General features: G+C 40.5%; 2 pseudogenes; both read left to right on the forward strand.

Annotated features, from left to right (window-relative positions):
• Positions 1-1936: 1936 nt before the first annotated feature.
• LOC116741301 lies at positions 1937-17631 on the forward strand (annotated as a pseudogene).
• A 433-nt stretch (positions 17632-18064) lies between these two features.
• On the forward strand, positions 18065-26637 carry LOC116741302 (annotated as a pseudogene).
• The last annotated feature ends 45452 nt before the right edge of the window (positions 26638-72089 follow it).

Consider the following 72089-nt stretch of genomic DNA (forward strand, 5'->3'; position numbering starts at 1 on the left):
GGTCTCCTTGTAAAATTGCTCATTTCTAAGTTCTGGAAATTGATAGTGGTAATGGTTGCACAACACTGTGAATGGACTTAATATCGTGGAATTGTACACTTAAAATGGTTAAGATAGTAGATTTTAGCACAGTTAAAAAAAGGACTACAGCCACAAAAAATAATAGTGAAGATTAACAAAACCAAAGCTGGTAGACCTTTGGCAAGCCCAATCCAAAAAAATAGGAAGAAATAACAGAATTATAAAGGAAAAATAACTGTAGATACAATAAAGATTTTAAAAACAATAATAACCTTATTTGGATTCTGGTTTGAAAAAGCCACCTGTTAAAATGTATTTGTGAAACAAGGGGTGGTAACTGAAGACTGAGTGGTATTGAAAACTATCAATAAATTATTGTGAATTCTGCTGAATGTGTTATTGATGTAGTGGTTATGTATATATATATATATATATATATATATATATATACTTTTTTTTTTTTTTGCGGTATGCGGGCGGGCCTCTCACTGTTGTGGCCTCTCCCGTTGCGGAGCACAGGCTCTGGACGCGCAGGCTCAGCGGCCGTGGCTCACGGGCCCAGCCGCTCCGCGGCATGTGGGATCCTCCCAGACCGGGGCACGAACCCGTGTCCCCTGCATCGGCAGGCGGACTCTCAACCACTGCGCCACCAGGGAAGCCCGGTTATATGTATTTTTTAAAAGGTCTAATTTTTAGTGATAAAAGCTAACATTTAAGGAGAAATTTTTATGATGTCTGGGATATGCTTGAAAATAATCCAGAAAAAAAAATTGGTGGGAAGTATATGGAATGGTAATGTCAGAGTGTTGGAAACTGTGGAAGCTGGTGATGGATACATGGAGTTATATTATTTTTTCTGCTTTTGTATTAATTTGAAACTTTCTAAAATAAAATATAAATAAAATAAAACAATAATAAAAATTAGGAACAACTAAAAACATTGCATATTTCTGTGCTTTTGTGGTACCTTCCCCCACCTCCCTGAAGACAAAGACCAAGGGAGACAGAGAGAGTTCATTCATATTCAGAATGTTAACATTCAATTTCATGCTTAAAATATTGTTTCTTTGGGTGAAACTTCATGGGCAAATATTTCAAACTGCATTTTAAGGGAAAATATGTTTAGTTTTCACCAACCATTTTCATTTCTATGAGATTTCCCTGGCTCTGTGCATCAACTGGAGATGGAAAAGCTACTTGAGTGAAAGAGGCTGTTGAAAATTAGATGGTAAATTTCAACAAACAATTCTTTTGTGGAAAACAAAGAACAGGATGATATTCTCTAAAATGTTTGAAATGCCTTAGCTGGTAGTCATCTTAACCATGACTAGAAAAATAAATCAACTTTATTCTAACCCTCCCCACACCATTTCTGAATAGGAATGTACTTAGTGCTTGCCTCTGAAGGAGGTAAGTCTCCACTGGTCCCTGTGGTTGGCTGGATAATGGTCCCCAAGCATATCCAGGTTTTAATCTCTGGAACATGGAGCAAAAGGGATTTTGTAGATGTGTTTAAGGATTTTGAGATGGAAGATTATGGGCCTAAAAGTCCACAGGTGTCTTTATAAGAGGAAGGCAGAGGGAGATTTTATGATAGAGGAGGAAGTGACGTGAAAACAGAGCAGAGATTTGACACTGAGGCAGAAGATGATGTGGCGATGGAAGCAGAGAAAGATGTGAAGATAATACTCTGCTGCCTTCGAAGATGGAGAAAGGGGTCATGAACCAAGAAATGCAGCTCTAGAAGCTGGAAAAGGAAAGAATGGATTCTTACATAGAGCCTCTGGAGGGAGTGAGGCCCTGCTTAAAAACACATTGAAACCGATTTTGGACTTCTGTTCTTTTAAGCCACCAAATTTGTGGTAATTTGTTAGGGCAGGCGTAGGAATCTAATCTAACTCTTCCTCTTATGAGAATGACTGGGGAAGTGAACCGGAGAGCCTGGCACGTCGGGTATGCATCAGAAGCGCATGAAGGTAAGTATCCTGGTTTGGCTGATTATTTTGCAGGAACAGATTGTACAACTGAATGAGAGGTGTGTTATGGTGGTTCTCACCTTAACCACAGAGGCTGTTGGCAGGTTGCATTTTGTTATTCTGCCTGCTTCTCTGTTCTCCAAATCCTCTGGTTCTGAAAGCAAGATTTAGGGATTAGAGGTACGGATGAGGACTTCACTCTAAGGCTGGTAGAAGCAACATTAGAGTAGGGGTCTGGTATCCTGGACTGTGCCCACCTACCAATAAGGAACTTGGGAGAAGATTTAAAACTTTTTGTACCCTGTAAAATGGGTTAAAATGACATACCTTGCCTACATCATAGTGTCTTTGAAGGCTCAAATGAAATGGAAGGGTCTTTTCCAATGTAAAAGAACAGCCCTTCCCCCTAAAGTCCCTAGATGGTGCTGAATGAGGTAGGCACGTGTTGGTGAGCCGTGGTGGCCCAGAGCAGCGTGTTGGAGGCAGAGTGGGCTGAGAAGGTTGTCCATGTTGGGGGGAGGTGGGGGTGGCTCAGCCTGGGGTGTTTGAATGGGTAGAGGCGTGTGATTGCACCAGTGTAGGAGTGGTGAAGTTGGTACTGAGAGATTGGTGACATGTAAGGGGATTGATCCGTATATTAAAGTTACTGTCACTCAAATCTGTTAAGGTATAAATATTTTCATTGTCCCAGAAAGTTGCCTTCTGCTCCTTCCTAGTCAATTCCTGTCACCACCCACCAGAGGCAACCAGTGTTCTGATGTTTTCTACCATAAATTAATTTTGCTCATTTTATTAAAAAAATTCATATAAGTTTATAAAATATAAATTATGAGGTCTTTTAGGTCTTCTTTCATTCAGCATACTCCTTTTGGTATTCATCTATTTGTTGCATGTATCACTGTTTTGTTCTTTTTTATTCCATTCCATTGTGTATTATAGTATTCCATTCTGTGATTACACCATAATTTGTTCATCCATTTTTCTGTTGATGGACATTTAGTTTCCTTTTTAATCTCATTTGAATGAAGTTGCTAAGGATAAAATTTGAATAACATTCTTGTTTATTTGGGTAGATACTAAAGACTAGAATTGCTGGGTCATAAATAAGAGGTATAGTTTTATAGGAAGCTGCCAGACCATTTTTCTTTTCTTTCTTTTCTTTTCTTTTCTTTTTTTTTGGCCATGCCAGGCAGCTTGTGGGATCTTAGTTCCCCAACCAGGGATCGAATCTGTGCCCCCTGCAGTGGAAGTACAGAGTCCTAACCACTGGACTGCCAGGGAACTCCCCCCAGACCATTTTTCAAAGTTTGATTTTTCTGGTGACTAATGATGTTGAACATGTTTTCATTGGGTTGTCTTTTATTTTTGTTTGTAAGAAATTTTTTATATACCCAAGATAACAGTTATCTGATATATGCTCTTGAATCTTTTCTCGTATTCTGTGGTTTACCTATTCATTTTCTTTAACTGTATCTTTAGATGAGTAGAATTTTTAAATTTTGATAAATTCCAAATTTTCAATTATTTTTCTCTTACACTTATTTCTTCCTGTGTCCTGTCTAAGAAATACTGAGCTATCTTCAAGTCACAATGATATTCCATGATTTCTGTTTCTTATGTTTCTTATCCTTGCCAGTCTGCATGCCATTCTCCCTTCCTTCCTTTCTTTTTCTTTTGCCTTATTATCCCTTATTAGGGCCTCCAGCACAATGTTGAATAACAGTGAGTGAGAACATCCTTGCTTGTTCCTGGATTTAGGAAGAAAAGTTTTGCCTATTTCACTATCAAATATTATGTTAACTGTTGGTTTGTCATAGATTTCCTTATGAGGTTGTGGTAGGTCCCTTTATTCCTAGTTTTCTGAGAATTTTTATTATGAATGAGTACTGACTTTATCAAGTGCTTTTTCTGTGTCTAATAAGATCATATAGCTTTTCGTCTTTATTCTATAAATATTAATTACGTTGCTTTTCAAAAGTAGCTGGAAATATATACTGCACAATTCAGTTTACAATTCAATGGTTTTTATTATATTCACAATGTTGTGCAAACATTACCACTGTCTAATTCTGGAACATTTTCATCATCCCAAGTAGAAACTCTGTACACATTAGGCAGTCATTCCCCAGTTCTCCTTCCCTCCAAGCCCCTGGCAGCTACTAGTCTACTTTCTGTCTCTATAGATTTGCCTATTCTGAACAGTTCATGTAAATGGAATCATGTAATATGTGATCTTTTGTGTCTGGTTTCTTTAACTTAGCATATTTTAAAGGTTCACTCATGCTGTAGCATACTAGTTAATTCCTTTTCATAGTCAAATAATATTCCATTGCATATACCACATTTTCTTTTTAAATCCATTCACTGTTGTTGTCTATTTTGAATTGTTTCCACATTTTGGCTATTATAAATGCTTCTCTTATGAGCATTCATATACAAGCTTTTGTGTGAACTTATGTTTTTATTTCTCTTGGATACCTAGGACTGGAATTGCTGGGTTATATAGTAACTGTATGATCAAGTTTTTGAGGAACTGGCGAACTTTTTCATACTGGCTACACCATTTTACATTCCCACCAGCAATGTTCTTTTGGTGATTGCTCTAGAGTTTGCAGTATAATCTAAGTCCACTTTTTTTTTTTGGCTTTTGTTTCTGTTTTTTTGGCCACACTATGTGGCTTATGGGATTTTAACTCCCTGACCAGGGATTGAACCTGGGCCCTTGGCAGTGAGAGCATGGAGTCCTAACCACTGGACCACCAGGAGATCCCCTAAGTCAACTTTCAAATAACATTACTTTTAACATTTCTTGCGAGGCAGTTCTGTTGGCAACAACTTCCCTCGGGTTTTGTTTGTCTGAGAAAGTCCTAATTTCTCTTTTCACTTTTGAAGGATAATTTCACCAGATACAGAATTCTGTGGATCTTTTTCTTTCAACACTTTAAATGTTCAATTCCACTCTCTTCTTGCTCGGATAGTTCCTGGAGAGAAGTCTGATGTAATTCATATTCTTGATTCTCTATAGGTAAGGTGATTTTTTTTCCCCATTTGGTTTCTTCCAAGATTTTCTCCTTGTCTTTCATTTTCCATGGTTTGAATATGATATACTTAAATGTAGATTTTGGGGGTATTAATCCTGCTTGGTGTTTTGTGATTCCTGGATCTGTAGTTTGGTATCTGTCATTAATTTTGGAAAATTCTCAGCCATAGTTAATTCAAATATTTCTTCTACTCCGTCTCTCTTTCTTTTCCTTCTTCCCAGTATGTATATGCCACACCTTTTGTAATTGACCCATAGTTCTTGGACATTCTGTTCCACATTAAAATATTTTTTCTCTTTTCATTTAAGTTTGGGAATTTCTACTGGTATTTCTTTAAGTTCACCGACTCTTTCCTCAGCTGTGTCTAGTCTACTGTTGATACCATGGAAGGCATTCTTAATTTCTGTTACAGTGGTTTTGGTTTCTAGCCTTTTGTTTTAATTCTTTCTTATTCATCTTTCTAATTACATTACCCATCTGTTCATGCATGTTGTCCACTTTTTCCATTAGAGCCCTTAGCTTATTAATCATAGTTATTTAAAATTTCTGGTCCAATAATTCCAGAATCTCTACTATATCTGAGTCAGGTTCTGACACCTGCTTTGTCTCTTCAGACTGAGTTTTTTTCTTGCCTTTTAACATGCTTTGTACTTTTTTTTTGAAAGCTTGACATGATGTATTGGGTAATAGGAACTGAGGTAAACATAAGTTTAGTGTGAGATTTTATGTTCTATCTGGCTAGGAGTTAGGCTATGTTTAATGTTTCCTATAGCTGTGCATGGCAGAGGTTCAGTTTCCTCTAGTATCCTTGGTTTTGTCTTCCCTATGGTCTTTGGGTTTCCCTAGAAACCCTTTCTTAAATTGAGTCTCTGCCTTGTACCTCCCTCAGTGGTAATCCACTGTTATTATACTGGAGTCTTGTTAATGTGGTAGTAAGGTACAGGGGAGGGAAACCATTCTATAATCCTATGATTAAATCTTAGTATTTTAGTGGGCCTGAGTCCCTGAAGTATGACCATCAGGAAGGTTTCTTAGCTCTTTTTTTTCTGCTCTTAGGTGAGACAGGAAGGCTAGAGGGGACCGGAGCTGTCTAACTGCCCTTCTGATAGGTCAGATCAGGTTCTGGTAAAATAGCTTTCCTTGAGGGCCACCCTTTGTTATGGAGAACAGAATGCTCCAGGCTTATTTCAAAATGGTTACTTCTTCCCCCTCCCTTCACTCCCTGCCCCACCCACCTGGGAGCAGAGGCTATTTTTCTCAAGTCTTCACTGGGAAATCCTGGTGGGGTGCCTACATGTAAAACTCACAGCAGTGTAGGAGTCCCCCCTAAGACTGTATCTTTAGGATTTTTTTTTTTAACTCTCAAGCGAGTTCATACTCAGTCTCCAGCAATTTCAATTACTGTTTAAGTGTTCCTTTCACTTTATAACTTTATAGCTCCAGTGGATTTTGATTGTGGTGAACTGTGATCCTCTGTTTTCACATGTCTTGCCAGTTTTCAGGGCAGTGATCTGCCCTGTGACCTCAATTCTCTGATGGATCCAAGAAGAGATGTTGATTTTTAATTCATTCAGCTTTTTTTCTTTTAGAAGAACTGGAGAGATGACTTTCAAGCTCTTTATATATTGGAGCTAAAATCAGAAATTCAGTCCATTGATTTTTGAAAGTCAAATCAACTTTGTATTCCTGGGAAAAAATATCACTTGGTCATGGTTTACTATTATTATTTTTTAGTATTTCTGGATTCAATTTACTAGTATTTTGCTCAGCAGTTTTGTGGTCATGATGCGTATTAGTCTGTAGCTTTCTTGTAAATGTTCTTTACAGGTTTTTGTAATCAAAACTTGGGGTACATTTCTTCCTGCCCTATTTCCTAAAAGGGTTTATGTAAGATTGGTATTATTATTTTTTAATGTCTGGTACAACTCACCAATGGAGTTCTTCATTCCTCTATTACCTCTTTCTGGCCTTCTTTGGGTGAATTCATATTTTATTATTATATTTTATTTCATGTATTAACTTTTAGCTATACATTTTTGAATATTTTAGGGGGTGCTCTATCCCAGAGTTTACAATGTGATCTAAGTTATTGCAGTCTACCTTTAAATAATATTATCCTACCTTATGAAGAGTATAAGAACCTTAAAAGCCTCCCCCCACCCATTTGTTTTTGTTGTCTTATATTTAACTTCCAGATATGTGATAATTTTCGCAATACTTTGTTGATATTTTTTAAAGCAATTTATTTAAAAAAATTAAAAATACACACATATACACACACACTTGGCTGTGGCCTTTACATTTTCCTTCAGATTTAAGGTTATATCTGGTTATAATTTCTTTTTAACCTGAAAGAACTTTTAGTACTTCTTGTAGTACAGAAGACTAATTCTTGCTGCTGTAGTCACTCCGAAAATGTCTTTATTTCACCTTCTTTTTTTTTTGGTACGCGGGCCTCTCTCACTGTCGTGGCCTCTCCCGTTGCAGAGCACAGGCTCCGGACGCACAGGCTCAGCGACCATGGCTCACAGGCCTAGCCGCTCCGCGGCATGTGGGATCCTCCTGGACTGGGGCACAAACCCGTGTCCCCTGCATTGGCAGGCAGACTCTCAACGACTGTGCCACCAGGGAAGCCCCACCTTCTTTTTAAAGGATATTTTCTCCTGATATAGAATTCTAGGCTGAGTGTTTTTGTTGATTTGTCACTTTAAAGATGTTGTTGCGTTGCCCTATGTTCTTCCTTGTTTCAGGTAACATGTTGGTTGTTATTTATATGGATTTTACCCTGTATATAATGTCTTCTTCTCCTCCTCTTCCTCCTCTTACCCCCCTTATCATCCTTCCTCCCCTTCCTCTTCTTCTTCTTCTTCTTCCTCCCTTCTGCTTAAAAGCAGAAAATCTAATTTTAAAATTTACTACTTATCTTTGTCTTTTATTGTGTTTGAAAAGGTGTGATGTTTGTGTTTATCCTGCCTTGGGGATCCTGGAGCTTAAAAGTTCTGTAGATTGATACTTTTCATCAATTTTGGAAAGTTTTCAATTATGATCTTTTCAAATATATCTTTAAATGTTATTTTGTCATATATATGAAGCTAGTATATTTTTAGGTCATTTGATATTACAACCAAAGGGAATTGAAACAAAAATTGGTATACAGAAATGGGATGTTGTTTTAATAAACACCTGAAATACATAGCATTATTTTTAGGGCTAGTCGATGGTGGGAGTTTGAAAAAACGGTGAAGAAACTATTATAGGAGACTGAAAAAATGGTAACCCATTTGGTGAAATGGTCACTTGTGGTTTCTTGGAAGACAGAAAATGTACTTAAACAAATTTTGGATTTGGGCAAGGAGATCTCCCAGTGAAAATTTGAAAACATCAGCTGCTTCTCTTTAGCTGCATATAAGGTAGTACAAGAAAGGAAGAACTCAAAAGAACTGGCCATTTGCAAGCAGAATTTATCGGAAAAATCAAGAGCCCAGGACTTAATGAATTGGAACATAAAATTGTTTCTCTTCTCCAGCTTCTATAGTCAGTAACAGATTCTCAGAGTAAGGTAAAGTCTGGGCTGGGGTAAAGCTCAAACTTGGGGTGCTGCTAGTAAGTGATGGTCTCAGAGTAAAGTCCAAGTCAAAGAAGGGGCTATATGATTTTTTGTTGACTTCTGAAAGAATCAGGATGAAATCTAATATGTGCTCTCTGTTGCACACAAGTGTTTATAGGAATCTTAAGGTCAAGGTCCACAACAGTCTGATACAGCAGTTCTTTCAAAGTCTAGGGATAGTGAGACAAATAGAACAATTGTTCTCAAAGAATGGCTTTGGGCACAGGGAATAAAATGAATGAAATACACTGGAAACCAACAAAATTTTTGAGTAGATTGTACAAGCAGAAGTGCCATCTGCCTGGTCTAGTAGGGAATGAGCAGTACAAAATGTTAAAAGTCTTCTGAGCCCTTGATGTTTTATATCCAGAAAGCAGGCTAAAATTTTTTCTCAAAGAACATATTTTCTATTGAGCTCTTTAGAAGTGGCCAAAGAGGATGATGGAAAGGAAGGACATCCTAGAAAGTGAAGCCAAGATCCATGAATAAAGTGAACTGGGGAGTTACTTTTGGGAAATATAACCAGGGTCAAATCAAGGACAATTTACGACTCCTAAAGTGGAGGGACCTGGAAACATTTTCCCAGCAGACTTTCAGACTTGCTACATACCAGTAACTGTTATTTGCCTTTCATTTTCCTCCTCCTTGAATTGGAATGTTTATTGTGATTATCCTGTCCTTGTTCCACCATTGTATGCTGTGTGTTTTTGAGGCAGCTATATTGCCTTCTTCATTCATAGGTTTCTGGATCAGAAGGACTTGCATGAACATCTATTATAAGTTATTCAAACCTGATGTTGTGTTAGATAAAACTTTTGGGGATCTTGGGATGGTGGACCCCCACCATCCCAGGTGGGGGATAGGAGGAGCATGAATAATTCTTGCCTAATCGTGGATTTGTGGTAGATTAAATAGTGACTCCAATCCTTCACTCCTCTTTGTCATGTAAATTTGCAGTACCCTTCTGCTCTGACTCTGGGCTTTGTCATGTGACTTTCTTTGACAATAAATGTGGTTGAAATGCCAGAGTGCCACTTCTGAGCTTAGCCCTTTAAAGATTTTGCTTAATGCACTTTCACTCTTATTTCTGCCATCACCATGAGGTCATGCCCAGGTTAGTTCAGTGGTCCCATGAGAAGGATGAAGTCACATGGTGCAGAGCCAACCTAAAAACACATGTATGAGTGAGTGGTCCAGCCAAAATCAGCTATGTTTAGCCTAGATCAGCAGAACCCCTCAGAAGCGTGAAAAATATTTGCTGTATGTCATTAAGACTTTGTAGTTGATTGACATACAGCAATTTTGTAGCAATAGCCAGCCAATAAAAGAAGTTTCCCGAAAGATTATAGCAGTCTTTTTGTAAATTCTGAGAAACTAACCAATTGTAATTCTCCAGGCATATAATATAATATAATTACATATATACATACATATGTGTGTGTGTGTGTATATAAAATATATCATCTAGTGTAACTCACTTTATAGACAATAAAACAGTACAGTGACCTGTAAAGACTGGTAAGGGACAACCAAACTACTTATGCACTTGGAAGTATGTTTAGGCAGTGGTTTGGATTTGAACATAGCAGCTTTCCCCCTGGTTATCCAGGCTATAGATGCAACATAGATTTGTAGTAGTTTTTTTTTTTTTTCTTTACTGAATTTGACTCTTTTATTATTTTCATGGGCACTGGATAGTGCTTTCTTTCTAAACTGTTCAACGACCCATTATCTGGGGTGTTGTCTGCTTACTAGGTCAGATCAGAAATGTTGTTGTACTCAGTTTGCTCATGGTATGGAACATGAGGTGCTCTGACTGGTCCCACCTCACCTGTTTAGTCAGATAAGATGTCCTGAGAACTGTTGACCTTCTGGCGTGGGTCCACTGTCCTGGTCTCCTTCTGCCATCTTTGTCAAAGATCAGGTTAAGGGTATGCATTGTAGTTTTCTAGGTCCTTTATAAGGGTGGCTTCCAAACTCTCTGAGCAGAGGCAAATGACTAAGCTGTGTATAAAACAAGAATCACAAATATTGACAAAATAGGTAGTTTTTCTTTTCCCAACAAATTCTGTTTTATTTTCTATCTAGAATATAATATTAAGGAATCACTGGGTCTTACCCACACTGGTTTTTCACCCACTAGCTGGTGACTTCTCTTTCCTTGAATAATTTATACATCAGAATATTGGGGACCACATTCATGGTTCACTCATGGTTAAGCTTCATAGGCATGACCTCAAGATTATTACCTTGGTGGCCAATTGACCTGCCCCCTCTTTTTAAACCAAGATGATGTGAAATGCCAACACTACATGAAAACATTTACTTTCTTATTTGGGCAGAGAGACAGGCTTAAATTTTTTCATGAATAGAATAATTACAGGGCAGCAAACATGCAAAAATTCATGTGATATTAGATAGAATAAGATGTAAGACTGAAGAATTCCTCATGTTTTTGTTTCCTCCATTTCCCATAACTTGTGAGAATAGACCATCCGAAGCCAGTGGCATCATCTCCTACTGAGTGTTTTTCATGTCTATGTGTTCCCAGATGAAGGAAGCCTCATCATACAGCAATGGCCGTGGCCTCAGTAGGTTGAAACAGATTGTCCAAAGGCTCCCAGAAACATTGCTGCTCCGTGGTACCATTATAATCCAATTTAGTTTAACAAGCATTTCTTATTCACTGTTTGAGTCCAATACTTGGCTAGTGTAGGATGAACAATAGTAGCCATGACATAATTTAATAGTCAGGAATAATGTTTAATGGTGTTATAAAGGAAGTATCTTTTTTTTGCACACTTAGGGAATTTGTTTTCAGTTGGAATCCAATTGGAATGTGACTGCCTGCTAAAGTACAGACATGCCAGAGAACACGAGAGAGTGGTGTTGAGTTTAAAGAACTGCAGCCTCAGAGAGACAAACATATGCCGTTCCTATACTAGTAAATAAAGTGAGCAGGTCGCATTTAAAGGTAATGATAAAGGAAGAAAAACTATGTGTAAAGATTCTAAAGAGAACTTTATGTATTTGTAGTTTCAAAGACTCAGAAGAACTACTGGGAACCTGAAATAAGAAAATGGCCTCCCCACATCTAAAATCATTGGAAAAGACTAGGGAAACACAGAGAATGATAAGTAGGATAATGAGAACATGGGGACAAAAAATGCTTGGACTGGACCTGAGCAGACACACAGGTCACATAGATCATTATTGGATCCATAATGAGGAGGCACTTGAAACTGATGTTGTCATTGTCATAGTCATCATCACATTGACTTATTCAGTACTTACTGTGACTCAGGCTCTGTGTTAAGTGATTTATGTGTTTGTTTACGAAATTTTCCAAAGAACTCTATGAGATAGGTCTTCTTATGTTGATGTTATAGATGAGGACCTGGAGAGGTTAACTACTTTGCCCAAGATTACATAACTGGTATGTAGTGGAGCCATTACTCAACTAAATTGTTCTGCTTTGAGATCTTAATCATCATAGTACATGGACTTACCCATTAAATACTGTATACATGATTTCCATTTCACCATTTGGACTTATCCTTCCCCAAAAATCTTTTGTCATCTTCTGTTTCAGAGTTAAATATGCCATCCAGATATATTTATGTATAGATACCCATAACGAATGGACACTTTCTACCCATTGCCCTAAGAATTCTGGTAACCAGAGTTGATACAAACAGCATTTTTTATAGACTGGTCTGTTTGTAAGTCTTAGTTCTTTCTGGACATGCTGCTATTATAGTCTTTACTGCAATAATTTGAAGCCTTTTTCCATTCACAAAAGAAACTATTAAGGCAAGCATGTAAAATCAACCACAAAGGCATCTCTTCTGTTGAAGTAGTAGAAAATGTCTTTTAAGATGAGAATACATTGAAAACCTTCAGCACTTTCTTTTTACTGTTTCTTTTTTACCTGGTTTGAATCATCATTACAGTGTTCTGGGTTCTCTGGAAAGAACTGCCTTGTGTTAAACCATCTTGAGAGCAGGGTTCTTCAGAAAGGACAGCCTGCCAGACTGTTCTGTTCCATGTAGAATGATGTGGCTAGCTTTTTTATCATCATTTTCTTTTAGAGATTTCTTTCCTCCTCTGAATAAAAAACAGTGAATTCTTTCTATTGGTTTTGCTGGCATGATTGTATTTTGAGTATGGGTTTGAATGTGTCATTTAAATACCATTTTATTAGAGTGACTATGTTTGGGTCTTCATGTTGGAACTAGCGGTGCCTGTCTGATAATCTAGGTCTTCTTGTTATTCCCCTCCCCCTTCTTTTTATGTAATCCTGCATATTTTGGGCAAAAAGCATCAAAAATATTCTTTTCACAGCATATTTTCCCTTTTGAATTTTGCCTTCCACTGAAGGCAAAATTTGTAAAAATGATGAAATTGGCTTTTTCTTTCTTTTTAAACTTTGTTCAACTTTTTTCACCTAGAATTCATCTTGTAGAAACATCTAGGTATCACTGCTTTTCCCTCAGGTAACATTCAGAGTAGTCTTCATTATCTTGAGGGATAAGGAAGAGAAATAAAAAGGGATATGTATATCTATCAGTGGAATTTGAGATCATTATGAACAATTGTTACCTCTGGGTGAAGCTTATTGTAGCTTTCCCAGAAACAGGAGTTAAGTTTGTCCCACTTAACACCAATGAATCTATAATATTCTATACTGCTTTACATGCAGAGCTATATATGTACATGAATTTTATTTTTTTATTTTATTAAAAAATATTTATTTATTTGGCTGGACTGGGTCTTAGTTGTGGCACACGGGATCTTTAGTTGTGGCACACGGGATCTTTAGTTGTGGCATGTGGGCTCTTAGTTGCTGCATGCAGGATCTATTTCCCTGACCAGGTATCGAACCTGGGCCCCCTGCACTGGGAGTACAGAGTCTTAACCACTGGACCACCAGGGAAGTCCCAAATTTTTTTTTTGGAGTACACTTTTGATAATTTGTTCATAGCATCTGCTCTTTTCCCAGAGTTGTCTTTCTCTCTAGAAGACAGTTCTGCCCACCCAAGGGCCATCTGGTAACAGTAGGAGTATTATTTGAGGAAAAACTTATTGTGCTGCTCTAGCCAAAATCACGTAACTTTGAGAGTTTGACAAAATTCGAGACATTTGTCAAAAGAATACAGAAACTTCACTGAGACAAAGTCCTTATAGATATTTCATACAAATTGTGACTTAGGACTGCTATGCCATCAGTTACCAAGGCAGCTACTTTCCCCATCTCTCCCTCTCACTCTTTCTTGGACCACACGCTCTCAGGTGCCTCTTTCTTTATGTCGCTCCAATCTCTTTTTCTGCGGATTGTTATCATCTATTTGCACATCTGTCTCCACCAAAATGGTGAGCTAAGTCAGAGTCACATGTCCCTTTAGTTCAATTACATTCTACCCACTGAGTACAGTTGTATACCTCTTAGTTTAGATTCTTGAGAAAGTATTTTAATTGGGTGCTGGCTAGACAATGAATTGCCTGGTCTTGAATCCTGTGTCTAGTATTGATCCAATCAATCATAGTGATCCTACGATGGGTAACATGTATACTTCAGACTGCTTCAGGGTTGAGAACAGGGCAGGCACATTTACAGACTATAAGAGGTAATAGGAGCTGTGACCGGCTCAGGAGTTAAGTGGTTTTGAGAAAACCTATTTTTTTTAATAGACCAAGTCACCCTTCTTGTTTTTTTGGTTTTTTTGTTTTAATATTTTATTTTATTTATTTGGCTGTGCCGTGTCTTAGTTGCGGCAGTTGGGGTCTTGGTTGCAGCATGTGGACTCTCAGTTGCGGCATGCATGTGGGATCTAGTTCCCTGACCAGGGATGGAGCCTGGGCCCCCTGCATTGGGGGCACGGAGTCTTAACCACTAGACCACCAGGGAAGTCCCTCCCTTCTTGTTTAATTTATAAATAAAGTCAGCAGTGGGTATTAAGAAAAATACCTCATCATGTCTTTAATCTACTTTGACTCACTGGCATTTTAGGCCCTTTCAGTTTTATTAAAAGCCATTGTCAAGGACCCCAATTGCTTTCTCCCAATTGTATTCTTGGCTTTCTTTCTGCCTGGCTCCTGGCCCTAACCTTTTCTCTCATATAGATACCACTGCAATCCCTTTGGCTAGAAGGCAGATCTGCTGGCTTTTCTGGACCCTTGGCATTTCCCAGCATTGCCCTTGACTCTTTCCTCTTCTAGTGCCTTAGGGAGGTTTTCCTGCTTTAACTCAGGGTTTTAGACCCAAACTCTAGTATTAGATTATTTGGTGAGTATTTGGATCTCCTTGGAGGTTGTTGTTTGAATGTTTAGATTACTTATGTGATTCTTCAATTTCTTTCTAAGAAGACTAGATTTACTGGCAGAGAAATTAGTTTCTTATAACTTTTTTGGTTATGTCTCAAAAATAGGAGATATATTATTTTCCAAAACATGGATGACAACTAAATTAACATTTAGGCAGGATGCAAATAGGACTATTATGGTGAGAAATCTAGGTCAGCAAGAGTCATCTTGTTGGAAGGGCATCCTAACCAAGAGGACAATTTTCAGGCTGAAGATATTAGTTAATTGCACTCATAAATTTCTTACGTTCAAATTTCTGACATTTTGTCTTGGCTATACTTGAGGCCTGTATTAGACTTTTATTTGAGGTGCAGAGAACTCACTCTCTTCAAAATTATACTGCAGGCTTCTTGATAAATTCACCATTGGTCTTTCTACCCAATGAGGATTTAATAATAAATCTGAGTCTCTTGATGGCAATATCAAAGCACAGACGCTCTTCCTCTCCTGCATGAGATCTATGCCCTGACACAGGATGTTGTGTCACATCCTAATCCCAGGACGCTGAGCCATTTCTTGGTTTGTACAGCAGCCTGAATACATCACTTTATCAGCCTTCAAAGTCAGAGTTATGATCCTAATTGCTTATGGAAGTTTCAGCATTCAGCCATCGTGCACAAAATGACTTAAACTGGAGTCAGAGGGCAAAGTTTGGGGACTGATGTGAGCAATGATGAGGTATCCTCTACATTCCTCAAGTTGTCTTTTTCTACCTGTGCTCAAGGAACTTGCTAGAACATGGTGGGTATGAGAATAAATACATAGTTAAGCTGGTGAGCTATTTGGCCTCTTGGGAGCTCCATTTCCTCAGTAAAATTAAACTGTTGGGTGGGATTGGCAGTTCCTAGTACAGGCAGTGGATTGGTTGCTTGGGTGTGCTGTGATTGGTTGCAAAATGTGTCATAGGTTGTTTGTTACAGATTACATTGAAAATAATGAGGTTTGGGAAATACTTTTTTTAAAAAAAGAGTGAATTCAAGGCTGTTTCTATAAGATTGTCCCTCTCATTTGCTTGCATTAAGGTACACTTTCATGAGTAAAAGACTACAGAGGTGTATTGGTTTCCCAGGGCTGCTGTAACAAAATATCACAAACTGGGTGGCTTTAAACAACAGAAATTTATTCTCTCACAGTTCTGGAGGCCAGAAGTCCAAAATCAAGGTGTTGGCAGGGTCAGTGTCCCTCCAGAGCCTCTAAGCTACAGTCTGGTGAATCATGAATCCTAAATAACTGTCAGTAACAGCAACAGCCAGTGGGGAACTCTCCAGGTACTTGAGAAAAAGTAGCCAATGTGAGTATTTGCTTTTATGGAGACACAGATGTGTCTTGGAAAATCAGTAAAATACTCTAGGTAGTTGAGGACATTATTTTCTCACGCTTCTGGATTGTTTTTTGAGAGTCTTTCATTTGGCTTTTGGGGCCCAGCTCTCAGAGCTGTTTAGATGACCTTACTGAAATGACCCAGGTAACGGGTGTCTGTCCCATCCTAGTTTTCCAGAGAGGGCTTTTTTCTTAAAGATCCATTCCAATGCTAAGCACTCCCATTCTCAATAGTTTTTGTTCTGGATTTAATATCTAATACAGGAGACTAAATGGGGTTTCTTCTCTTTGTGCTTAGAAGAGATAGTAAACTGCATTCCAAACTCCTTAAGAAATTTGGAGGAATCACCTAATTATTTATAATGCTCAACAAAATTCAATGCAGACTTCTCGACAGGGGTAGCCGTGAGGCCTGTCGCGATCGTGGATGGGTAACCAGGTGGGCCGGGGCCCAAACAGTGCCGGGTCAGGGAGGCAGAGGCCGGGCTTTCTCCGAAGACCAGGCAGGGCCCATTCAGGCCTGCCATGGAAACCAGAGCAGCGCCGGACCAGCGGGAATTGTGGCTCCCACGTCGCGACCTGTCTTTTCTCTCCTGGACCCTTTCCCCGAGATTTCTTGGTGTGGCTGCTCCCTAAAGGAGCCCACCTGCCGACGGTTGAGAGTTTTCAGTGGACTCAGCCCGGGAGAAAGATGCAGCCCTTGCTCCTTGCTGGCCACCGCCCCTCCGCCTTGGTGACCGCACCCGGGGTGCCCTCCTGGTTCAGTTCCGGCAGCCCTCGGCCAGCGGCCTCTCACAGAACACCAGCAGCCTGTACACCAGCAACGGTGTGGCCGCCAGCAACAAGCTCAGGCTGTCCTGCAACCAGATCACCACGGTCATCAACGTCTCGGTGGAGGTAGAGAACACCTTATACCAGGACACCCAGTAGCTGCAGGTGCTTGTGGCCGATGCACCCATCTCGTGCCTCTGCGACTTCCTGGGCCCCGTTGCTGAGGACACCCACGATCCAGAAATGAAACACGGCCGCCCTCTGCTGCGCAGAGTCGCCGTTTCTGCTCCAGCGCTCGGCCGCCCTCAGCTCTGCTGCCTCGCGAAGGACCAGGCCCGGCCCTGCCAGACACCCATGGCGGGACTAGGCCGCGCCTGCACTTATCCCGCCCAACAACGGTTTTTGGGAGCAGTTTGTCCACTAGGAGTTCCAGCTGTTTGGCAAGAACACTGCACACACCAACAACTCCCCGATGGACGTGATCCCTAACATCTATGAGAAAGAGGTTGGTTTGATGGCAGCCAAACGGTGAGCCATCCTGGCGAGCCCCTGCCCCAGGGGTCAGAGGTGCGGGTCTGCAGTTGATCCTACACCAAGACCTGAACTTGAACATTCTACTTTAGTTGATACAGAAAATCTGATGATGGCTCTTATAAGGCCAAGAAAAAAGGGAGGGTGACTGCAGTTTTTAACCTTATAATCCGTAACTTTGAAGAATAAAACTCCCTAAATATAAGATGGTGAAAATAAGTTTCCTACCCTGTGAGTGCCAGAGCACGACTACTGGGGCCAGGCCAGGGAGGAGGTGAGACAGGTGGTGCCCATTCAGATGGACCTGCCAGCAGTGCTCAGTGCAAGTGGCAGGCCTGGAGTCCTGCAGCCCTCCCCCCGTCCCACTTCTCAGGAGCAAGTCAGCCAGAATCCCACTTCATTCTTTGGAGCGCAGAGCCAGGGCCTTAGGCATCATGGCTCCTGTACCTCTCACAGTAAGTGCCAATTTGCTAGATAAGTGATCAAGTGTTGCTCTGGGAGCCCTGGGAGCCTCAGGCCACCCTTCCCCCGACCTTCAACCATAGCAGTCTAACTCTGGGTTTATAGATTAGACTGAAGCATAAGATAGTTTTTGAAGAAAGCATTTCATTACATAAAATTTAAAAATAATTTTTGAGTGCTGTTCCAGATGGCAAGGTGTCAAGGTGCCTGTGGTGACTTCCCAGCAGCCTTTGATGAAAGGTGGCATTAGTCCCTTTCTCTGGGGGTGAGTGCTGAGAGAGCAGGCTTGATGTCAGGCCTCAAGGTTTTCCCTTGGCTTGGAAGGTTGGAGGTGTGGGCTGGGACCTGGTGCTGTCATCATGTGACCTGTAGCTTCTCAGAGGTTCGGTTTCCTTATCAGTCTCCACAGTGACAGCCCTTCTCTCCCAGAGTTGTGAGGATTAAAGGACTGCTAGCAGTGTGACTGGCACAGGGTACTTGCTTACAGTAAAGGGTGGCTCTTAGTATTAATGCTACTCTCAGGCCCTGCTGGTCCCTGGTCTGTGCCTTCATCCTCATAACAGCATTCCCCCCATCTATGCACAGCCCTTTATTGTTTGCAAAGTGATGTTCCCCAAAATCATCCATCCTGTGGGGGGAGGGGGAAGTTTAAGTTCCTTTCAGATGGTATGTCAGGGGAAGCCTAGATTTAGCAGCCTTTTCAGAATCCCATTGTATGTCCAAAGGTTGTGAAGCAAGGAGCATGATTCCAGCTATTCCTCAAACATCTTGTTTAGAATCATTGACCATTTAAACCAGTGCTTCAGTCTGGCTAACCACCAAGCTCTACGGGGGCACTTGCCCAAGGGACAATGGAGTTGGCCCTACCACTAGGCCCTGGAATGTGGGATTGTTTAAACTCCTCAGGTACCTAACCATGTGGCTTGGGACCAACTATTCTAAATGAAAGTTCTGGAGACAATATATGAAATAAAGCAAAGCACAACTGCTCTGACTGATGCAGAGCTGTGGGTCTGGAGCCCAGTGGAGCTGGGCTGAACATTCTTTCTCTTCAAATGTGCCCCTACCTCACAAAGAAGTGCCCAGGGATGAAACTGGGGAGAGAGATGAATGAAAAATCACTGCTCTGGACTGATCTTGTTTTACAGATGGAAAAACAGTCCCACAGAATATCAGGGCTGTTGTGGCAGAGCCCCCCAAAGCAGCCTCTCTGGCAGAAACTCAGATGGAAAATGTAAAGTACTTTTTAAGAGACATTTATTTGGATATATAGCCAAATCTTATTTTCGTTTGAAAAAATTCCAAGTTAACATACCATAAAATTAAAATTTTTTTGGATGTACAAGTTCTGAGGGTTTGACACATGTAAGGTTTTATATAACCATCACCAATCAGAACACAGAGCAGTTCCCTTACTCCTAAATATTCTCTCATGCTTCCGCTCTGTAGTCAAGCCCTCACACCACCCTGACCTCTGGCAAACAGTGATCTGTTTTCCATCCCTGTGGAGTTGCCTTTTCTAAGGTGTCACATAAATGTAGTCATGCATGATTTGACCTCTGGAGGCTGGCTTCTTTCCCTGGGCATGATGTCTTGGAGATTCATCCATGTTGTTGCTTTTTGGTGGTGTTCCATGGTATGGATAATACCGGTTTGTTTTACATTCACCAGGTGAAAGATAAGGGTTTTTTCCATTTTTCCAGTGATTGTGAATAAAGCTTCTATGAACATTTATGTAAAAAAATTCAGTGCATGTCAGCATTTATTTGCAACAGATATATGGCCGGTCATTTCTAAATGGAAGTAAGAATGCTGAAAAAATTTTGAGAATAGTATATTAGGCGCAAGTATCACAATTTCTAATCTGTAGTAGCTAGGTCTGATATCCCATTAATAGGGCTGGATTCATGGGCATGTGACTTATACAGTCTCACAAGACCCGTGTGTAGAAGGGCTCTCACTTGGTTTAATGCTCTGCGGGAACTCTCTTGAGATTTTGCACTGGGCCCCACAAATTATGTAGTCAGATTAATAATCGTAATCAATGGTAAAATTTCAAATCTCCTACTCTTTTCAAGGTCTCTTGGATGTTTACATCTCACAGTTTTTTTTTTTTCCTTTACCCTTTTGTTTCCCAGTTAATAGAACTAGAATATTCTGTAAAACAGGAGCACAACCTCTGGAGGTAAAAAAGGTTATCGCTGAGAAATTTAAGAACATCTGTTCCCCCCACCTGGTAAATAAGCCTTGGCTGTTGGTACGTTTGAGGTTATGTCCGGGTCACCAGGGAGTCTAGCCATGCCTGATCTATAAGGAGTACTGAGATGACATTTTATGGCAGAGAAGAATGCCACCAGGAAGCTGTCTTTCCCTTGAGACCTCACTTGTCTCCTCCACTGTGACTGTACATGGTTATAGTGCTGCATAATTGTCCAAGTTATTAATTTATCGCTTTTAAAGTCTCCAAAGCCTCTTTCTCTGAGCCCAGTTTGACCAAGACTAATTGTCATGGGGTAGTGTATGAGTTTCCTAAGGCTGTCATGATAAATTGCCACAAACTTGGTGGCTTAAAAAAACAGAAATTAATTTTCTCACAGTTCTGGAGGCTAGCCAGCCAAAATCAAGATGTCAGCAGGGTTGGTTCCTTCTGGAGGCTAAGAGGGAGAATTGTTCCATGCCTCTCTCCTAGCTTCTGGTGGCTGCTGGCAGTGCTTGGCATTCCTTGGCTTATAAATGGATCATTCCAGTCTCTGCTTCCTTCTTTACGTGGACGTCCTCCCTGTGTCTCTGTGTGTTCTCTTCTTCTGTCTGTCTGCTCTCATCAGGACATGGGTCATTGGATTTAGGGCCCACCCTGATAATCCAGGATGATCGCATCTTGAGATACTTAATTCCATCAACAAAGGCCTTTTTCCAAATAAGCTCACATTCACAGGATCCAGTTGGACATATATTTTGGGAGCCACAGTTCAACCCACCACAGGTAGTATATGCCTTTTGGCCAGTAAAATCCTTTAAGCTTCTGTGAGCCAAATCATTCCTGTCTTAAATAATGTTACCTAGTCCTCTAGGGGTTGTAGCCAAAGTGAAGGATGGATCCTGGACTCACTCACTGGTGGGCACTGGTACCAGCTTGTGCCAGAATACAGAAACTGATAAATTTCCTGGGATTTTGCAAGCCTGTTGTTTCACACAGCCATTATTAAAAGTTAAATTAGGGGCTTCCCTGGTGGCGCAGTGCCGATGCAGGGGACATGGGTTCGTGCCCCGGTTTGGGAAGATCCCACATGCTGCGGAGCGGCTGGGCCCGTGAGCCATGGCCGCTGAGCCTGCGCGTCCGGAGCCTGTGCTCCGCAACGGGAGAGGCCATAACAGAGAGAGGCCCACGTACCGCAAAACAAAAACAAAAAACAAAAAACCAAACCAAACCAAACAAAAAAAGTTAAATTACACAAACTTACAGTTAAATAAGTTATACTAAAACCCCAAATTATATATACTCAAAACTCATCACTTCCTAATTATCTTACTTCATTTTATTATTATGCTCTCTTGAGGTTATTTACTTCTATTGTATCTTTATGGTGTGTTGCTGAGCATCTCTTTCTCAACTCCAAGTGCAGTCGCATTGATAGCTTCAAATGAGCCATGGTGGGAATATTTACACTGTGGAAATTGGCAAGTGCAACGCATCAGGGCCTACCCTCTCCCCCAGAGCCAGTTTTTAAACATTTTGCAGCACACTGCTGATCCTGGCAACCATGACAGTGTGTACCAGAAACTTCTGAGCAAGAATCAGCAAAAGCACCCTATGACTATAGATACTACATACTCTGGGTGTTTAAAGTTAGCTATGATTTCAGTAAGTAATTCATTAAATATGCATAATTAAATGTGATCTACAATTTTTAACTTATTATGACTTTACCTATTATTAAATGCACTAGCCAAAAATACCCTTTGCCAGTCTACGGTGTCCTCACTTTTGTTTGAGAATAATGCCATTGAAACTTTTGTGATAACATAAATAGTTTCAAGGTGCAAAGTTGATAGTTTGTTAACACTAGCAAACTTTTTATTTGGGCCAGTTCAGGGATAAGATGACAAAGATGTTCTGTGAAACTTGGAGTTGGCCAGGCTTTTAACTTGCTGTGACCTAAGGAAATATTTTAGTTTGATCTACATTTTCTTTTTTCTTTGGTATACATTGGCACCTCAGGCATTAGCTGGAAGTGAATTAAATGGCCCAGAAGCTGTAATTCTGCAGCCAGCGAGATATTAGAATAGAATTGATTATCTGGTGGCGTTTGCATATGGAAGCAGCCCTCCTACCTATTCATTTCCATTTTAACCTAAGAGGTATGTGGGAAGCTTGTTAACACCCTTAGAGGGTTTGGTCCCTCTGCCTGTGTGACGTCTGAACCAGGCATGAATACTTAAAATCCATAAAAGAGAAATCATAAATAAAAGCAAACTTTGACAGAGGAGAAAAATGCTTCCAAAAATATTAGAAACTCCATCTTTAGGTAGTATCAAATAAAAAACAAATCCAGACTTAGGTAAGGAGGGACTTTATTTGAAAAGACTATTGCAGTTGAGAGAGGGGGGATGACTATTATAGTAAGAGGAAAGGAACTACTGCAACAGAAGACTCTGACCATAATAATATCTACAAACGTTGCCAAGGCCAGGCAGAAAGGTGTTTCTTTTAAAGGGAGGAGTAAACAAGGTTAGAAAGATCTGAGTGTGGGGAATGGGGGGAGCAGGGGATTGATTGGTCAGTTCAGCAGAAAATGTCTTTTTTTCTGTGGTCAGCTGATTCTCAGGAGAGGCTGTTAAGGGGTTTTGTTCTGTGTCCCAGTGCTTGCTTAAGCCCAAGGGTGGCCCAGAGTTCAGGGTCCTGGGTGAAGGAGAGAAGCCTGATGAAAGTTTGGTCAAGTCACGTTAGTGTCCAGATTGTTCAGTGGGGACAAACAGTTCAACAAATATTTTAGAAGACAAAGAATGGAAATTTCAAGGGTCTGTGTCTGGCCTTGTCATAGATAAACAGTGGGGTCATCCGTGGGTTTTATTGGGTTGGCCAAAAGGTTTCTTCGGGTTTTTCTGTAACATCTTATGTATAAGTTACATGTGAAAGGGTGATTCTTTGCAATAAGCTGTTTTCTGAAATACGAAAGGATGTATTGATCATCCCTGTTTTCCAGGAATACAGGACTCAGGTAAAGTTCTACATTTTCAGCAGCTAATGCAGTTCACTCCATATTTTACATTAGACTTCAGCTCTAATCCTGTGCTCTATTTGAGAGGCTGTATCAGATATTTTTGTTTTGTTTTATGTTACCCCTTAATTTAAAAAAATGCCTCTGGAATTACTTGGTAGAAGTAAAAATTTTGCATGGGGCAGGGCTTGTACCTTCTATTGCTGTCACAAACAATCTGTGTTGTCCTTCAACACAAGTTCCTAATACTACCTGCAAGATTTAAGATGTCACCAAAATCTTTTTGTAATTGGAAACTGCTATAATTCAGAATTTGCAATAACCTCACAGTGCTCTGAAACTTGGATAAAGCTCCTTTCTAAAGCCAGCACAGAGTCAACCTTCCTTTCTTTCCTCATTTCAGTTTTTTTCCTTTCCCTTCTCTCCCTCTAACTAATATCATTTTTATGTTGGGAAGCACTATAGACGAATTATATTCTCTATAAAGAGTTACTATATCCAGACTTCCCAATTTCAATTAACACTAAAATGTTATAGAGCATAACATACTGTTGCTTGATTCAGAAAGCAACTTAAGGAATTTTTTGTGTCATTAGAACTATAATCATGAACTATTGATTGCTGTTGAGAGAACACGGTCTTAGGGCCAGACACACAGACCTATATTTGACTGTCAGTCCTCCCACTTATTGCCTATATAAATCCTTGAGCATGTCACTAAAACTTTCTGAGTGCTTTTCCACGTCTTCAAAATGCAGGCAATAAGATGTGCTAATGGCATAATTGTGAGGATTAAACAGAATGAATTTGCATGTGCAAAAGAACGCCAAGACTAGGTACTGAGCACATGCGAGTAGCCTTCTGTAATTTACTGAATGCTAGTACTTGCAGCAAACTAGACCAGCCACTCTAGGGTCCAACTTTTGAGGAGCTTACAATCTGATTGGGCAATCATATAGATACATGTAAGATATGTAAATGCATATCAATTGACATTTTCAGAAAACTCACCTAGGACTTTGCAAACTTTTATTACCGTTTGAAATTTATCTTGTAATTCGATCCTGGTTCTCAATCACAATTTAATTTTAGATGGCTCCTTTTATCACCATCCCTCTGCCTTCTGCATTGGGCACATGGCCCCCTTGGCATCAAAATTTTACTGTTGGAAAAACTGTGCCCCTCCCCGCCTTGCACTATATTAGTAGTCATTTCTGCGGTTTCATTGTGTGCAAGGTGTAGATCTGGACAGGAATCTTTGTCTTCCAGACCTGTCGTTCTCTCTCTCTACCTGCTGGTTTGCATCTCAGTTGCCCAGCACAGACTAGTTTTCACTATGAAGTGGCTGCCAAACACCAAGTCAGCCAAAGAAAACTCCCTGCTTCCCTCCCTCCACGAGTAGGAAATTATGGGTAAAAGAAGAGAAGCATCCATAAATAAATAAATTGTGTAGCAGAGATCGATGATTACAAGCTTCTTTTGGTGTCTGCCAATAGGGCTGACCATAATTAATCTTTTACAGGTTTTGGAGAAACATTCAGAGGCTCATGGATTTTAAAAATGGAGCACAGAATTACCAACAGAAAGTCTAGATAATATAGTTGATGTACAGTGAGCAGGTCACAGATAGTTGGGAATAATTAATTTGGTTGGGTACAACCTAACCAAATTAAACCCCCGCACTTTTTAAAACTTCTAATTTGAAATAATTGTAGATTCACAGGAATTTGCAAAAATAATATAGAAAGAGGTCTCATGTATCCTTCACCCAGTTCCTTAAGGGCAACCATAGTATAATATTACAACCAGGCAAATGGCATTTGTAGAATCTACTGAGGTTACACAAATTTTACCAATTGTGTGTGTGTGTGTGTGTGTGTGTGTGTGTGTGTGTGTGTGTGTAGTTCTATGCAATTTCATCACATTTGTAGATTGGTGTAGTCACCACCACAGTTAGGATATAGAACTGTTCCATCAGTCTTGCCTACAATCCCTTTATAGCCATACCTATCCCCTGTCCCCATTCCTAAACCCAATCTGTTCTCCATCTGCATAATTTTGTTATTTTAAAATTAAATGACAAAATGGAATCATACAGTACCTTTTGAGGCTGGCTTATTTTACTTAGCATGCCTTTGAGGTCCATCCAAGTTGTTGCCTGCAACAATAGCTTGCTTTTTTTTTTTTTTAATTGCTGAGTGGTATTCCATGATATTGATGTACAAGTTTGTTTAGTCACTAATCCGTTTCTATTTTTTGGCTATCAAAAAAAGCTACTGTCATGCTTAATTTTATGTGTCAATTTGGCTAGGTTATGGTACGCAGTTGGATTCCATATGGAGCTAGCTCCACCCTATGCGCCTTCTCACCTGTCCCAGGCTCTTCACTCTTAGTCCCCATTCCAGGGGCCCTTGCATGAAAAAAATGGCAGCCCCCGTGCCGGGGGAGGTTGTCTTGCTTATCCAGACCATTAGAATGGTGGTCTCTGCAGCCAGTCCTGGTGACTCAGTACATAGCTGTAGTTCTAGTGAGAACTAAAAAACGTTTCATACCCCCTACTTGTGAACCCAAATATGAATCAGAAAAGGAGTTTATAGAATGCCCAGAAGGTGGGACTGGTCATGCCTCTGGAACATTTGGAGCATCTCACACGTCTGACCTGTACAGCTGGTGTCTTCGATGCCTGTGTTCCTCCTGAGGGTGATGCTCTCATGTCATTTCTTTCAAAGGAAGCCTGACACAGAGCACTGAGCAGTGGAAGAAGAATGTTGCCTCGCAATTGTCCGTTCGGAAGATAAAAGAATATGATGCTAATTTTAAAACGAAGGACTTCCCTGAAAAAGCTAAGGATATCTTCATGGCCGCTCACATTTATCTAAACAACTTAGGTCACGACTGGCTTCACACCTTGGTGACTAATCACTGTTTTCTGGATGTCGTCTGGGACATCAAACATAAGCCCATCTGCCAGAACTTTGTAGAATCTTTAGAACCACTCCAGTGGTTCAGATTCACTGCTGAAGTCTGTGAAAGCAGAGCAACATGTATGGCCAGGTCACTGTCCTCATGCACATCCAGCAGACTCTGACTGTCTATGATCAGTTTGGCTGTTTGATGTATGGACAGGAAGATGTGGCCAATGATGTCCTGGAGTATGTTGTATTTGAAAAGCACCTGATAAATCCCTTTGGGAGCTGGATTATGCAACAGTACCCCCATGGATACTTCCTAAGCAGCCCAACCCTAAGACAGTAATGATCCCTGGACCCCAGCTGAAACTGTGGGAAGAACCACAAGGAGAAGCCCATAAGCCTCAGCTAACCTGATGGCAAAAATGACTCCTGAGATGAAGCACGGGTGAGGTGGCTGGAAGCAGAGAAGTCTATGAATCGGAGAGCTGGGAAGTCATCCATCTCCATGATGCTGTAGAAGGAACTACCTTGGTTCTCTCCCATCCTGCTTAGGTCTTTTTAGCAGTCTCATCCTCAACAACCATGGCTGATGGCTGGGCTCAGGTGGGTGGCTGGTATGCACAGCCATGTACCTCCGTCTTCTCCTCCCCCTTCCCTTCCTCCTTTTCCTCTTCCTCCCCCTCCTCTACCACCACCTCTTCCTCCTTCTACTAATTGCACATCTAGCTTCTGAGTCTAGATGAAAGGCAGTATGTTTCAGAGAACATCTGATACCAGTTTTCCCCACAGCAGAGGCTGTCAGGAGCAAACTGGCAGAATTTTCTTTCTAATCACAGGGCAGGGACCAGAGTTTGAAATAAAACACTGTCAGGGTGTTGGACAAATTGTGGGTTCTGTACTTCTCCTGGTTCAGGCTAGAAGTAGGCCTACCTTTAAAATGGCAGAAATGAAAGATAAGCTTCGTTGTGAGTGATGTGACTTCCAGGAAATCCAGACTTGGGAAAAATAATTAGTGTTTATAAAAGATGGTGTCATTAAGAGGGTCTTTTCTCATACATGGACTCACTGAATCATCATATGTATTTCATAGGGGAATGTAAATCCAAAGAAATCATTTATCCCTGAAAAAACCAAACAAAAAACAAACCCCACTCCCCCTCCCTCCACCAAACACCAGTCTGATATTGCTGTGAAGGTGTTTTTCTAGATGCGATCAACATTTACACAGTAGACTTTGAGTAAAGCAGATTTCCCTTCATAATGTGGATGGGCTTCATTCAATCAGTTGAAAGTCTTAAAAGAAAAGTCTTAGATTTCCCCAGGGAGGAAGGAATTCTGCCTCTAGATTTACTGCTTTCAGATTCAAGACTGCAAAATCAACTCTTCACTGGTTCTCCAGCCTAGCTTGGCCTGCTCTGCAAGATTTTGAATTTCCTAGCCCCTCACAACTATGTGAACCAATTTTAAAAATTAATCAGTCAATCTCTCTCTCTCTTTCTCTCGCTGTAGGTCTATTTCTGGGTTTTCGGTTCTGTTCCATTGATCTATGTGTCTAGTCCTCTGCCAGATATCACACTCTCTTAATAATTGTAGCTGTGGAGTAAGCCTTGACATTCTAGCCTAAATAGAGTGATTCTTCCAACTTTATTGTTATTTTCCAAAATTGTTTTACCAACTTTAAGTTCTTTGCCTTTCTGTATAAATTTTAAAATAAGCTTGTTTATGCCTACCAAAAAGTCATCATTATAAAAAAGGCTTTATTTAATTCTATTATGAAAGTCATAAGTGTTTATCATTGAAAAATTAGAGACTACAGGTAAACATTAAAAAGAAATGCTGTAATGGGCCCCCATAGAAAGGCCATCAAAATGACCAGAAGGCCTGGAGAACTGCCCTATGGGTTAGATTAAACTAACATTTCCTGATAGCATCTCATTGTACTAGGTGCTATGCTAAGAATTTAACCAAACATTATCACATTAAACCCTCATTGGAACACTGGAAGAAAATATTATCTGTACTTGATTCTTGAGGAAACTGAGACACACAAAGGTTAAACAAATTGTCTAAAGTCACCCATTTAACAAGTAGTAGAGCCACAGTTTTAACTGAAGTCATACAAGGCCCTTTATAATTGAGCTGCTGCCTCATCTCCCATTACCTTCTCATACTTGATGTGCTCCCCATACAGATTACCTGTGATTTTAGATATGAGGTTCCCTCTGCCAGGAATGCTCATTTCCCTTTTGATTGCCTGGGAATTTATTTCTCAAAATGTAGTTCTGGTATCATCTCCTCTAAGGAGCCTTTATACACAGCCTCTACTCACCCCTCCATCCTCCTACCTTTACTTTTCAGTCTCTCCTAGCTATTGGAGCTACCTTGTGTATAGCTCTAATTGCACTCACTAGTGTTACAATTTATTTACTTATGTCTGTCTCTAATAGGCTTTGAGCTCCAGCAAAGGCAGGGACTGTGTTTTATTTGCATTGCTCCAGCAAATAGCACACTGTCTGGCCATTAGTGAGTTTATAGATTTATCCATTAAAAAAATGAAGGCTAATCACTGCCCATAGGCAGAAGTCATAACTCTAATGCATATAGAGATCAGGAAGCTAAGAAATATGTGGGCTTGTGCTGAAAATAAGACTGTAGAGAATAGTGGGGCCTGTTGTGAATGGAGGAGACCCACAGCTTTACTTAGAGATATTCAAATTAAATCTTTGAAAAAGCGTCATGCCAGGTAAGCCAAAAACACCTGCAGGCAGAATAGGCATGTGGGTTGCAGAATTCAACCCCATCCTTGACAGTTTATAATCTCATTAGGGGGGAAAATTCCTAAGAGAAACATAAAGGACCAGACTTGAAAAAAATTAGTACATAGATCTCTAGCACTGAGAAGCACTAAGGGGCAGAGCAGATTATCAGGCCACAAGTCATAGCTATTAAGTTGTTTCTCTGATCACAAGCATCTGCATCTACTTTATTTAGTTAAATATTAGTGTATTATATTTCTTCTTATTGTAATATATACTATACATAATTTATATATAATGTGTATACTTTTTTTTTTTTTCTTTTTTGCGGTACGCGGGCCTCTCATTGCTGCGGCCTCTCCCGTCGCGGAGCACAGGCTCCGGACGGGCAGGCCCAGCGGCCATGGCTCACAGGCCCAGCCGCTCCGTGGCACGTGGCATCCTCCCGGACCAGGGCACGAACCCGTGTCCCCTGCATCGGCAGGCGGACCCCCAACCACTGGGCCACCAGGGAAGCCCTATAATGTGTATACTTTTAAATTATATTTATTAGAATATGAATATTTATTTCTATTCTTTATTCAGGGTGTGATATGTTATCATTTTATAGATTTCTATGTAAACTAGATACTAATCTGTTTTGGTTATGTGGTCGCAAATAACTTCTCCAAATTGAATTTGTTTCTTTACTCTGTTTATAGTGTCTTTTGTTGTGGTGAAGTTTTAAAATTTTAATGTACTCAAATTTATCAATTTATTTTTTATGGTTTGAGTTTTGTTGTATTTTATTTAAGAACACTTCTATGCCCTATGGTCAGAAAGGTACCCTTTTATATTTTCTTCTAAAAAATTTTAAAGTTTTTCTTTTTCATATTTAGGTCTAAATTAAATTAAAATCCACTTGTGGCCTGAGGTAGGGATCTAGTTTTATTTATTTTTTTCCATATGTCGACTGAAAATAACTGCACAATGAGAGAACTGTGACTTCAACTTTATTTGGGGACTTACTGTGGACTGTAGCCTGGGAGACAGCCTCTCAGATAGCTCTGAGGAACTGCTCCAAAGAGGTAGGGGCGAAGGTCAGCATACATATGATTTTGGTGAAGGGGTACGTGCAATCCAGCACGCATCTCGGTAGAGGGTTGCTGCTACTCATGAGGAGCAGATGTGTCCATTCATGATTTTAGTGCTCTTTTTGGGTATGAGAAGATGCAAGAAATTAGGTTTGTAAAATTTTCTCCTGAATATATCAAACTATCTGAAGGCTTGTTTTGCCAGTTTTTCCCAGAACGCCTCAGTCCTGATCTCCACCTGAACTCCTTTCGGGTGTGTTGAAGTCAGATACTGCGGTGGCTAATGACCTAATCCTTGTAGAGCTGGATGGCGAGTGATGTTCTTTAGTTGGCACATAGGATAACTGCACTATCAGGATAAGCTAGTTATGTTGCTGTAACAAACTAAGCTCTAAATCTTAATGGCTTAACACAACAAATATTTGTTGCTTTCTTATAAGTGTGCAACATTGGTGGCCATTCTGGGGTGGGGTGAGCACAGTTGGTTCTTTGCTCCACAGGTCTCTCAAAGACCCAGGCGGAAATAGCTCTGCCATTTTTTTCAGAATATACAGCTTCCTCTGTTAGCATTGTAGGAAGGGACTGCAGGGAGCTCCCACTCCTGCTTATATCATTTCTGCACATAGGTCGTTGTCATAGCCTGTCACGTGGCCTGACCAGCAGCAAGGTAGTGTGGAAGTGTTGACTTCAGTGTGTCTAGTAAGAGAGGAAAATTGGACATTGTTGAGCACTTAGTGTTCACCTGGTTAACTCGCTGTTCCAGCATCATTTATTGAAGAGTCCATCCACCCTCCCCCTTGATTCGTGACTTCATCTCTGTTATATTATGTAAATTTAGGTCCATTTACGCAAGAATTAGTTTCTGGGCTCTCTATTTTGTTCTACTCTTCTAATTGTCTGTTCTTGGCAAATACTATAATTTCTTAATTACTATCCTTGCATAACATCTTTATATATGATATAGTAAGTCACCTACATTGTCCTTTTCCCTCAGAATTGTCTTTTTGCTTATAATTGTCTGGTTGCCTCCATATAAATTTTAGAAGCACCTTGTCAAGTTGCATGTAAAAGCCTGTTAGATTTTGTCTGAAATTACATTTAATTTATAGATTAATCTGGTAATACGTGGCATCTTCTTCTTTTTTTTTTTTTTTTTTTTTGCGGTACGCGGGCCTCTCACTGTTGTGACCTCTTCCGTTGCGGAGCACAGACTCCGGACGCACAGGCTCAGCGGCCATGGCTCACGGGCCCAGCTGCTCCGCAACATGTGGGATCTTCCTGGACCGGGGCATGAAGCCGCGTCCCCTGCATCGGCAGGCGAACTCTCAACCACTGTGCCACCAGGGAAGCCCAAAACGTGACATCTTTAAGATATTGATTCTTACCATCCATAAATACTTAAATTTTAAGTCCTTCCTTAGAATTTTGTACTTTTCTCAATAAAATTCTGACATCTTTTGCTAGATTTATTTCTAAGTATCTTATAGATTACTTTGTCATTTAAACGGTATCTTTAAAAAATTGAATTTTCTAATTGCTTGTGATTTGTATGCAGGAATGTAATTGACTTTTTTGTATTGATTTTATGTTCAGCAAACATTCTGAACTTGCTCTTTGTCTCTAAGTTTTGGTCTGCAGAGTCTCCTGAATTTTCTGCATAGAAAATTACACACTGTTTGCAAAAAACAATGCTGTTATTTTCCTCCAATCCTTGTATTCTTTCTTTCCTTCTTTCCTTCCTCCTTCCCTTGACCTCTCTTTCTCTCTCTTGCTTTCTTCTTTTTTCCCAATCTTCTTTCCCTCTTTCCCTCTTTCCCTTCCTTTCTTCTTTCTGCACTACCCAGCACCTTCCATTTGAATTTGTTAAGCATGATAGCAGGCTTCTTACCTTCTTACTGACACAGAAAGGATTCCTCTACATATTACTATTCAGTTTGTAGTAGGTGTTTAGTAGATGGGTACCTTTGCCACATAAAGGAATTCCCTGTGTCTTTATACTTTGCTAAGAGTTTTTACTATCAAAGGTTGATGCTGAGTTTATTCCACCAATATTTCACATGAAAAAAAATTCTCTTTTACATTTCTTCCAAAGCTTCTGCTACCTATCATTTGCTTTTATCTTTCCATTATCCTGGGGTTGACTTCCAGAGAATGTTTCCAGCTGTGCATGGCACTTTTACTAATAAGCAGATGCCTCAATGGTTTGATGACCACAGACCTTTTTTTAGGACTCTGATTCTTTTTGTGTTCTATATTTAAAAATCTGTTTATGTATGTGGATAAAATCCAAGTACCCCCACCAAGTTTTTGGCGGATAAGAATGCTAGGGACCAACTCAGAAAACAGAACAGTACATTTAGACTGATCCTACTTATTTCAAACTTATGACAATTCAATAATAGATATTTTCATAACAGTATCAGAAAGTTTTAACTCATCCCCATGAGATAAAGCCTCTCAATATTCAGAATACCACTTTTGCTTAGGTAGTGAAAATTGACAGAGTGAGCCAGAGGGGGAATAAGGGGATAGCCAGGTATTTTCTGTTTCTTTGCAATAGTTGCAAATACCTTTTAGTTCCTCCACCCTGGAAGCTTGCAGATTAATTGTAACCATTCAAAGGCAAGGGCATCCTTTCTAGAATTTTGTTTGTCAGCAAAGATAACAGGGATTCAATTGTGTCAGTTCCTTCATGGCTACTCTCCCATTGGTGGTTCTATAACTGTCAGTAAGATTTCTTAGTTAGCAAAATAGCTAGTGAAGCTCTTTGGGGGGAAAAAGATCGATTTTCTTTTATAAAAAGAATTAAGGTTAAATCAAACCGGAACTCTAAATCTAAGGTACTGTCTCCTTAGAGTTTATGTTCAGATATTTGGGTCTGAAGGACAGAAGTTTCTAAGACTTCTAGTTCACTGATACGGTGGGATTATGTGGGTGATAAGCTGCTGCTGTCATTTTATGACTGAGAGCAGATTCTATCTATGTATATAAATAGGTGACTATACTGCACTTAATCCTAAAGATTGCACTTAATCCTAAAGATGGCCTGGGTAATAGAAGTTTTCTATCTGAAAATGTAACCAAATCTCCACTTGTGCACTTCTGAGGTTTCGTGTCAAATTGCTACAGCCTGGAGTATGTTGCAATCTTCCAAACCTGTCATAATAATATTAGTCCTTAATAATTTTCCTGAGAGAAAGGAAAATGACTGTATATCAGCAACTTTTCCTTTTGTGTCAAGTTTAGAAATGAACTCCTAAAAGAAGTGGACCTCCCAGGGAGCTAGGTATGAGTTAAGATACCTCCCTACCAGTAGACGGAGGAACATTGCCTATATGTATTGGCGGTAGTTTCATTATTAATAAATTCACCAGAGATCTTCAGGTTGCCTTCCCAGCTCTATTCTTTTGTAAGTGAACTACTATTTGAAGATTTTGGGAGTGGAGTGTATATCCTGAAGTGATTATTCAGAATCCCTGCTCCTCAGCAAATGTCAGGATGCACCTCATCTAGAACATGCTTATTCCAGGCCAACAAGACTGTAAATCACCAAGTTTGAGAATTGATGGTGACACCATTCATGATAGAGTCTTATCAAATCCAGAAACCTCAATTACTGCTACACCAATTGACCAAGCATGTGATGGGCACTCAGCAATTTTTGAAATGTTTAGGACAAGACTTACTCTGGCAATCCATATGCTTTAGTTTCAAGGAATGTCTATAACATTCCTGATCCTTGAACAGAACAGCAGGAAGAAAGCAGAGTTAATATCCATATATCCATGAATAATATATATATTTTTAATCCAGTTTCTCAGTCTTCTGGAAAGTCTATTTCTCCAAAATTACTTACTATGTTGATAGTTTGTTTGATTCTACAATTCCTTATAGGCTCTGAACTTCCAGAGCGCAAGCACTTTGTCATATTCATCTCTATATCTCCAGTTCTTGGGCATATGGAATCACACTTAACAAATCTAGGGTGGGAAAATGTTATAAATATTAATGGATGCCTCACCTCTTTTCCCCACCAGTTATTACCTGTGACTGCTACCCTCTCTTCCTTTGGACAGCTGAGCAGTCTGTCTTGATTTGCTCATTGAAGAATGATGAAGCAGATCATGAAAACAAGGGAAAAAACCTTGAGTCTTGAGATTCAATCTCATAGGCCCAGATGCAGAAGACAGAGATTTGGAAGAATACAAAGGAAGTAAGAGTGCACCAGGTGTGATGAAGATTCCCCTGGTTGTGATAGGAGTTGCCAGTACCTCAAAGCCAGGGAGATCCAGAGAAGGAGGCTTGTGCCTTGCCTGTCCTCCCCCTTGTCCAGCCCCGGCTAATCCTCACATATCACAGAGGGGAGGAAACGCAGTTCACAGACTGAGAGAGAGGACATGACGAGGTTTTGCGGGTAGGAATGAAGAGAAATTAGGGGTGACTTTTGGGGCCCAAACACCACTCAACAATGGATGGGTGACAGCATCAAGGACCAGATATCTCTGTACCCTTAGTACTATGGAGCTTCACCCCAGTACCCACAGACACACACCTCAAAATCCTGAGTTGGGGGGCCCGAGTTGATTCAAATAATATACCCACCATCTAGTGGAATTAAGAAAAATTTAAAAGTAATAATTCTTTCACTCTATAATTTGTGGACTAAGGTATATTTACAAGCTACAAATGTCTGTCATGATGTGAATATTTACCTACATACTTTATAAAAATTTTTCTTTCTTATTTATTTATTTATTTTTCTTTTCTTTTTTTTTTTTTATAGAGCAGGTGCTTATTAGTCATCCATTTTATACACACCAGTGTATACATGTCAATCCCAACCTCCCAGTTCATCCCACCACCCCCACCCACCACCGCTTTTCCCCCTTGGTGTCCATACGTTTGTTCTCTACATCAGTGTCTCAATTTCTGCTCTGCAAACCAGTTCATCTGTACCATTTTTCTAGATTCCACATATATGCATTAATATACGATATTTGTTTTTCTCTTTCTGACTTTTCACTCTGTATGACAGTCTCTAGATCGATCCATGTCTCTACAAATGACCCAATTTTGTTCCTTTTTATGGCTGAGTAATATTCCATTGTATATATGTACCACATCTTCTTTATCCATTCGTCTGTTGATAGGCATTTAGGTTGCTTCCATGACCTAGCTATTGTAAATAGTGCTGCAATGAACATTGGGGTGCATGTGTCTTTTTGAATTATGGTTTTCTCTGGGTATATGCCCAGTAGTGGGATTGCTGGATCATATGGTAATTCTATTTTTAGTTTTTTAAGGAACCTCCATGCTGTTCTCCATAGTGGCTGTATCAGTTTACATTCCCACCAACAGTGCAAGAGGGCTCCCTTTTCTCCACACCCTCTCCAGCATTTGTCGTTTGTAGATTTTCTGATGATGCCCATTCTTACTGGTGTGAGGTGATACTTCATTGTAGTTTTGATTTGCATTTCTCTAATAATTAGTGATGTTGAGCAGCTTTTCCTGTGCTTCTTGGCTATCTGTATGTCTTCTTTGGAGAAATGTCTATTTAGGTCTTCTGCCCATTTTTGGATTGGGTTGTTTGTTTTTTTTTTAATATTGAGCTGCATGAGCTATTTATATATTTTGAACATTAATCGTTTGTCTGTCGATTTGTTTGCAAATATTTTCTCCCATTCTGAGGGTTGTTTATGGTTTCCTTTGCTGTGCAAAAGCTTTGAAGTTTCATTAGGTCCCATTCGTTTATTTTTGTTTTTATTTCCATTACTCTAGGAGGTGGATCAAAAAAGATCTTGCTGTGATTTATGTCAAAGAGTGTTCTTCCTATGTTTTCCTCTAAGAGTTTTATAGTGTCCGGTCTTACATTTAGGTCTCGAATCCATTTTGAGTTTACTTTTGTGTATGGTGTTAGGGAGTGTTCTAATTTCATTCTTTTACATGTAGCTGTCCAGTTTCCCCAGCACCACTTATTGAAGAGACTGTCTTTTCTCCATTGTATATCCTTGCCTCCTTTGTCATAGATTAGTTGACCATAGGTGTGTGGGTTTATCTTTGGGCTTTCTATCTTGTTCCATTGATCTATGTTTCTGATTTTTTCTTTTTGTAATATTGTCTTGATTACTGTAGCTTTGTAGTATAGTTTGAAGTCAGGGAGTCTGACTCCTCCAGCTCTGCTTTTTCCCTCAAGACTGCTTTGGCTAATTGGGGTCTTTTTTGTCTCCATACAAATTTTAAGATTTTTTGTTCTAGTTCCATAAAAATGCCATTGGTAATTTGATAGGGATTGCATTGAATCTGTAGATTGCTTTGGGTACTATATCACAATATTGATTCTTCCAATCCAAGAACATGGTATATCTCTCCATCTGTTGGTATCATCTTTAATTTCTTTCATCAGTGTCTTATAGTTTTCTGCATACAGGTCTTTTGTCTCCCTAGGTAGGTTTATTCCTAGGTATTTTATTCTTTTTGTTGCAATGGTAAATGGGAGTGTTTCCTGCATTTCTCTTTCAGATTTTTCATCATTAGTGTATAGGAATGCAAGAGATTTCTGTGCATTAATTTTGTATCCTGCCGCTTTACCAAATTCATTGATTAGCTCTAGTAGTTTTCTGGTGACATCTTTAGGACTCTCTATGTATAGTGTCATGTCATCTGCAAACAGTGACAGTTTTACTTTTTCTTTTCCAATTTGTATTCCTTTTATTTTTTTTCTTCTCTGATTGCCGTGGCTAGGACTTCCAAAACTATTTTGAATAATAGTGGTGAGAGTGGACATCCTTGTCTTGCTCCTGATCTTAGAGGAAATGCTTTCAGTTTTCCACCATTGAGAATGATCTTTGCTGTGGGTTTGTCATATATGGCCTTTATTGTGTTGAGGTAGGTTCCCTCTATGCCCACTTTCTGGAGAGTTTTTTTTTTTTTTTATCACAAATAGGTGTTGAATTTGTCAAAATATTTTTCTGCATCTGTTGAGAAGATCATATGGTTTTTCTTCTTCAATTTGCTAATATGTTGTATCACACTGATTGATTTGGGTATATTGAAGAATCCTTACGTCACTGGGATAAATCCCACTTGATCATGGTGTATGATCCTTTTAATGTGTTGTTGGATTCTGTTTGCTAGTATTTTGTTGAGGATTTTTGCATCTATATTCATCAGTGATATTGGTCGGTAATTTTCTTTTTTTGTAGTATCTTTGTTTGGTTTTGGTATCAGGGTGATGGTGGCCTCATAGACTGAGTTTGGGAGTGTTCCTTCCTCTGCAATTTTTTGGAAGAGTTTGAGAAGGATGGGTGTTAGCTCTTCTCTAAATGTTTGATAGAATTCACCTGTGAAGCCATCTGGTCCTGGACTTCTGTTTGTTGGAAGATTTTAAATCATAGTTTCAATTTCATTACTTGTGATTGGTCTGTTCATATTTTCTATTTCTTCCTGGTTCAGTCTTGGAAGGTTATACCTTTCTAAGAATTTGTCCATTTCTTCCGGGTTGTCCATTTTATTGACATAGTGTTGCTTGTAGCAGTCTCTTAGAATGCTTTGTGTTTCTGTGGTGTCTGTTGTAACTTCTCCTTTTTCATTCCTAGTTTTATTGATTTGAGTCCTCTCCCTCTTTTTCTTGATGAGTGTGGCTAATAGTTTATCAATTTTGTTTATCTTCTCAAAGAACCAGCTTTTAGTTTTATTGATCTTTGCTATTGTTTTCTTTGTTTCTATTTCATTTATTTCTGCTCTGATATTTATGATTTCTTTCCTTCTGCTAACTTTGGGTTTTGTTTGTTCTTCTTTCTCTAGTTCCTTTAGGTGTAAGTTTAGCTTGTTTATTTGAGATTTTTCTTGTTTCTTGAGGTAGGCTTGTATAGCTATAAACTTCCCTCTTAGAACTGCTTTTGCTTCATCCCTGAGGTTTTGGATCCTCATGTTTTCATTGTCATTTGTCTCTAGGTATTTTTTGATTTCCTCTTTGATTTCTTCAGTTATCTCTTGGTTATTTAGTAACATATTGTTTAGCCTCCATGTGTTTGTGTTTTTTATGTTTTTTTGCCTGTAATTCATTTCTAATCTCATAGCATTGTGGTGAGAAAAGATGCTTGATATGATTTCAATTTTCTTAAATTTACTGAGGCTTGATTTGTGACCCAAGATGTGATCTATCCTGGAGAATGTTCCATGTGCACTTGAGAAGAAAGTGTAATCTGCTGTTTTCGGATGCAATGTGCTATAAATATCAATGAAATCTATCTGGTCTATTGTGTCATTTAGAGCTTCTGTTTCCTTATTTATTTTCATTTTGGATGATCTGTCCATTGGTGTAAGTGAGGTGTTAAAGTCCCCCACTATTAAAGTGTTACTGTTGATTTCCTCTTTTATAGCTGTTAGCAGTTGCCTTATGTATTGAGGTGCTCCTGTGTTGGGTGCATATATATTTATAGTTGTAATATCTTCTTCTTGGATTGATCCCTTGATCATTATGTTGTGTCCTTCCTTGTCTCTTGTAACATTCTTTATTTTAAAGTCTATTTTATCTGATATGAGTATTGCTACTCCAGCTGTCTTTTGATTTCCATTTGCATAGAATATCTTTTTCCATCCCGTCACTTTCAGTCTGAATGTGTCCCTAGGTCTGAAGTGGGTCTCTTGTAGACAGCATATATATAGGTCTTATTTTTGTATCCATTCAGCAAGCCTGTGTCTTTTGGTTGGAGCATTTAATCCATTCACCTTTAGGGTAGTTATCGAAATGTATGTTCCTATGGCCATTTTCTTAATTGTTTTGGGTTTGTTTTTGTAGGTCCTTTTCTTCTCTTGTGTTTCCCACTTAGAGAAGTTCTTTTAGCATTTGTTGTAGAGCTGGTTTGGTGGTACTGAATTCTCTTAGCTTTTGCTTGTCTGTAAAGCTTTTGATTTCTCCATCAAATCTGAATAAGATCCTTGCCGGGTAGAGTAATCTTGGTTGTAGGTTCTACCCTTTCATCACTTTAGGTATATCATGCCACTCCCGTCTGACTTGTAGAGTTTCTGCTGAGAAATCAGCTGTTAACCTTACGGGAGTTCCCTTGTATGTTATTTGTTGTTTTTCCCTTGCTGCTTTCAATAATTTTTCTTTGTCTTTAATTTTTGCCAATTTGATTACTATGTGTCTTGGTGTGTTTCTCCTTGGGTTTATCCTGTATGGATTCTCTGTGCTTCCTGGACTTTGGTGGCTATTTCCTTTCGCATGTCAGGTAAGTTTTTGACTATAATCTCTTCAAATATTTTCTCGGGTCCTTTCTCTCTCTCTTCTCCTTCTGGGACCCCTATAATGTGAATGTTGTTGCATTTAATGTTGTTCTAGAGGTCTCTTAGGCTGTCTTCATTTCTTTTCATTCTTTTCTCTTTATTCTGTTCTGCAACAGTGAATTCCACCATTCTGTCATCCAGGTCACTTATTCATTCTTCTGCCTCAGTTATTCTGCTATTGATTCCTTCTAGTGTATTTTTCATTTCAGTTATTGTATAGTTCATCTCTGTTTGATTGTTCTTTAATTCTTCTAGATCTTTGTTAAACATTTCTTGCATCTTCTCAATCTTTGCCTCCAATCTTTTTCCGAGGTCCTGGATCATCTTCACTATCATTATTCTGAATTCTTTTATGGAAGGTTGCCTATCTCCACTTCATTTAGTTGTTTTTCTGGGTTTTATCTTGTTCCTTCTTCTGGTACATAGCCCTCTGCCTTTTCATCTGTCTGTCTTTCTGTGAATATGGTTTTGTTCCACAGGCTGCAGGATTGTAGTTCTTCTTGCTTCTGCTGTCTGCCCTCTGGTGGATGAGGCTATCTAAGAGGCATTTGAAGGTTTCCTGATGGGAGGGACTGGTGGTGGGTAGAGCTGGCTGTTGCTCTGGTGGGGTAGCTCTTTTTTCGTGTAATTTAATTTTTTTTTTGGCTGCGTTGGGTCTTCATTGCTGTTGCACAGGCTTTCTCTAGTTGTGGTGAGTGGGGCCTACTCTTTGTAGCAGTGAACCGGCTTCTCATTGCAGGACTTCTCTTGTTGCAGAGCACAGGCTCTAGGCACATGGGCTTTAGTGGGCTCAGTAGTTGTGGCTTGCGGGCTCTAGAGCACAGGTTCAGTAGTTGTGGTGCACGGGCTTAGTTGCTCTGAGGTGTGTGGTATCTTCCTGGACCAGGGATCAAACCCTTGTCCCCTGTATTGGCAGGCGGAATTTAATCACTGCGCCACCAGGGAAGTCTCAGTTTTTATTTCTGAAGTCAGAGAGTCAATCTTTTATTTCTTACTAAGGTAAGGATGTACTTAGCCCTGATTTCTCAATCTGTTAGCTGTGGCCAAGGTGAGTCTCTAGCAAAGGAGATGATGTGACACAGGGGTGCTACAGAGAGGTGGAGTCTCCGGGGACAGATCAGATTCAAGACTCCTTCAAGAAGCTTCCTGTTGACCCCTCTTCAAAGCTTGAGTTAGGTGGCTCGGCTTTGTTCACCTGTGGTAGCTTGTTCACACTCTGCATATGCTCATTATAGTATAAGGCAATGATCTCTTTATGTGTAGGATGAACTTGTGACTGTGACAGTTTATGTTTATTGTCCTCGTGTAAGTATTTATAGCAACTCCTTTTTTTTAAAAAAAATTGTTTTAGCTTGGAGAATAAAGTTTGGGACACCCTATTTATGCATCTGTTTGTATCATTAGACCAGGTTCCTTCAGGGCAAAACCATTGTCCTAGTTATCTTTCTATCTTCAGCATTTTGAATAGTGAAGCATAAAGGTTTACTGAACTGCTTGGGCCAAAATACTTCAGGAAATGTCAAAAATAATTCTCTGCACAGGAAAAAGCCATACTGAAGGAGACATTCATAGCACTGTATCAGTCAGAGTCCTTGCAAGAAAAAGATGGCACATTTATAGTGGGTAATTTGAGGGGAGTTCATTAAAGGACTAGTTACAAAGGTGTGGAGATAGTATAATCCCTGCGGCCCTGTAGTGTTACCAGAATCTGGAGTGGGGTGAGGGGGAGAAAGTGGAAGCAGTTAGGGAAAGAGACCTGTGTGGAGAGGGTTGCCTGACAGAAGCTGTGGTCTTCAGTTGAGGAGTTTTGCCACCCCACAATGATGCTGAGAGAGAGAGTTGGTGAAAAATATACAAATCTCACTTTCTCTCTTCTTCTTTTTCAAAATCTGGTTAGTGCTCCCCTTTAGCTAAACCCAACAGGAAGTCAAGGGCAAGGGAGCCTTCTGGTATACTCTACGCTTCCTAAGTGGGTCTGAGTGCAAATGGAAAATTTGCAGTAGTTCTAGAAAAAGAAAATATGAGACATAGGGGGAGGATAGAGGAACTTAAAATAACCTCTGAAGTCAAGAATGGTGACAGTAACAACAAGGATAGGATTTGCTGTGGCTCCTGGAATTACTGAAAGCAATGACCACATTTTATACTTCTTCATAATGTTTAAAGTCTTTATCATCCAACAGACTGTAAGCTCCTCAAGGGCAGAGACCACCACCAGCACTAGCACAGGTCCTGGAAGGTTCTCAGTAATTGCTGACTGAATGAATGAATGGAAATTTCCATGTGTAATTCAGAAGGTGTTTAATTCAGTGTTCAGGGGAGAGAGACACTGAATTCTGTGGATCTATTTTTCTATTCACATTAAAGAAGTAATCTTTAGTTAGGAAGGAATGATTCTCCACGCCTCATCATAATGTTCCCATTATAGATTGGCTATAATGAATTACTATGTATTATAATTTTCTGTTCATTAAAATTTGTTCCAACATTGTTCCAATAATTTTGTAAGAAATCAGAGGTTTGGACAGGCACATCTGACCCAGAGCTTATATACCCTCAGGAATTCTAGGCAGGTTGGTGGGGGCCAGGGGTGGGGATGTGATAGTGTCTCAGCATAGTTTAGCAAAAGCAAAATTCCGTGAAACTACCAGCAGAGGGATCTCATGGAAGGATGCACTGACACAGGTGTTGCATTGTGTAGTTCTGCACAGTACTCAGTCTACTCACTGATCAGGGCCAGGATTTAATGCAAAATTAACCAGAAATAATGGTAAACAACCAGCACCTGGCAGAGTGGATGTGCTCAGTAAATAGTCCATGACTATTACCAGGAGGAGTCAATGACATTGTCATACACTTTAGCTGATTTTTCATGTTTTTTTCCTGATATCTTTCAGAGGCAGTATGATGTCACAGAGGACAAGGTTCAAATCCCAGCTGTGTGACCCTGGGTGAGTTGCTTAACCTGTCTTTGCTTCAGTTCTCTTGTCAGTAAAATGGAGACGATAGTAGTGTCTACTACCTAGGATTGTTGTGAGGATTTAAAGGATAAATATAAATGTAAGTAAAGCATAGAACATAAATGTCCATTATTAATATTGTCAGTTAACAAGTGTGAATTCCCCATACCCAATTCAATTAATACAGTCAGTTGACAAGTGTGAATTCAGCATAACCAATTCATTCCCAGTCTTGACAGCTGAAAGTCAATCATTTTTAAGGGGCCATCTCGAGCCTGGAAAAACACTTAAGAAAATACTCATCTTTAGTACTTAATGTGAAATAAATATGGAGGTTACATTGGCATATGCCATCTCTCTCTATATATGCTGAGGAAAATGGACAGCCTTAGTAAATCACTGAGGTATATCAGTGCAAATATACACTTAAGTCTATGCTGAAGTTGCCAGTTAAATGGACTTAATGGTGCATGTTGGATGGAACTAGTGGAATACTGACCTATAGGTGACCCAGGAAATGGGTTGGCATCTTTTTTTGGCTGTGGCATATCATAGGCAAATGCTTGTAACATCAGCATCCCTGATTTCTGGCCCTGTGAGGAGTCTATGTTGCTGAGACTACCCAAGAGAGCGGCAACAGCAGAGGTTCTGCCTCAGAGGTATGAGAGGTGGTGTACTCACCCTTTTAATGAAAATAATTTAGAAACAAGAGAAAAATGAGTGTTCTAAAATATGAGAAAAGATAGAGTTGCAACAGTGAATAAAGACCATAAAATTATAGTTATTTATCAATATAAGGGCAATACCATATTGATTATGCATATACATAATCCCATTTAACCCTTACAACAAGCCAGGGGGCACAGGTATCTCCATTTTATAGATGAGGACATAGAGGGTAAGAGAGGATAAGTAACTAGGTAGTAAAGAAGTACTGCTACCTAAATAACTTAGTTAAATAACAGGCTAGTATTGTATACATAAAACAAACCAGCAATGCTGAACTAAGTTGAGAGTTGCTAAGTTGTAGAATCAGGACTGGATAAAACTCTGTTTGTTTCCAAAGCCCAGGATCCCTCTGTAGAGCTTTTCTCCACGCCCCCCACCCCGCCCTGCCAGTGTGGTGCAGGGCTACTCTGTCATTCACTAAGAAATATTTCTGAGCACTTATTACAGGGGTAATTTGCTAAGTGCTGAAGATGAAAGTGTGGATATTGAGATGGTCCAGGTTGTGGTCATTGATTTATTTATAGCAGGATCTTACAGTCTTTGGCTTTGTTTTACTTGGGCCAAACAGAACCCATTTGTGGGATTGAAGTGGGTGATACTTCTGAGCACAGAGCAGGGTCATTGGTGGGCAAAGTCTATCAAGATACAGCAAATAAGTCAAAGCAAAGTGGTAGATGGATGTGCTAGGAACTACTAGCATCTCCACCATGGTGGCTTCCAGTCAAAGGTACCCAAAATATGTGGAGGGAGGCATCCCAATAGCCCTTGACCATTCTCCCTTTCTCTAGCTCACCACCATTTAAATCACTGCTGTTAGCCTCCATCTACTCAGTGTCTACTACATACTGGACATTTATAAGGCAACTTCCATCATTATTTCAAATCTTCACCATAATCTTGTGAAATAGCTAATTTTACTCCCATTGTACAGATGAAGAAACTGATGATGAGAGGAGTTACATGGAAAGTCATTGGCAGATTTGGGATTTGAACAAAGAAATGCCTGACCACAAGACATCGGCATCTCATGTTGGTTCTACTCATTTAATTGGGCATTTCTAAGACTCCATAATGCAATGAGGTGGGCAAGCCTAGGGTCTTCAGGAGTACAGGCTTGAGATTGAAAACTGACTTTTTATTTTTAAAAAATTTTTATTTGAGTGTAGTTTGATTTACAATGTTGTATTAGTTTCTGCTGTACAGCAAAGTGAATCAGTTACACATATACATACACCTACCCTTTTTTAGATTCTTTTCCCATATAGGTCATTACAGAGTATCGAGTAGAGTTCCCTGTGCTATACAGTAGGTTCTTATTAGTTATCTATTTTATATATAGTAGCGTGTATATCGGAATGGGGTAAACTTAAAGACTGTGGCACTGTCATTAGTCAAGTTGGGGCTCCAGGGTTGACCCGGTGATCAAGAGGCCCTGTGTTGGTAGCAGATGGACAAAAGTTGTTTGGATAAATTGCCACGGCTTGGAACACACCAGAAACTTATAAATTCTAACTTATATTTCCTCAGGGAGAGATATTGAAAAAAAAATCCCAAAACATGTGATTTTAAAAATTGAATTTCTGGGGCTTCCCTGGTGGCACAGTGGTTGAGAGTCTGCCTGCCGATGCAGGGGACATGGGTTCGTGCCCCAGTCCGGGAAGATCCCACATGCCGCGGAGTGGCTGGGCCCGTGAGCCATGGCCGCTGAGCCTGCGCATCCGGAGCCTGTGCTCCGCAACGGGAGAGGCCACAACAGTGAGAGGCCCGCGCACGGCAAAAAAAAAAAAAAAAATTGAATTTCTGGGTTTATTGTGTTGTACTTTTCGCTTCCTGTTCCATTAAAAAAATCCTGAGTACTAAGTGATGAGGAGTAATTCCAACTTAAAAGAAGTGCCAGCAGGGAATGGCACAGCAGGTGCAGTTGGTACATTTAGCCTAATGGTGAGAATGCAAGTGGAAAATTACACAGGAAAACTTCCTATTTGGTAAGCACTTAGTTGAGTTACAATGCTAAGGATTTGTGAGTAGAGTTCTTTAACCCCAGCTCTCATGTAATAAATTTATTTTGTGGAGATACAGCCAAGATATTTCAGTTGACTTGCTAAATGTTATCTGTTTCTTTTTGATTATTAATTGTGACTTGGGCAAGGTGCAATTATTTGCTTAATTTTGGTTGTAGTTATTGTAGGAATCACTGGCTTGGAAATACATAGAACCATATTCAAGACAGGTCACAACTGTCCAGAGCCTCAGTTTTCCTACTGCTAAATGAAGAGATGTCATAACAAATAATGCCTAAAATTCCTTCCATTTTAAGATTTTATAAATTGTTGGTATAGGAAATAGTAGCTTCAAATGTTTTTGTTGGAGTGGGGGGATGATGTTTTCTGTTAGTTCAGAAACTTTTCAGAGATATATTTTTTATTTAGTTTGAGCAGGCAAAAGTTTATAGAGGAAACCAGAACTATCTACGATTCTTCTTTGGGGAATGGGTGTCCTTTAGTAGTCTATCAAAATTCAGTCCTTTCCTTTCAAAAGCATGGCTTTAAAAAAATATAATTTATTTATTTGGTTGTGCCAGGTCTTTGTTGCAGCAGGTAGGCTCTTTAGTTGTGGCTCGTGGGCTCCTTAGTTGTGGCTCACCAGCTCCTTAGTTGCAGCACACGGGCTCCTTAGTTGTGGCATACGAACTCTTCATTGCAGCACGCATGTGGGATCTAGTTCCCTGACTAGGGATTGAACCTGGGCCCCCTGCATTGGGAGCACGGAGTCTTAACCACTGCACCACCAGGGAAGTCCCAAGCATGGCTTTCTTGACAGAATGGATGGCCTTTCCCCTCATACAGAGAGTGATGGTATAAACTGGTAGGTTTATGCCCAGGGGTTCCAGATTGTCTCTTTCAAGAATGGATGTCAAATATTCAACGAGCAACAGACCCTGGGCTCCCCCAACCCCACCCAGTCCCTTTTTTTGAAAAAGATTATATGGTACGTCACTGAACAAATATACTTTGGGAGATTATACATACATACGTGTGCTTTAGCAACAGGCATGTGCTAATTCATGCACTTCTTTCTGATACATACATAATTCATAGAAGTCTAGATATTGGAAAATTATAAGGCAAAAGTACTCTTGATGCAAATACACTTTACTATGTACCATAGGGTTAACCAAACAACTCACTACAACTAAATTGATAATGATGATACAAAACTAATAGTAATTTATAATTTATTTAATAAAATTTTTTTCCAGCTTTATTGAATGTATTTGAAAAATAACATTGTATAAACTTAAGGTATACAATGCAATGATTTGATATACATATATATTGTGAAATAATTAGCACAATAAGATTAACACCTCACAGTTATTTACCTTTTTTTTTGGTGGTGAGAACATTTAATATCTACTCTCTTAGCAACTTTCAAGTATATAATACAGTATTGTTAACAGTAATTTATAATTAAAAATGAAAGTGGCAACAACTGAAAACAATGAAAAACAACACAATAGTCATTATGTTCTGGTAAGAAACTTCGGAGTTCAAGCTACACTCAGGTGCCTAGTGAGAGACTTGCTTTATGGAGTTATGGTTTTCAGTAAATTTTTGTAAGAGGTGGCATTGGAATACCATACTCTGTAATGGCAACAGACCTGGTGGTGCTCTGCCAGCTCTGCCCAGAACCTCTCGTATCCTCTTATCCTTTGTGCATCCCTTCCCTGGCTTCTGTGTGCTTTCGCTTCTCTTGCCCACACCTGTGATTCTCTTTGGAGACCTGCCTTTGGGTACTGGAGTTGCTGTGCCTGTGCTTGCAGAAATGCCTGGGAATTTACACGCACACATGGTGACCTTTAGCCAACAACTGACTGGTGCCCAGTCAGTACCAAAGCCCAGCAACCTTGCCTTGAATTAGGACAAATTCTGGGGCATAGCTTATAGTTCTGAGTTCCCCACAGCATCAGGCTGAAGTTACCTTCTGGGGGACTTTGTCTGAGATCCCTTCCTTGCTTGGCTTCTGCTTTCCTGTCCTGCTTCTCTCATTCCCTTATTGGTCACTGTTGGAAGAACTTCCTAAATGAATCTTTTGCTCTTGACTTCTTCTCAATGCAGGGCAGGGTCTGCTTCAAGGGAACCTGATTGAAGACATTTTCATAACTGACCTAGCAGGTTACAAGCAAGTGGCCTGTGATTTCCCATAAAAATAAAAGCTTGTTCTTTGCTGTAGAAGTTCTCACAGATATCTACCCATAACATATGCCTTAAGTTGTCTCGATTTAAAAAGCAAAATGAATAGTAAGTGGATCAGTAGTTTTTTCCTTGGGGCTTATGATCTCTAACGTGCACCTCAGGCTATACGAAGCTGAGCATAAATCCTAGGCATTCAATGCTTCATCAGCCCCAATTGAATGTTATAGAGTAATTTGCCCCTTTAGGGTTGTGCACACATTTGCGACATTTGCTTAGCTTTGAGTGTCTGCTTATGATGTTGGTTAAATATAAGACTGTGAAATTAGATGGTTCTATAAAGGCAAATTAAAAAATATTTCAAGGTTTTATTTTCTAGCAAGTGAGTTTTGATAGAACAACATCTTGCCAAACAAAGTTCAATTCCAAATGGTTCTGAAGAACTAAGGGGCAGGACAGGAATAAAGACGCAGACGTAGAGAATGGACTTGAGGACATGGGGAGGGGAAAGGGTAAGCTGGGACGAAGTGAGAGAGTGGCATGGACATATATACACTACCAAACGTAAAATAGATAGCTAGTGGGAAACAGCCGCATAGCACAGGGAGATCAGCTCGGTGCTTTGTGACCACCTAGAGGGGTGGGATAGGGAGGGTGGGAGGGAGGGGATATGGGGATATATGTATATGTATAGCTGATTCACTTTGTTATAAAACAGAAACTAACACACCATTGTAAAGCAATTATACTCCAATAAAGATGTTAAAAAAAAAAAAGTTCAGTTCCAGAGTTAGGGCACTCTTCCAAACTGTCCTCACATTTCTTTGAAGAGCAATGGACCCAGCATAATGAAGTTTCACGAGGCTCCTAAAATAACCTTTCCCCTGAGCCTTATGCATCCAGGCATCCAAGTAATGTAGTGTTTTCACACTGTGGAGAATCCTCCACCTTTGAGTGATGTTGCCATTTGCTGGAGGTCTCAGCAGTGCAGCTCTTCCACCCAGTTGCACCCAATTTCACTGATCAGTGGCTCTGGCTTAGCTTCATCCTTATGTATTCAATAATTCAGTTGGCGGGGGCAGAGTAGACACATCTAAAAAGGAATTGCAACATCTTGGAAGAATGAGGTAAATACACACTGTTTATTTTCTCTTGGATCCTGACATTTACACAGGATCCAAGGAGGATCAATAGTTCCAGCATATTCTGGCACCAGAAATATTTATTACTATTTTTTAAAAGATGAATTAGATGTTTATTCCTTCTCCTGCAAAATTGTTTCAATCTGTAGATTTCTCTAAAATACCAGGGCTATCAATAAGTTGTTCAGATGTGGCCAGCCACTGGGCCATGGAGTTGGGCTGACAGACCAGAATTTGAAAACACGTGAGCACTTCCCCTTGAAGAAGCATCTTACTGAAGTTGCACTCATGCTTGGCAGCTGATATCATTCAGAGGCTGTTTTTTTTAAAATTTATTTTGAGATTTATTTTGAGAGAAGCTGTAAAGATAGTGCAGACAGTTCCCCTTCACCAGCTTCTCCTAATGTGAGCATCTTACATAACCATGCTACATTTGTCAAAACTAAGAAATTAACATGGGTACAATACTTATAACTAATTATAGACTTTATTTGAATCTCCTCAGTTTTCCTTGACTGTTCCTTTTCTGCTCCAAGATCTAATCCAAGATCCCACACTACATTTGGTCATCCCGTCTCCTTAGTCCATACAGATACTTAAAAATAGGTTTTTCAGATGATGTATATGTAAATCTGTACATTTGTGAAGCCAGACTGCTTGGGTTCCAGCAAGGTTCTGCTACTATTTTAGCAAGTTATTAAAACTTGTGCCTTATCTGTAACTTGGGGATATTAATAATACTCCATCTGTATTTGAGGACAGCCATCCCATTAACCTCATATGATATTGTGGGAATTGATCAAGTGAGTTCATGCAAAAGAGCTTGAAACAGTGCCAAGCCCATGGTAAGTGCTCGGTACACGTTGTTATTTTTATGGTTATTATTCTCATCCTATGTAAACATCTATGTAAACAAAGTTAATATATTCTTTTCTTGTGTGGTCACAGATTGTTCTTTGTAAATATTTTCTTGAATAATACATGCACATAGTAAAAAATATTCCATCAGTACCAAAGAATGTAGAGTAAAAGCACTCTTTCCTTCTCATCCCCGTTTCCATTTTCTCTCCCCCGCTCCCTCCACCCCCGCCCCACCAGATAATAACTGTTACCATTTCTTGTGCACCTTCCAGAGATGTTCTATGTATAGAAATATATTTGTTTAAATGAATCTGGAACTTTGAAAAATGTGGTGAATACTAAAGGCTACATATTATCCAAAGTGAAAAAATTAGGTCTATCTCATTTGTATTTTGACTACAAATTATATTAACTGTACTTTACCAAGCACTTGCTAGGTGGTAGTCATTCTGCTTTTTCCTCACTCTCTATCCATATATTACCTCATTTAAAACCATAAAAATAAAAATAGTACCTATGTAGTAGGTACCATTAGCATCCCCATTTTACAGATAAAGAAACTGAAGGCTGGAGAAGCTAATTAACTTCCTCAAAGTGGCTCAGCTAATAAGTGATAGTGTAGGTAAGAAAGTTTTAGGAAAAAAATCAGAATCTAAGTACATTGAATTTTTTCCTTTGAATTCCTTCTTTTATTTTACCTTTCCTTCCTGTCGCTCTTTCATGCCACCATCTTTGTCTGCTGGAAACAGGTCACAATCTGGACTCCTTGCCCAGACTCCACTTTAGTTCACCCTGTACCCCCTTCTATGTTTTGCTCTTTCTAAAATTCATTTTCATCAAGTCTCTTGCTTGCTCAGAAAGCCTCATTAGCTCTTCGCCTCCTAGAGAATCAAGTACAAATCATGTATCCTGGCTTACGAAGCCTTCCCTTGTCTGGCTTCATCTGAGCCATCTGGTTTTATTGCCCAATGTGAGCCTAGCACATTGCATCACACAGTGTGGCCCTCAATAAACACTTGTAGAATTGAGTAATTGATAAACCTAACTTATAAAAGCTACTCAGTAATTTCTGTAATGACACATCTGGAAATAAAAACAACTTAAAAAAATTCTCCTTCATAGAGATTGAGGGATTTTAACAACTTCAATTTCCAATTTTGGTGATTTGAATAGTGCAAAATTACATTTTCTGTGGCCTACATTGTTTGGAACTACAGATTAATTATTGACTGAAAATTTGGGAAGGTGAACAGGTAGTTATAATTTTAATTCCTTCTTCTGGGGAGCCAGAGTTTGAGACACAGCAGTATTCCTGGTCTGACAATGCCAAATCTCTGCACTTTTGTTTAAACTGGAGCAGACTCCAACGGCTTGACCTTGCCTTAGAAGAAAGGGCCTGGCATGAAGGTACAATTACTTGAGAGTCTGGAGAATGGAAACCCACCATCATAAAGCCAGTTGTAGGATTCACAAAGAACTCCCTGCTAATACAGAGGAGTTTAAATATTGCCCTACTCTAGAGGAGTCACATCACCACTTGGCTATATGTTTCCTGTTGAGATTTTGGTGAGGGATGTTGGCAGAGTTCTGTGAATTGTTGGAAGAACAGATTGCCTTGGCCTGGTGAATGGTTTCCTGGCCAACAAGTTGGTAGTGCCCTGCCTGATAGCATTAAGTCCCACCCATGCCTTTTCTATAAGAGTGAGTTGAGGCCCTAGAAAGCTGCTGTATGTCTTGCTTATCTCTTTATCCCCAGTGCCAACCACATTACCTGGCACAGAGTAGGCACTGAGAAAATGTTTGTTTGGAGAATATATGGATACAGGCATTATTTTCCCATGGAAGGGGGCTTTGGATATCAGCTTCCTTCAAGTCCAGTGGACTTGGCCCATGGACAGCTTCAAATTTCCTGGCAGTAGAGAGCTATAAAATGTACAATGGGAATTTCTGGTCCAGAAAGCTCCTTAATGACATCCAGAGACCTATAGGATTAGAAAGAATAACTCAGGACATGCTGGTGTTGTACATGAAGGTATGTTTGAACGCCAGCTATTCCCTGGCATGTCATGGATCTGACCTCGGAGGGAACTTCTGAACAGAGGGACCAGTAAACCTCATGCTTGCTTTAATCTCTGAATCATTTTTCTCTTTGTTCTCCTGACCTTCTTGGGGAAACTGAGGCAGTATGGCCACTTCTAAAAAATGTTAGTAACATTTCTTGCTTGCTTTTTTGAGGAGAGGCTTGAATATTCAGGAGCTAGGAGAAGCGATTGACAGTTAATACTGAGAGGACTTCATGAGTAGAGGAATACGTTATTAGAGTGGGGCTACATGGGAGAGGAGGGGAAGTTTGTGTTCAGCTTTGATCTCTGTTTTCTGTGTTCTACTAGCCTCAGTGGTGCCTGTAGTGAACACTGAGGTGTACCTCCAGAACCCCCCTTATGACAGAGGCATTCATGCCCACCACTTGCTGATGGCTTATAGCTGAGCCCTTCTCTAGGAGTTGCCCTTGGCTGAAGAAAGCTGCCTTGCCAAGCTCATAACCCTCCACCCCTAGAGGCAGCCTCATCCAGTGACTGGTCAAAGCTGAATACAAAAGCCTGGCCCCCTATCCTCAGTTGCAAGGCTAATGCTTCTGTTGCAACTGCATTGCATTTCAGCGCTACCCCTGTCCAGTCTTGCCTCTCTCAGCCTGTTCCCCAAGGCAATCCCTTATAAACCTCTTGCATGTCCATCTCAGAGTCGAAGAGGCTGTTTTCTGGAGAACCTGGCATAAATCTTTTCCTTTCCTTTGGTACCCTGAGATGTGATACATTGCTGGTTTTTTCTGTATCAAACTTTGTCCTTAGAAAACAGTACAATAATTCCTTCATGCTAAAATATAAATGTAATAATCCACTCCTTCATTTTAATGGGTGCGAGACCCTTAGGACAAAGCAATAAATATCTCTGTATGGAATTTCAGGCAATTGAGTGGGGGAATATTTCTGGGTGCCCGAAAGGAGGCAACACCCATGTGCCTCTGAAATGCCACCACACAGGTGGTCTCCTGGTGGTGAGGCTGCTTCCTTTGTAGGAGCCAACAGTTCTCTGTGGCCCTGCATCTCAGAGCAATAGCCCTACCCTTGGCACATTAGAAGGGAGAAACTGAGTCTTTCCCACCAGCATTCCCTTGATCTTCACTTGGGCACCATTTGAATTTCCTACCTCCTCTAAATTTGAGTATTTTCAAGGTAGCAAAAGGCAAATAGTTCAAAGTTAGCACATATGTCTTGAGGAGCTCAAACATTCCTTTTGCTGTGTCAGCTCCCCTACTTCCCAGCCATTATTCACTTCTTTTTCTCTTTCAGTGGCACTTCGTACATCTCTACAGAGTGCTTCATGCTCTCTATTCTCATTTTTTTTTTTTTTTTTTTTTTTTTGCGGTACGCGGGCCTCTCACTGTTGTGCGCTCTCCCGTTGCGGAACACAGGCTCTGGACGCGCAGGCTCAGCAGCCATGGCTCACGGGCCCAGCTGCTCCGTGGCATGTGGGATCTTCCCGGACCGGGGCACGAACCCGTGTCCCCTGCATCGGCAGGCGGACTCTCAACCACTGTGCCACCAGGGAAGCCCTATTCTCATTTTTAAAATTTATCCATTAGTGATTCATTATCTTTATGTGATAGGGGCCGTTTCATTGTTGCTTCATCCCTGGTTTCTGGCCATTATGCGGGCACATGGCAGTTGCTCCATAACTGTTTGAATGGCTAAGTAAATAAATGAGTACCTCCTAGTGCAAGACACTATAAAGCATAAGGGGGAACAAAATTGATACAAATAGCTGACAGTCCCTGAGTACTTATTGAGCTGTAACCTTGAACAAGCATGACTCATGGGAAGCAATTATAAAGCACCTTGACTTTTGTTTCTCTCTGTTCCTCTAAGTCATTTGTTATGTTCAGGTAAGACAAGTAATTAAAATGTCCATTCCTATATTATCATAAAAATGTTGAACTTGATTTAACATTGAGGCTTCTCTTCTTCCCCCAGCTCAGGCCTGACAGAGAGGTTAGAGAAGGGAGTGTGGGTGCTGCCTCTCGTTCCTCACCTAATGCTTCTCTTTCTCCTTCTCCTTCTCCGTCTTACTAGTCATAGTGTCTGAACCTCCAATGTTGGCATGTCCAGAAGAGAAAAGGGAACAAGAAAGTTGTTACCTGGCCAGAGCGGTCATTAGCAGGAGTTGTGCTCTCTGGGTAAGGCAGGTGTTTAAACTGATTCTTTCTTTTGTAGGTTCTTTGTAGACTTATTCCCTGCAAACCTCTTGCTCCCTGACCACCTCCAATAACTGGGACCTCATGCCTATAGTTCTCTTGTTGTGGGTGATGTGTTCTTTTCAGCTTGTTACTAACCCTTCCTAGCCCCTGACCATCCCATGGTACTTTCAGCTTCTCTCTGCTGAGGTCTGTTTACCCCTCCAGGTGACCCTCTCAGGTGGCATCTAAGACAATCCAATGTTGGTTGGCTCTCTGGTGTGCTCTCTCTCTCTCTCTCTTTCCCCCCACTTCTCATTCAAGGAAACTCCCTTCTATGCCCTCACAAACTCTGAGACTACAACTGACAGATGCAGCCTCCTCTCCTTTGATTCAGCTCCTGGCAAGTCCAAATGCTGGGCCTCAGAGTTCTCAGATGAGCGACTTACACTGTCTACTGTGTTCTCCAAATGTGGGGGACACAGCGGCTCTCTGCATGGGCTTCCTGAAGCCTCCCACAGTAGACCTGAAGAAAAAAGGCAGGCAGCCCATTTCTTTCCCTTGACATACCAACTATCCATTCCTCAAACTCTCTGTGCTCATTTTCTTCCTTTTAATTTCTTCAGACATCTTAATAGCTGGAGGTGGATGTTCAGCTAAGTGTTTCAGTACTGACTTTCTTCCATTTCCTTTTTGTAAGTCCTGTGTGGTGTTTTTACTTTGGAACATGGCGTCTGTTGTCTTTATGTATCAACCAAAACTGAGAAAGGGAAATCCCATTTTAATAGGCTGTTATTCTATGTGCCAGGTGCTGACCTCAGATTTACATGCATTAATTCTTTCAAATACAGAAGATCTACAGATGAAGAAATGAGGTACAAGGAAGTTAAGTAATCTGCCAAATTTTACCGAGCTAACAAGTAGCAGAGCCAAAATTTAAACCCAGACAATTTGAATCTGAAGCCAATGCTGTTGATCACTGCTCTACCTCTTCTCATAAATGAGGCACAGAACAGACTCCTGGGAAATGTACAAGCTGGTGGGGAGGAGATGAAGAAGAAATAGATATCTGTAGAACATGATATAACAAAGTAGCATATGAAGAAAATTCTAGGCAAGTTCAAAGGAGAAAAATAACACATTCGATTTGGGAAATAAGAAGTTTTCATGGAGGAGACAGGTCTTTAAAAGGGAGTAGAACCTCTACTGGTCAAGATGTCAGGAAAAGGATTCCTGGCCATGGCAAAGTGAGAGTAAAACAGGAGGTAGCTTTGGGACCAGTGAGAACCCAGTTTGACTGAGGATGTAGAGGATGGTTAGGGGAGTTGTGGGCAATGAGACTGAAAAATTTGCAGCTGGACTATGGCCTGGAATGTCAGGGTGATGATTTTATCTGATTTAGAGGGTGATGGGGAGTAAGCAAAGGCAGGTGGGAAGAGATGCAAGAGACACTGTAGAGATAGATGAAAGGACCAGGTAGCAGATGGGATGTATGGGAGACAGGAGCGGAGGATTCAAAACCCTGGGTTACTGGGAGAATGATTTATCCTGAGGGAAACGGAGATGGAAGGAGGAGAGGCCCTCCCTTTCCTCCTCTTTTTAATTTTGATAAATTATGTTGAATTGAGATTTTGGAGGAAGCTAATATTTAATGAGTGTTTATATACTAAGCAGGGTATGAAGCACATATTATTTAATTTAATCACACAAAAAATCTTATCACACAGGTTAAAGATCTGTTTTTCTCTCCTTTTGGCTAGAAGGCCATCAGATTCCCTGAAAGAGGGACTGTCTTAACCGCTCAGCCTGAGAATCTAGCACAGTGTCAGGCACATGGTATGTCCTTAAGAAATATCAGAACAAATGAACATCTGAAGTTATACCCTTTGCAAGTACACTGTGTGCTCTAGTCGCCCCTGGAACACACAGGGGTGAGTGAGTTATTCAGGTAGCAATGCCCCCCCCCCCAGGAGAAACATGGTTGACCCACTTCTGGGGGCACCTGTGTTAGTAGGAGCTGCTTCAGACAGAATGATAATCCTTAGAAGGAAAGCTGCTTTTTTTTTTTTTTTTTTTGCCATACGCGGGCCTCTCACTGCTGTGGCCTCTCCTGTTGCGGAGCACAGGCTCCAGACACGCAGGCTCAGCGGCCATGGCTCACGGGCCTAGCCACTCCATGGCATGTGGGGTCTTCCCGGACCGGGGCACGAACCTGTGTCCCCTGCATCGGCAGGCGGACTCTCAACCACTGCGCCACCAGGGAAGCCCGGAGAGCATCTTTTGATCTGGCCTGTCATTGCTAGAGCTGCCTCTGCGGCATGGAGATCATAATCACAGGTCAGATGGTGAAGAGGGGGACTCAATTGCCCTGAAATTATCTGGAGTACCCAGGTGTTACTGAGAGTGTCCTGCATAAGAATCTGACAAAAACTGACCCATTGTCCACGAGGCCACCGACAGCTTCATGCATGCTGTCTGTAGTTCATCTGGAGGCTGTGGAAAGTTAGATTATTGGGATTTGCGTGTTTGTTGAATTGAGTTTTCTTTTAATCCTTTACAGTGTAGAGAACTGGGGCTAACCTATCGGGCTGTGGTCTAGGCTGATTTTTCTGGGCACTCCTCTGTAAAAGGGGTCATGTGTGTTTTTCTCAATAGTGGACTATTGTTGCTGTAGAAAAACCTTCTAAGCTCTTGAGCATATTTGATGGTACTGATGGGTTGCCATGGATCCATCTGCAGTCTCACCTGTCTTCCCCACAACCATCAGCCCTTATTGTAGTGAGAGGTGCCTCAGGTTAATGGTGCAATCCAAGCCCATGGGAATAGAATTTATCTGTACAGTTACAGGCTTTCATTAGACTGAGATTCACCCAGGTTGTCCCAACTTAGTAACTGACAATACAATTCTTTAAATTTTTCAGGTTAAAAACTTTGGAGTTGTCCTTGCCCCCCCTCTTTCTCTCACCTTATGTCAAGCCCTTAGCAAATTCTGTTAGGTTTTCTTCAAAATATATCCAGAATCTCACTACCTCTAATTTACTGCAACCTATGGTTGGCTCTCGCTTTAATTGTTCCAATATCTTCTCAACTGCTCTCCCATCTTCCCTTTTGTTTTGTTTCGTTAGGGTTGTTTTCCACAGTCTCCAGAGAGATCCTTTTAATATGCAGTTAAATCATTTTATTATTTTATCCTAAAACTCCTAAGGGCTTCCTATCCCGCTTAGTTCAACATGTGGATGTTGTGAACAGCTGATTCCACCACTTTGGGAAGAGAATAAACAAGTGTGTCCCGGCGTCCTGCCTAGCTTTTTGCAGAAAAAACGTCAGTGGAAGAGATCTGGAGGCTGTTGTTTCAACCTTTAATCCCTAGATGGCACTCTGGGACCATGCAAGGTTTTGTCTGGCCTGTCTTTTTTTTTTTTTTAAATGGGGCACAGATTTTGCAGTCCTTTACACTGAAACTTTTATGGAGCCTGAACTAAAACTGACTGAGAAGACTGAATTTCAGTAAAAATTTTAGACATATATTTTTTAGGGGGACAAAGTATAGCTTAGAAAAAATAAACTGGAAACGTTCTGGATTCTCTAAGAGAAACACTGAAATTTCTGCTGTTTAAGAATGTAGAATTACCCAGGAAGTTGAGGGGTTTGGGGAGTCAGGGGTGGGTGGGGTGGGAGAAGCATCTGGGTGCTCAGACTCCATGTAGGGGCTGTGTGCACAGCTGAGGGGTGTCTGGGAAGAGGCTTTGGCATTTGGGAGAAGAGTCTGAAAAGCTTTATCTAAGTTCATCATATTTACAAAATATCTTATTCTCTCTGTTGAGGCTGAGGACAAGAGATCTTTAACTAAAGATTCAGATGCTAGAGGTAGATGGTCAGAAGGTTGCAGGTATGTGGGTGAAAATATATTAAGGGTGGAGGAAGCCAGCTTTTCCCCTTGAGGTTTTGGGAGTTAAATTGCGTGTGTGTGTGTGTGTGTGTGTGTGTGTGTGTGTGTGTGTGTGTGAGAGAGAGAGAGAGAGAGAGAGAGAGAGAGAGAGAGAGAGAGAGAGAGAAGGAGAGGTTTCCTCATGACTCCAGGGGTAGCAGTAATAATAGTGGAGAGCTGGTCCAGCCCTGCAGGAAGGGCTACCCCCTTACGTGTTTTTAGCTTTGAGGGGGTAGCTTGTTCTTGAAGGGTCCATTTGGGCCTCTCCTGGGGCTGATGCTCTGGGAGCAGAGTCATAGGAGGAGGCTGCCACCTGAAGGCTCTGGAAAGACCCAGCAAGGAGGCTACATACAAGAGTGTGTCCTGGCCTATGTTCTCCCTGGGTCTGCACATGACACAGCTAGTGGTCAGAGGGACAGATGAAACCACAGTTATTCATCATGCATCAAAGACCATTCAGGGGAATCGAGATAGAAACAGAGTCTGAGCTTTCCCTTGCAGCATTTCCTTGGTTTTCATCAGTTTCTCTTGTGGAGGAGGGAGGGCTCAGAAAGCTCCCTCTGGGCATCCCCTTTTACCCTATTGAATAAGGATTGGTTTCTGGCCCCACAGCTAAAGGGGTGATCTTGGGCAATTCAGGAAGCTTTATACAGCTCAGTCTCTTCATCTGAACTGTCAAGAAAAAATGCACCGAACAGGGTTAAACAGGCCAGAAAGACTTGGTTTGAGGCTCTGGCAATAGGGGAGAACTCAACTCTGCTGAGACAAAGTGCAGGATGAGCCAGTGGAAAAGGACTGGGGGATGTTCAGGGGAGGTCGGTCAAGGTGACGAGGCCCTCTCATTTGTGTTTGCTAATTGGGGCTTATAAAAGTTAGGCTCCTACCCTCCCACAGAGACTGGGAGATAAGGGTGCTAAGATTACATTTCAAAGGGATGGCTCCCAGGTTCTTAAGACACAATTTACATCTCAGAGGGTAGAGAAAGACTTTATAATGACAAGTTTTCTAAAATAAATGCTTTAAGAAAAGAGGTCAGGTCAAGCCTTTCTCAGGTTTACTCAGTCTGAGGGCATGTTAAGTCTGTCTTGTTCAGCACAATGGGTATAATAATAGTACCAACCTTATAGACATTTTGTAGGGATTAAATGTGATGAGACCTGTAATGCACAGACAGAGGGCCTGCCCGGTAGACAAATGGCAGCCGTTATGCTAATGATTGTCAGGATTTTGACTGACAGAATTGCTTACTTTAGTTGCACTCTGAAGACCTCTTCCATACATAATTTGTGAAAGAAAGTACAAAACAATCCTTGCTTTCGAAAAGCTACTATACATAAATAAGACATATTTTATGTTTATATGTATATGAAAAACCTAGAGATTATTTTGGAAACAAACAAACCACTCTTTAGAGCTTAAATTCTAAAACAATGAACACCAACACATATATGCAATCTGTTACATAAGAGAGTAACATCTGATGACCTATTTATTTTTCACTTGCTTGTCTTCTGTTCAGAAGGGCAGAGCACATAAAATAAATGAAGTCAGTTTCTTGACTCATTGCTCTGCAGAACTGGCTGCTGATTCCAAGGCTGTAGCTGTTGAGTGTATGTATATACAAAGTTCCTACTTTCTTAAGAGTTAGGGGACATTTCTTGTTTCATCTTGGCCTCCCAGGAGAGAGGTTCTTTCTAACCAAGAGCTGCTAACTGTGTAGAAACCATGCCCCTAAGCCTTTTTTCCCCCCACCATTAAAAGGAGACCGTGATGATTTAATTGATATCTTTTGAAGGGGCTCCCTTGGAATTGAGTGTTTCAGAAGCCAGGGAACAGGCACTTTCTAGGTTGTTCTGTAACATGGTTTTGAGGTAGGGGAATCCTGGGTGGAAGGACCTCTGAGAGGTTACAGTTGAACTCAGGCATCTGGAGAGAGAGCCTCTGAATCCTCCTGAAAATGATCTTCTTTTTGATAATGACGTGAGGGTGTTTGGCTCTTTTTAATGGAAAGAAAAAGATGTCAGATTAAAAAATGTTTAAGTCTAAGTTCTTCTAATTTGTTGTTTCCCTCCCTTGAATTAAATCCACCTCGCTTTCTACCATAAATCCAAGTAACTGATAAAATGTACATACTCTGCTTCCCTGGTGGCGCAGTGGTTGAGAGTCGGCCTGCCGATGCAGGGGACGCGGGTTCGTACCCCCGTCCGGGAAGATCCCACATGCCACGGAGCAGCTAGGCCCGTGAGCCATGGCCGCTGAACCTGTGCATCCGGAGCCTGTGCTCCGCAACAGGAGTGGCCACAACAGTGAGAGGCCCGCGTACCGCAAAAAAAAAAAAAAAAAGTACATACTCTGATTCCAAATGAATAAACACAAATTTTATTGCCATAAGTAATCTTTTTTGGTTTTCAAAATCCTTTCACAGGAAAGATATCGTTTAGTCCTTGCTGTAACTTTTTATTGTTATTTTACAGAGAGTTGCTCAGGTCATGCATTTATGTGTAAGTAGATTTCAGGACCACATAGGCACTCTAAGTACCCCGGTGCCATTCTAACATCTTCTGTGTGGCTCCAAAGCAGAAGAATTTAGTCTTTTTGGTCCTAACGTAGAGCATCCTGTATTAACAGCATCTTTGTGGGCTCCTTGCCTCCTCTTGGCAAGCAGACTGATGGTTGCTAGATGATGCCTCATTGCTCTTCAAGTTATATGGCCCTGTCCTTCCTTATGTGACTGTGTGAGTCTAAAGTTTTGGGATACTTTATGTATATTGTGCCAGTCTTGTGAAAAAGCAGAGACTTCTTAAATAGGGGTCTTGGGCACAGAATTTCTTTCTGAAAGAAGTGAACATAGATGGAAAATTTGAGTTTCACTGAAGAGAGTAAAAATGTGAGAAAGATAGAAACTGTGGTAGCTGGTTCCCATTTTAAGTAAGACATTAAAAGTCTCTTTATGTTAGATCAAACTGAGAACTGGTACAGTGGACCAAAACCCATGTTCCATCGAATCCAGCCCTGAGACCCAGTGTTCATGGACACATTTAGGGGAAGTCTACCTTTTCAAGCAAATTTAATGGGAGGTTAAGTTATGGCTCTGAGGTTGGCATTCAAGCCCATGGATTTGAAATCTAAAACATTAAAAAGAAGTAGCACGATAGGAACTAATAGCACAGCCAAGAAGAGACAAGGGGAAGGAGTCAGGAGAGGTTTCTGGAGCTTGGACAATGAGGCAAGTTGGTGATGTCGACCTGAAATAAATAGACAGTCAGATATTTCTCTAGCAAAGATGGCTTTATTCGGGATCAGCAGAAAATGACAATGTGGAGTCTGCAAACCTGGAGAGCCATGTGCAAGTTCCCACATGACAAGGGAAGGAGGACACTTGTATAGAGAGGAAAGGGATGTTGGGAGGTCTATAGCAGAGTCCATGGCTGTTCATTGGCTGTGTCCTTGTCAAGAAAGGAGTCTTCTTGTTGGGTTCTGCTATCCTTGTAGGATGTGAGAGCTTCCCCTACTCTAGTTAATTGAGGTTTCTGTTTTATTAATTTTTTTACAGTGACATCACCAAGTTCAACTTGAGGTAGAGCCCCCAGGGACCAGTTTGCACTTAGAATTGCTTCCTGTTCAGGCTATTTGGATGAATAGTTTATTATAAAGCAGCCAGCCTGTCTCTTGGTGTCACAATATTCATTAAGGTTAGATTGCCCTACATTTTACCAACAATATTTAGACTTGAAACATCCCCACTCTATCCCTATATTGCTGCTCCATTCTCTGTGTGGCTTTCTGGATAGCTAGTTTGGCTCTATCTTCCAAAAGCATTCATTCTCTCTTAAAAACTGTCTAGCCCACTATTTAACGATTATAGTAACTTAAAAAAAATTCAATGACTCTTTTTCCATTTCTAGAATTTCTTTCCTCCTCCCACCAAATCCACTTTTTTTTTTTTTCTTTTCATAATGTCATGCTTTTAACTTTTGGATATGTTCCTTTACTTGTTGGGATTCTTCTGTATTCATCACATTAGGTGTGAATTCTCCCATTTATTGTATGGTTGGCTGTCTTTTGTGCTGGTGGGTTTCCTCCTGCTCTTTTTAATTTTGTTTATGGGCTCATCTTCAGTGGGAGTTTTCTTTTGTGAGAGTCCAAAGGGTACTTTGGATGATAGAGATAATTTTTACATTAGTTTCTCCACCTGGGTTTTCATACTCTGTAGGCAGTGAAGAGGTGGTGAGAATTTGGGCTCCACACCTCCACACAGGGCAAATTTAGTGTTCTGTTGTCTTAAGATTGCTTTTTCATCAAAATCTCAGGAAGCTCCACTTCTAAGTTAAGACCTTGAACCGGTGAACAGGTTGTTTTAGTTCCAGTCTGGGGAGGGATGATTCTTTTTTGGCTCCTTGGTTTATGCAGGAAGCAATTTCAGCTCCCCACCAAGAATGGGCCAGCAGTTTTAAAAACAGTCCTTAACATATATACACTACCGGATGTAGGATGGACAGCTGGTGGGAGGCGGCCAAGTGGCACACGGAGATCAGCTCGGTGCTTTGTGACAACCTGGAGGGGTGGGATGGGGAGGGGATGCAAGAGGGAAGAGATGTGGGGACGTGTGTGTATATGTAGCTGATTCGCTTTGCTGTAGGGCAGAAGCTGACACACCATTATAGAGCAATTATACTCCAATAAAGATGTTAGAAAGGGGCTTTCCTGGTGGCGCAGTGGTTGAGAATCTGCCAGCTAATGCAGGGGACACGGGTTCGAGCCTTGGTCTGGGAGGATCCCACATGCCGCGGAGCAACTAGGCCCGTGAGCCACAACTACTGAGCCTGCGTGTCTGGAGCCTGTGCTCCGAAACAAGAGAGGCCGCGATAGTGAGAGGCCCGCGCACCGCGATGAAGAGTGGCCCCCGCTTGCTACAACTAGAGAAAGCCCTCGCACAGAAACGAAGACGCAACACAGCAAAAATAAATAAATTTATTAAGAAACTCCTACCCCCAACATCTTCTTTAAAAAAAGATGTTAAAAAACCCCCCAAAAAACAACAGAAAAAGAACAGTCCTTAATTGGAGGCTAAAATCCTAGCTCCTAAAGAGTGTGTCAATTGATATTGGAAGTTAAGAGAGTAAACCCTAAGAATTCTCATTGACAAAAAAGGTCTTTTTCCTCCCGAGGTTAAGAATTTGCTTCTGGCTGAGGTAGTCAAGTCCCATGCAAGCAAGAGGAATTGTCAAGGTGCTCTGACCATTCCGTATGACCTGATGGGGCTCTGCACCACGTGCTGGTTTTCCTTGTCCTGTTAACTCTGATTCCTCCATGCTGAGAGGTTGACTCTGGGATAATTAACAAAGCTACTGTGGCCCCAGATGCCCAGTGTACCATGCCATGTGTGAGGCTTTGAAGTAGAAAATGAAGCCTTGCTGTTTTAGTAGAACGGTGCTGGGATACCAGTGGGCAACTTGGCAGAACCTGACTGTGCTTTGTCCCAAGGGAAGAGCAGTCTGAATGGCAGCCCGACCCACACAGAGGCACAAAATTAGCTGGCTGATTTTGAGTCCATGGTTCTTGTTATTAGACCTGGCTTCGGGGACACTCACAGGACTAATTTTCTCAATAATGGAAAAACTTGGCAGGCAATGACATAACGATAGTATATCTGCTTGTCTTTCTCAACTCTCAACCTCATTCCGGGAAGAAAATGAGTCGACGTTAAAGGTAAATTTTCCTGCATAAGGACTTCCCTATTATTAACAGCCTTCTGAGGATGATAAATCACAATAATGCACAGTTCTGTTAAATCAATAATTACCAATTTCTGTCAGCTACTCCTTAGCCATGTGTCCCTCTCCAATTAAAACTGTATCCAACTGAGTAGAACTAAGGCTCCCAAAACGGAATTTATTGATAAAAATTAACAAAACAAATGGTTGTAGTTTAATCTAAGTTAATAAATTAATCTAGTTTTGTGTGATGCTTTTAATGACCGTAAGCAATGACTTATTTGGGGGCCGAAGTTGATGAGGCAGATATTTTCTAAGTTCTTACTGACTATTAAAATCACATTATAACATTAATGTAACTTGTTTATTTTATTTCTTCTTGGCATAAATGTACAGTTAATTTTGGTAACTGTCTTCTAGAAAAAACTATGCTAATACATGTAAAAGTTTCTTATTCATTTACTGTAATTATCAATATTTTATACATATTTACTTTGAAACACTCCCCCATTTTGTGGGTAATAACAAACACATTTCTCCAGGTTGGGGGAAGTAGCAATAATAATTGCAGAGAATCAAAATCAACTCTCTGTGAAATACAACATTCATGTAAGGGCTTTGCTTTCAGTAAATTGTATTAGGATTGTCAAGAGCAAACATTTACTGGAAACACATGAATAAAGCATGCCATTCACAACTGCAATAGAATTTTAATTGGGTTCTGAAGCATTCCAGAAAGGAGGTAGCTGGCCACACCATTGCACCTCGCCATTTTGTTCTACCACCAACATCCTCATTCTCCACTAATAAGCCTTTATCTTACATAGTCATTCAGGACAAATCATTTGCACAATTAACCCAAACCCACTTAATTAACATCTGTGTTATACAGCCTATTCTTCCAAAGCTGTCTTTGGAAACTCTTTCAGAGGTCTGTAAGTTGGTTTTGATAATATATGAATAAAGTCATTTCTACTCTTTTTCTGCCTTTGCTTTTGTAACTGAAGAAAGAAATGGACAAGTTAGTGCATTAGATGGCTGAAGGTCTTAATAGAAACACATTTATTAATACTTATTGAATTATTTTGTGCATGGTAATCTGATAGACCAGTTTCTGACTGTTGTTACAGTAAAATACATTTTCTACCTCAAGGGCAAATCCTGACCACAAAGTTAGTTTAAATTTATTTGAGAAGGGAGGAAAATAGTGCTCTGTGTGCCTCTGTAAAGGTGATTTTCAATAATTTTATATTAAGTCAGTTATAGAACTTATTAAAATGCAGAATCTAGGAGAGGCATTTGAGAAATCTAGGGTGGAGTCCCAAAATTTGTATTTGAAAAAATAAGAAGGGTCTGTGGTGATTCTGATGTAAATGGTCCTTAGAACTTAATAAAGTTGTAGACCACTAGGTCTACAACTTCCTGACTTCATAGTGAATTTTTGTCAATATGAAAAATTTTTCATTCATTGCCTTTGACAAATTTTAATATTATTTATTAAATCTGGCCATCTGATCCTGATCTTTGTTCAGAGTCACAGTGTTTTTTAAAAAAAAAATCAGTGTTTTGATCACTCAGACCCTAAAATTCTCAAGTTGTATTTGCCTCTGTATAACTGTGTAATTAAAAAAAGAAACAACAAAACAAAAAAAACTTACTAGGTACAGTAGAATGAGTTATGTCTATTTTAAAGTTAGTTAAGAAATGATACTAAGGAAAACAAAAAAGTTTCAGTGTAGTTGGTGGGAAGACGGGGCGGGGGGAGGGGGACATGTGAAAAAACAAACTCAGCCTATTAATTATGTATTAAGTGAGAGTCTCCAATCCACAGTACACATGTAACATCAAAATTCTCCACTAAAATGGTTTCTTATTAGCATTTAAGTAAGATTTTTATCTAGTTCTATCACAGAGGCTGAAACCAAAGCAGTTTAAAAAACACCTCATCACTGAAGGTCAGGCCCCTAACAGGGCCTTAATTAGCATGTGGAATATCTTCCCACTTGAAAAACCTGTGCCAAGGGAACTTTTTTTTTACCCCCTTTTTTCTTTCTTTTCCTTTTTTTGTTGGTGACAGTTTGCTTATGTAGGCAAAAGAGACCATTAAATATCTTGCGACTGAAACATAACAGACATTTGCTCCCTGTAATTTTTAGATATTTTCTGTGTTCACAGTTTCTCTGCTGTTAGAATTGTGTCACGGTGGGAATGGTGACAAGAGAATCCAACATTACCAGGAAAGTGAAGCCAATTTCAGATTTCTTGAGGCCGCTGTATGTAATAACTGCATTTAGAAAGCCTAAGGAAATTATGTGAGTTTGTAGGCACATGTAGGCTTTGAGTCCAAAGTACAACAGACATATGGGAGACTTCAAACATTAGGGCTATTTTGAGTGTCTTTTATTTCTGAAAGCTCATTTTAATAATCTGGTGTAGCTCTGATTTAATTTTTCAGGGTCTTTTCGGTTGTTCAAGTTTGGCTTTGAATGTTATTTGAGGAATCCTGAAATTGCTCTGATCCAAGGCATTTCACAAGTGGCCTGTCAAATGCCCTGAAACCAGTCCCTTCTTTTTTCTTTTTTTTTTAAATTAAAAAGACACTTTCTATTGAAAACTCAGTTCAGTGCAAATTTGCTACCTTAAGGTTGGGATAGAGAAGGACAAGTGACTTGTTACTTCAACACTCAGTCTTCAATTATCAGATGAGCCTACCTCTTCATCTCTCACAGACGTTTGCAGATAGAAGGCCCCTGGTGATTCTGCTAATAGATACCCGTTTGATATTAGACAAACCACTTAACTTCTCTGGCTTTCATTCTTTCCATGAATAAAATAAATGGATTGGCTTTAAGTTTCTCTAGGATCCTTTCAACTCAAACAATCTATCGATCTTGGAGTTTAAAATTTTTTATTTAATGTGTTTTGTTGAATTTTCTAATTTTTTTTCTTACCCTGATCTTGGATGTAATTATTTGACAGTTGCAATTTAACAAATTCAATTCAAAGTAGGAGAATTTAATGGTAGAGCTACACTGTACAAGGGACAATAAATAAATATCCCTACCGATTAGCTCAACATTCTACGAAGTTTTATATCAATTATAATCATTCTTCTTGGGTTTTCTGGGATGGTCCTGATGTCTAGTACACTACTCCATTGCTCATATAAACCGAGGGTTAAAAACGAATGGGCTGTTGCCCATATGCAGCTGTTGTATGTGTTTTACTTTCCCCATAAAGTGTTTAGAATTTCAGTTATGAGTTAGGGCAAATGATCTCTAGTTTGCCAAGGTCCTAGCTGTCTATATTGTTTACATCGTCTGTTTCATTCATGTACTTACCTGCCTAGCATCATGAAAACATTGAAGTTTACAACCCCTGTTAAACGACAGAAATAAATAACTAAATAAAACTACAGTACTGAAGAGTACTTTTAGACCAGTACTCTTCAGTAGAAATTTCTGTGTTGATAAATATGCTGTATATCTTTGTTGTTTAATATAGTAGCCATTAGCCGTTATGTGGTCTTTGAGCATTCGAAATGTGGCTAGTGTGACTGAAGACTAAACTTTTTAATGTTATTTAATTTGAATTGAGTTAAATTTCAGGTTTAATGGCCACACTAAAAGAAAGAGAGGTAGAGAAAGAGATAAGTGCATGTGGGCAATGGCCAACATATTGGACAATGCAATATCTATATTGTCTGTTCAGGTTATCTACGTCTGTGCAGCAAACTACCAAAACGTATTCTGCTTACTGATTCAGTGGGCCAGGAATTCAGACAGGGCAGCATAGATGGCTCATTGAAGCCCCAGCTGGGAAATTGTAAATGATGGGGTGACTCAGCTAGGCCTGGAATCATCTGGAAATTGCTTTTCTAATCTCTGATGCCCAGGCTGGGGTGACTAGCAGGCTGTGTTCAGCTGGGACTGTCCACCAGAGCACTTGCAGGTGGCCTTTTTTGGTGGCTTGAACTTGCCAAATCATGGTGCCTAGATTCTAAAAGGGAGTGTCCAGGCAGCAAGTGTTCCTTGAGAACCACGGCGAAGTTGTGTGGCCTTTTCTGACCTACTTTCGGGAGTCTTGAAATGTCACTTCTGTGTGCCTCATTCTATTGGTTATGAGCAAGCCGCCAAGGCCAGCCAGGATTTAATGGGAGGGAGATTGAACTCCACCTCTTGATGCAAGAGTGACAAGATCACAACATAGAAGAGCACGTGGGATGGGAGATATTGTTGTGACCACCTCTGAAAACACAATCTGTCTCAGTCTGCCCCGTGGTCACAGCAGTGCACATCCTCCCACATGTAAAACACACTCAGCCGTCCCCAAACTCCAGTGTTTCTTCCTATTATGGCATTAGCTGGAGGTCTAGGATTTTATTATCTAAATCAGCTCAGGTGCAGGTGTGGCTCCTTGGCTGTGGTTCCTCTTCGAATGCATTGCTCCCCCACTTCTGGGACCCAAAGAGTCCGTTATCTGGCCCCCCTTCCCCTCCCTGGCACCCAGGATCCATGGCAGCCACAGTGATAGGCCAGCTGTAGTAGACATCCCCATGCAAAGAGGTGGGGCGTGGGGAGGACGTGATGGAGTCACTGGTCTATAGTATTTCTGAAATCTAGCTGGCCACATACCCAGTTACTTGATTGGGGCTTAGTACTGCTCCTGTGGCTTTTGGCTGGCTGCCCCAATCTCATAGTTTTGCCCTTTGAGTCATCCACTTTTCTCTATAAAAATTAGCCTATGTTTCCAGCTGAGTAGTTTTCTCAGTTTGATCCCTGCCTACAGAAATCTGTGGGTTCAGAACTCTCTCTTCATTTTGTACTCTCCCTGTGTCCATTAGTTTGAGCTGATAGTACTTACACACATACACATCTCTTAAAAATTCTGTGGATTCTATGACTTTATGGGAGTTCACTCCATTAGCCAAAAGCCATAATCATCAGTCTCTTTAAGTCAGGCCCTTCTCTGTCTTGAGAACCTTATTACTTAACAGGAAGAGTTTTCCAGGCCTGTCCTTAAGCTTCTCAGAAGGTCTTTATATAGCTCTATCATTCCATGAGACACCACCTTCTGAGGCTTAACAGGGATTTTACAGCCCAACCTGAATTTGATCTTACACTAAAGCCATTTCCTAATTTGAGAATTTTTGCCTTCTAGAGAGACTGGGACTGAGAATCAGTTTTTGTTGCATCTAGAAAGTCCTGCCTCCTTTATAGTATCGTACCTGTAATTTCTTCTTGGAAATGGAATAATTTCCTTTTTAGCACTGCTCTTTCTATTTGTATCTTGTTTTATGTAGCTAAACCAGTTGACATTTTTTTTTTTTTTTTTTTTTTTTTGCGGTACGCGGGCCTCTCACTGTTGTGGCCTCTCCCGTTGTGGAGCACAGGCTCCAGATGTGCAGGCCCAACGGCCATGGCTCACCGGCTCAGCCGCTCGGTGGCACGTGGGATCTTCCCAGACCGGGGCACGAACCCGTGTCCCCTGCATCGGCAGGCAGACCCTCAACCACTGCGCCACCAGGGAAGCCCCAGTTGACATTTTTTATGTTTCATCCAGAAATAGTCTTAGATCCATCAATTTATTAATTTCCACATTACTACAGATGATAGTTTTGCAAAACTTTCTACCACTACATAACAAAGGTTCCCTTTTCTCTAGCTTCCAAAAACATTTTTCTCACTTTCCTCTAAGCCCTAATGGGTAATCTCCTTGAGGCCTATCAGATTTCTATCCCCTGCCCAATCCTGAAACCAATGAATGATACATGTTTTAGTGGCATAAAAAAACACTTTTTTTTTTTTTTAAATGCCCATAGATTCTGTAGGCCAGGAATTTGTATAGGGCACAGTGAGCATGGTTTGTCTCTGCTCTGTGATGTCTAGGGTCTCAGCCAGACAGACATGAAATGGCTGAAGGCTAGAATCATTTTAGAGGCTTCTGTGTTCGCATGTTTTGGCACTTGGGCTGAGATGACTTGAAGGCTGGACTCAGCTGAATCTATTAACTGTAGAAGAGAACATTGGCTCTCTATGTGGTTTGGGCTTTTCATAACATGGTGGCTAGATTCTGAGAAGACGTGTCTAGGGAGGGATTATCCAGAGAGCTAATACTACAGGAGAATTGGGTGGTAGCTGCATGAACTTTTTAGATACAGACTAAAAAGTCACACAGCATTACTTCCATTACATTTTATTGATTACTGGAGTGTCAGTAAAGCCAGTCCCGATTCAAGGAGAGGGGGATTAGACTTTGCTTTGGGATAGGGGAATGGCAAGTTCATATTGCAGAAGAGCATATAAGATGGGAAATATTGTTGGGCCATCTTTGAAAAAAACGATGTTCCACAGTGTGTAAAAATCCTTTATCAAGTGATGTATGGAATGGGGAATTTTCTGAAGATTCCTGTCATAACAGTTTCTGCTTAGGATAGGAAATGCTTTGGAGGTTGGACTTTGAGTTACTGCTGTTCATACAGTTAGTTGTATGAATAAGCTCATCAGCCGAAGACCACCAGGGACTCATCTGTGGTCAAACAAAATTAGGTTTGGTTAACTTACTGCAGCCAGGAAGAGACATATAGAGGAACTGTTGGGTAATTTGGTAAGAAGGAGCTGGGAGGAACCTGTAGAATCTGGGCTTGTCCTGGGTACTTTTAAGTAGGGTTTAAGGGAAGTGGAGTACCGTTCTGTATTGGCTGTCTTCAGGAAGTGAGAGAATATTTTGGTAAATTTTATCTGGAGGCAGAGGGATTAAAGTGGGGTCACTGTTCGTTGGTCAAGAAGCATCAGTCACCCTTGTGAGCAGCACAAGGGATGTTGAGATATTTGTGTGACTGCAGGGCATCCTTGCCTCTGTCTGGTTTCAGACACAATCACAGGGAAGTCTTAGCTCTGTCTCATTGGACTATCTCACAGTGCAGCCTTGCCCAATTCTTGTTTATGTTCTGCAAAACTTGTTTATGTCTTCTTGGGAACATTAAGGCCTAGCTGTCATGTTCTGGGACTATTTTTCACTTTCTCACATGAAAAAGTGATCTTTGCCTTTTAATGAATAGCCTGAAGTGTAAATAAACCAATTAGAAATTAGTCCCCAGTCGTCATTAATTCACTTTGGTGAAGGTGAGCCAAGAAGCAATGGGATCACTTTCTATCATTATCCACTGTGTAACCAATAGATCAAATTGCTTTCCACTTTCCGAGCGTGGGTGTTGAGTGCTTATTTTTCCTCCGGTTTCTTGTGCATCAGTTCGGGAGGGAGAACAAATGAACTTGCTACTGCTAAAGGAATTAAGTCTTTTTGGGAAGTTGAAACCTGGTACAGAATTTTTGGTTGTGGTAAGATGTTGCAGGGAGTCCAAAGCTGTGCCATCTTTTAGGTTCTTTAGAAATTGAGGGATGATAGAAGAATTCTGGAGTACTACTGCATCAGATTTACTGGACAGGGACTAAATCTTAGAAAGTAAGGACGTATAGAAAACCTTCCTAGGTGTCTGGTAGGCTTGTCTGCCCTCTTAGGATGTGACCTCTACAGCTAAGGCTTTCACTCTTTTCATCCCTCTCATATTTGTGGTTGGGACTTTTAAGTTACTACCCAAGCACTAGGATCTCATACAAAAAATTTATGTATCAATTAAAAATAAAAATGACATTCAGGTCCTCGAAGAAATGCTTCTCCATCACACTGCAGAGCCTATTTTCAGATTCTTCTTTGAACATGGAGTTGATTTGGGATTGAATGAGGTCAGGCTGACGCAGCAGTCCCTGACCTAGGTGAGTCTTAGACAAGAAATTCCTAAGATCCCAAGGGCAAAGGATATGCTAACACTAGCCTGCTTCCTCATGGGAATACCAGTTACTGCTCTAATGTTGCCTGAAAACAAAACTGCCTGCCTTCCCAGTTCCCATTTCTCAGCACAGGGCTGGCCCTGTGTGGATGGAGAAAACAGTGATGGGGAAGGAAGGAAGTCGCTGGTTCCCACTTCCCTCATCACTGGCAAATTCCCCATCCCCAGTACCAGCTTTCTCAGCCCCTCTTTATTTATTTCCCTCTTCCTTCTGCAGGACCGAGACCTGCTGTTTATTTTAGGTTCCTCTGCTCTAACTATGAGGTTTAAGCAGCCCAGGATATGTGGAGTTTCACTTTCCTTTGATGTGTAAATTAATCTGCTTCTCAACCACCTACAGATCCACCGTTATTACCCATGTGCCTAGAATCTAAAAGAAAAAGGAAGAGTGTGGGAGGTTCCAAAGGAAGATTTTTTTCTCCCCATATATTCTCAGACAGCTGTATAGTAATCAGAAAGTTGGATGCTAATTGGGGCAAAAAACAATGCGGAAAACTGAGGTGGGGAAGGGAAGGCAGAAACAGATCAGAGGCACCAAATTGTACTAAAGGAGAAGAAAGTGGTCCCGAGGTATACAGAATATGAAGGTAGTAATGGGGAGATGGGATGAGGCTCCTTGCCATCCACTTCCTAGATCACTTGCTTCACTCTTAGACACAATTGATCCATTAGTTTCATAGAGCCCCGTCTCTAGGCCATGGGTGTAGCGTGGAGGTAGGGCAATACCAGGAGGGGCTAGAGCGGTGGAGTGGGGCAGTTGCTGATTTTAAGTATCCCTGGTTAGGAATCCTAAGGCTTATTCTGGTAAAAGCCTTGTGGCCAGATTCTACAGAACCGCATCTCGCTGCCAAGAAGTTTAGCTTCAGAAAATTAGCAAACAGTCCTATAGAGGGGGAATTCTACAGATGCCTCCAGTCTGCTCTCCCCCGCTCCCAAGGATCCCTGTCCCCTGGCTGGTCAATCAAATACTAACCTAAGTGCTGCTGTAAAGAGATTTTACAGATGTAATTATAGTCTCAAATTGTTTGACCTCAAAGTAGGAAGATAAGCCAGGTGGGCCTATTCTAATCACACAGGTTCCTTTAGAAGTAGAGGAAGTCAGAGAAATTCCAAATCCAAGAAGGGTTTGACTTGCTGGTGCT

This window comes from Phocoena sinus, chromosome 16 (assembly GCF_008692025.1).
Source record: "Phocoena sinus isolate mPhoSin1 chromosome 16, mPhoSin1.pri, whole genome shotgun sequence".
Taxonomy (NCBI): Eukaryota; Metazoa; Chordata; class Mammalia; order Artiodactyla; family Phocoenidae; genus Phocoena; species Phocoena sinus.